The sequence below is a fragment of the Pleurodeles waltl genome, chromosome 9 (genome assembly GCF_031143425.1).
Source record: "Pleurodeles waltl isolate 20211129_DDA chromosome 9, aPleWal1.hap1.20221129, whole genome shotgun sequence".
Lineage (NCBI taxonomy): Eukaryota > Metazoa > Chordata > Amphibia > Caudata > Salamandridae > Pleurodeles > Pleurodeles waltl.
The window spans coordinates 1,087,975,213-1,088,042,335 of NC_090448.1; the positions used below are offsets into that span (position 1 = coordinate 1,087,975,213).

Sequence of the window (67,123 nt, forward strand, 5' to 3'; positions counted from 1 at the left end):
CAAATACTTTGCCAGTTGACAAACACCCCGCCACCAAACATTCAGAAATTTTCCCTGGTGTCTAGTGGTTTCTGCCCCCCTTGGGGGCAGATGGGCCAAAAAATACTTGGTCGATCTGCCCCCAAGGGGGGCACAAATGGGCAACAGTTGTGTGCCCCCTTTGTTGGGTGACCCTTACCCATGGGGCTGACACCCACACAAAAAAAAACAACAAAAAAATGCCTGGTACCTTGGTGGCTTTTGCCCCTCTTGGTGGCAGATGGGCCTAAAAATAATAGACCGATCTGCCCCAAAGGGGGGGGGGAGGGGGGGGCAGAAATGGCCAACAGTTGTGTGCCCCCCTTGAGGGTAGACTCTTGCCCTAGAGGCCACCCCCACACCAAAAGAAACATAAAACAAAATAATCCCTGGTCTCTTGCCCAAGGGGCTGTCCCCCAACACAAAAAAAACAAAATTAGAAAAAAAATCCCTGGTGTAGATGGGCCTAAAAAAGTAGGCCGATCTGCCCCAAAGGAGGGCAGAAATGGCCATTGGAAACGTGCTTCCTTAGGGGGGCGACCCTTGCCCCAGGGGTTGCCCACCCACACAAAACACACAGACGATCCCTGGTGCCTAAGGGGTTTCTGCCCAGCTTTTTGATTTTATCTTAGTCTGTTGGCTATCCTGGTCGAGGACAAAATAATGAGGCCACCCAAGCGGCGACATTGACCTAGCCGCGTAACATCATTGGAAAGCCTCAGAAAGCCATCAACTGGTTCAGGTTCTTCGCATAGCCAAGTTTCCTGGAAACATATATTGTACTTTCCCAAGTTCTCTTTGAATGAGTCTTGTTTTAGATGTTTCTTATAACCTGAAAAACCAAAGGGCTATGCAAAGTGGTTGATTCCTAGTCCAATTCGCTTAGCCCCCTCCCCCTCATTCCCCCACCCCCACTATAATTATCACGGCGGTTTAAAATGGGATCAAAGCGATTCTTCCTCATTGGGCCTTTAGGGTCTGCAGCTTTGGTCACACTTAGTCTGCCCTTTCCTTCCTCCATACATGTTCTTACTTTTTTAGGACCTTCGAATCTGTACTGTCCTTGGTCTTGGAGCAGCCCTGCATGGCAATTGACGGCTCTACGGTTACTGTCTCCATTCTGCACTTCCCTTATTTGGACTAATCTTATGCCCTCTTTCTCTAGTTCCTTCTCGGCTCTCAACACCAGTTGTCTAGCACAACCTAAGTAAAAAAGGACCTTTGTCACCTCACACCCTTCAAGATTTGTAGTGAATCCTATGTGCTTTATATCTTCTGACCCAATCTCACGTAGGCTAGGATATTTACTCATCACTTCTAATAGTTTGGAATGATTCAAGGGCTTAAGCTTCCTCTGTTGTTTCCTGCCAAACAACCTTCCCCAAGGTTCCAAGTACACCCACATACTCTCACTTCTATTGTTGCCCTCCAGTCTCCTCATAGAACCCAATCCCCTAGATAGTAGCAAGGGGCTACCCTTCTCCTGACGTTCTAATCTTTCTTCCCCTCTACTTTCCCTGCTTTTTACATTCCTCTTAATCTTACTGGTTTCCTCGTTTTTCTTACTTTCCCTCGTTACAATCCTTTGGTCATTCCTCTTCTCTTTTACTAGCTCATTACCTTCTTTATCTGCTACTCTAGGTCCCCTTTGAGGTGCACTCCTTTTTTTTTTTCAGGGCACTCACTTCTTGCCTCTGACGTGGAATAGTTCCTAATTTCTTTTGCCAGACTTTTCTCCCCCCTCTATTCGCAGGCCGTTTCCTTTTAAGAATCCTATGTTTACTTCTTAGTGTAACGCAATAGGATAAATAACCTCTTATTCTCCAATTTCAACTCCTTTTTAACACCAGCATAGGCTACTTAGACATATATTCTGAAGGAAGCATTGTTAATTTTGTTTCATCTAATAGTTCTCTTACACAACTTTCTACAGGTGTACCTGTCCCCTGATCCTTTTCTCAGACACTGGCTGCACCAATATTGGCATGCAATTATTTGTTTTCACTCTTCTGTAATCCCTTGAGCTGATTTTTATGTGATTTACTTAAGACCATTATTAACTATTAGTACCTCTAGAATGGCCTGTAGGGTTTTCTGCATTAGAAACATTACTTCAAATAAATATGTTGCTGGGACTGCAGAGGTATCTAAGCCAAGAGTCGACTGTCTGTAACTTGGAGGGGAGGTAATTATTTTTCTTGTTCTTCTGCCTTCCCCTCCTGTTTTCTCCTTCTCTAATGTGGTATAAAATAGGGGGTCTTTCATCCAACATAGCTATCCCCCAAGAGAGGGGAAAGGCAAGGTGATGAGGATAGCCAAGGTCCTGGTGAGAATAGCCCCCCCCAAGTTCAGGTCCAACTCTCCTCCAAAAGATAAAACCTTGTTCCGTAGGGGGTTTGAAGTAATAGAGCCACTTGCTATAAGCCGTTAGTCTTCTCTTTGATCCGATTTTAGAAATGTTTCCCTTTCTGTGAAAGGGTGACAGTCTTTTTAAAATATTTCCCCACAAATGTTTTAATTGACATGCCCAATGGTGTTACAGCTGATCCTTCCCTGCAGTCTTTCGGAATGTTCTCCTGCAGTGGCATCGAAGGTATGTCTCCTCCCTCAAGACTAATATTAGTATCTCCTAAGACACGAATCTCCTTGGGATTTCCCTTTGCCCTGGGGAGATCTTTCAAGCCCTTCTTCGGGCCACTCGTTCCACGTGTCCACATTTTGTTCGAGGGCATACTGTATTTCTGTTCCCTGGAAGTAGGTGGACTATATAATTCAGAAGACTTTTCCTTTAGCTCCTTATTCTTATGCCACTACCGCCGCCTCCACACACCATGAATCTTGTCCACCCCCAAATCCCAGTCTCTAATACCTTGCCCCAACACAAATCGACAGTTCTGACTATTACATCTGCTTCTCTGAAATTGGAAAACCTGGGGAAAGTCGCACACTCTTGGCCGCGACAAAAGTAGTTGGCACTAGAAGATCCTTTACTTCTCTTCTCCTGAGGTTTATTTCCTTGGGATATATACATGATCCTTCAGCGGTAGACTTATCACTGAAAAGGTTGATGAAGTCAGGAAAGGACACTGTGCCACCTCCTTAATACCTCCCTTAATACCTACAGCTCCTCCCAAGCCTCCAGTGCTTTTTGCGGCCGGGAGTAATCCGAAAGGAGGGCTGCCTCGATAATACTTCTCTTTTTAGGGTCGAGCCTGCGTTGCATGCGCTCGCACATGTGTATCGCAGCGACACGCTTTAGTATTTAGAAAAGGGCTCGGAGCCCTGTCAACTTCACTTTATTGGTTCGTGGGCTTGCCTAATAAAATCTGCTTGCTTTCATTAGCCGAAGCCACGCATACGTCATGCCTTTTCTGGTGGCTAGCCATCCTTGAGCGAAGCGACCAAGTACAGAAAATATGCGAGGCTCGCTGTTTTCCATCGGGCTCGTGGACTTCTTTTTCTCTAATTTACGAGAGCGATCTCGCTTGGCAGAAGTCGAGCACTTTACATAGTTAATTTCACGTTTTCAGGTTATGTACATAAATGAACTTTTGACCGATAGGTGAAAAGTCGGGTTAGGAGTTTACAACGCGATCAGCTCTAACATGAGCAAACACGAGGCCCGTTGCATTGTAAATGCTTGTTTTTTCTTCTTGGCTGTCTGAAACACAACACAGCCCGATCCAGACCAGCTATTGTGGGCCAGAAGCCACTGAGTACCAGGCACTGGTCCCTGGGGTAAAAGACCCCTGCGGCCCGATAACCCCGGGGGTCGCAGTCTGATGGGGGCAGAGGGGCCAGAGGACGCTGGAGAATGCAGAAAAAGCTAAGGTGAATGTCCGCTCTGCAGCGTGTCATATTATAGGGACCAATAAGTAAACTAATTGTACCAATCATGTATTTGCTAGTTTTACCATGTTTAAAGGGAAGAGCACAGGCACTTTACCACTGTTTAACCATAGTAAACTGCACAGAGTACTATGGCCAACAAAAAAACGGGTTCAGTACCGATAGGCAAAAATCTGGGGTGACTGCAGAAAGGGCAAATTTCCAACAACGTACAAAATAATACTTCCCAGGAGAACAGTGCACATGCTAAACTGATGTTTCCTGGTTCACTCATGTCATTGTTATCAGGGCACTAGAGTTGGGAAAGATTCATGTATAACAATTATTTTTTAACAGATTTAAATGCAGTGATATAATCTGATATACTAAAGTGAAACAGGCACGAAATAACCAACGTTTGGTCCGAAAGAGTCTTTATCATGTTTTACAAACCTTGTGCTGTACCATTTATAAATAAATGTTTTCATAGCTCTTAGTGGTAAGACAGACCCCTTGCTTGACTCTTCCTATGAATTTAGTGACAGGCCCAGGAGCCAGGATAATGATTTTCCCTTACTTTTAATAAGAAGTTTAATACCAAAGAACATTAAAAATTACAATAACCATGAATCATCAGGATAAAGCCACCAATCAACAATACCCATGTCCATAAAAAGGATATAAATATTTTTGAAATTCTTTATTCAAATTCCAGTACACCCAACCACAAGCCTGTTGTGCACGTTTTCCATTGTGTTCTCTTATTTCATATACAAGTTATACAATATAGTGCATGATTCCATTTCTCCCCTCCGTCTCCCTCCCCCACACTGCCATCATTCCTTTACCACGTATAGATAGCCTCAAATATTAGCAGGCATCAGCCATATGTGGTGCCATATGACATTCAAATTAGCCAATTCTAAGCACTTTATATATGCACACATCCCAGGCCCCTTCTGTGCATTCAAGGTGTATTTTGAGTTGTCCCCGTACGTCTCAGTAGCCCCTCTCCCAGCAAAATATTCCGTAATGGCTCTCCAAGCTATTCAGTCATCCTGCACTTTTTCATCTCTTCTAGACATTTTTATATGTATTTCCTTTGCTGGAAACCACTCCATTGTGTCCCGCACTCACAACTCCAAACTGGGATGTCTTATTGCCTACCATCCTATAGCAATACGCTGTTTCGCTTAAAGCAGGCACAGTTGCAGGAATTTACATAGCATTTTCTCTTCCTTCAGCTGTTCCGCAAGATCCAGTAACAGTCGGTGAGGCTGTGATCTCAGTGCAATCCCTACCACCTCCTGCACTTCCTCCTTCACCTTAGACCAATATTCCAAGATGGTCGGACAAGACCAAGCAGTATGGAGGAACACTGCCATTTCCGCCTCACATTGGGAGGCAGTCCGGCGATCCAGTAGGATAATACATTTTTTCTAATACACTCAGGGTCAGGTACGTGAGGTGGAGAAAATTAAAATGTATCAGCTTAAACCGGGCATTTCCGGACACTTTCCACACCAGCTTGCATGTCCTTGCCCATACCTTGTCAGTCAACAGGACTTCCAGCTGAACATCCCAGGCCTGTCTGGAACTGTAATCAGGTTTAGGATTGTCACATTTAAGTGCCCTATAGGTCAGCGTTATCAAATGGCATCCCTCAACAATCTGTAGAATGCTTTCCAGTATATGCATTGTGGGAGGGGCACTAGGGAAATCCATCCATATCTCCCTTGCTGTTCCAGCCAAGTTAGCATACTGGAGGGACTGCCCAAGGCACACTACAAATGTGTCATGCACCTCCTAAAAGGTGATAAATGTGTCCCCCAGGTATAAGTCACCAAGAAACAGACATCCTCTCTTACTTCATCCAGCAATCGTCATGTTACTACAAATGTGACTGAAGGGATGCAGATTCCAGATAACTAAGTCCCCTGCAAATGGTGGTTGCCTGACAATCCTCTTAATAATTCGCTCTCATATATTCAGGTGGTCTGTCTAACAATGTAAGGCACTGAAGACCCTAGGCTGCCCCCACTCATCAGTAGCACTGACAATGGCTTATTCTTTTGCAGTGTTTACGTGCAAGGGGAAACTGTGGATGCTGAGAACTCGGATGGATTGTGTGAACTGTGGAACTGCTTTGTACTGTGGCTGGAGTTTCTATCTTTAATAAAAGAAGTTACATCTTGTACCCCTGTCTTTGGTCTGCCTACCTTTGGACACTTCTCCACACCAACACCTTACAGAGCACTTTGGTGCCTGTATTTATCATAGATAAAGATATATAAGACACCGAGTACACCACCTCTCCGTCCAGCTTGGAAAGCATACAGGTCACAACCAATAATGCCATGAATAACTATCTTGTCCTTTTTCTGTTGCTGCTTACAGCTCAGATAAAGGCTATTTATGTGGCTTTATTGTCTGCTGACATGATATCAAGATTTGTTTTTTCTTTGTCTATGATTACCTGCTTAATCAAATATTCGCATCCTCATTGACGTCTTGTGGAGGCCCATGAGCCTCATCATCCCTTTTCCTGCTTAGAGGGGCCCGAGGCTGTGTTGATGGTGGAGGCACGGATTTCACACTGGGACAGGTGCACACTCGATGTAGCATCTCTTCTGATTTTGCAATGTTGGCCATTTCAAACCGACTGAGGGTGCTGTGTTGGTGCACCCAATTTGCTACTGGTACTCCTCTGTGGAGATGTAAAACTAAATTAATGGCACTGCTATAATGGAGACCGCAAGCATAATTTGTTCCTGAGACCACCCTCTCTCTCCCTTTATCGCTTCCTGGCTGGCATGCTGAAAGGTGCCTATTCTTAGCTATCCATAACCCCTTTACCTAACCTTTGGGAGTTCTGGAGTAATATACATTAGTTCTTCTCAAGTTGTGTTTCTTGACCACCCCTCAAGCTAATAATGCAATGGTGATGATCAAGTTAAGAGGTTGGTAGCCTTGGCAGTAAAGCCATTACATGCCCACGTACCAGGCCTACAACATCACGCAGCCATCACTATTCAAATGGGAAACGCTGTTTCGGTTCGCTGGCCCAGCGAAAATGTCATAATATGGAGCCACCAATACCGCCTGCACTGGCGGTACAGTGGCGCCCGTGGCTTCGGCGGTCTTTTTGAAAGATCGCCGAAGTCGTAATGAGGGCCTAGATCTTCTGTCTTGGAAGGCCTGTGTCTGGTGTTGAAATTTAACATTTGGTTTGTAGATTTTTTTATTCCAAAAGGGTAACTTTTATACTGGATAGGAGAACAAAAACATATGTACTACAGCTATGTCTTCTCTAGCCCTCCCAGATAAGAGTATGTATTACGTTCAGACTCAGTAGAACTAGATAACACATTTCTTTTTGTTAAACCTTTTCAACCAGTTACTAAAGATACCAAGCTGGGTGGGTGAAATGGATAATGTTTCTATCAGGAATAAATGTGATCATCTTAAAAGCTCATTCTGCTACTGGAGTTATGCCCCAAAATATTTATTATCAAGTGCACCTCTGGAAGAAATTATGAAGACAACAGGATGGCCTAAAGAGACTACTTTAAAAAAACTTTTATTTCAAATCAGTCTTATCACTGACCTTACAGGAGGTTGCTAAGCTTTGAATTAGCATTATCCTCCCTTTAGGTCCTGTTATGAGATAAACATTGCTTAACTTTTGCGTCTGAAAGTTTTAATTATCTTAAGGAAACAGATGTGAGAATCAGCTCACCCATTATTATGCTGCCAGAATGGATATATTATGTTTTATGCATACGCTTGATGTTGCTTTCCCATCCTCATATTTATGCTGCTGTAGAATGGATGTAGAATTAAATGTGATTTTCTTACACATGCTCTTGTAGGGAATTATATGAAACAGGATCAAGAACGAGGTGAAACAGTACGAAGTCTAATCCATTGTCCCAATCCAAGGATCTTCACCTATTGCAGTAAGAAAAGAGGCCAACTTTTCTTTTCTTGGCATTGTTGTGGACCTGGTTGTTGACTGTTTGGTTCACACCATGTGTTTTGTAGTTTTACCCAGATATTTCATGGTTATTGCCGTTTTTAATGGTCTTTTGGATTGAGCTGCTGATTAAAATTAATAGAAAGAGAGAAAGCATAATTCTTGCCTCCGTGCAATGTATTTCCTGTCTTTGCCACCTCTACCAAAAATTCTAGGAATAACCTTGGAAGGCACAAGAGTATGGAAATTCACTTTCTGGAATTCGAAGTTTTCAGAGCTCTCAAGTTGCCTAGTCACATGGGTGCAGCCTGGAGTAGCTGTCAATGCAGGTTTCCTTTTACTGCATGCTGGAATTTATAGTCCAATCTACCCCAATATGTAACCAAGATTGCACATCCCAAAAATATTCCTGGTCTAGATAAGATGTTCAAGCTTTGAACAGGACAGCTTGCAAGCTCTGAGTTTTAGCTATAGAGAGTCTAATCAAACTCGTCAAACAGCTTAGTCTTCAGAAATAGCACTTGTGAATCAAAATGCTCTTCATTACAATAGGAAAAAAGGAAACTCTAAGAACAGTTGTTTTAAAACTGGCATACAAAGTGTGCACTACTTTGTAATTTAGATCAACTACTGATACTTAAGTAACTCAACAGTCTTTAACAGGAGGACAAAGTCATAAGATTGTTCAACTCATCCCTAAACCATATTCACTGTTTTCATTTCATATTTTACTCCATATTGCATTCCCTAAGAGTATACACTTTTTCCAAGTGTTGGTTTCATGCCATATGTTTCTTCTCCACCTAGCCAAAAGCCAGCAGATCACTGTACATGGACAAAGACAAGCATAAAGTTAACGATTAAGATGAGATGGGGCCGAGTTTAGGACAGATAATGCATTAAATGCAGTGCTCATTAAATTGTTGTTTATTTAAGAGGTGGGTCTAAAACTCTTCCCTAAAATAGAACAACTTTGGGGCGGTCCTGTTGCATATGGAGATATTGTTCCAGATCCTTGGTGCATAGATTGGAAAAACCTGTTGTTTTACACTTCTTAGTCTGCAGTTTGATGTTTTCCTGGCTGTGGGTGTGCCAAGATCCATCCAGGAGAGGTTCTCACAAGTGGTGTTGGTGAGTCATTAAGTTGTTTCGACTACATGCTGATCTAAACTGTAGCCTGTCTATGGAGAACACAAACTGATTATCACACATTTGCCAATGTAATTACCATTTATGTGCAGTGTGTGTGAAGGATGGACACGCCTGTCAAAAATGCTGACATTCATTACCAAACTAAGGAAAACAAAATGCAGTATTTACAGGGAAGGATAGCGAGAGTAGGTGTTTTTTGTGTTTGTGATATATATATATATATATATATATATATATATATATATATATATATATATATATATATATATATATATATATATATGGTTATGTGAGGTGGGTGACACGAGAAAGTACATGCAGGAAGACAGAATGAAAAGACATTGGTGAAGAGGAAGGGGTAACGTGTGAAATATACGGACAGGCGCGTGGAGCAAACGTGCATATGTGACAAAGAACAAGAAACAGCGGAAAGGGTGAGAACAGGAATGACTAACACAAGACCACTAGCCATTCACAGACGTAGTAATTTCTATTCACAGAATTGAAACATTTTCATTTCTAAATATTCACAATCACATCAATGTTAGTAGCACTATTTGATCCCATACTAATAAAAAGCACTGAAAGCAAACATTGGGAACACCAATAGATCTGGATTGTTTTGGGCATGCATAAATTGTGGTGTGTTATGTTTGGGAACAGTCACAGAAAAGGCTGAGGGTCTCAAATGCATGTCATTGCTTTGATTTATTAGCGACAAAGTGTCATCCACGTTCACACATTTGACAGCAGCATTACGCTCCCACGCACAGTGAAACCAGGGAAATGTCGCACAAAAGTGGCTTAAAAAGCACTTGTGCATAGTCGCGCGCACACAAGACATACGTTTCCAGTTGAACTAAAGCCCTCGCTGTTACTTGACATCTACGTTCTGAAGGCGATTTCACAAACAGGAGTTTTCGGTTAAAGATTAGGAATTGTGGGCGACCTCCCTTCCTGTTTTCACAAAACTATTGTTGGGTAGCACTATCGAGGGCATATGGTTTAAAATTGTCGTTTAGATTTCAAGGTTACTAAACACAAATTAGTCCCCTGCGATTTCGATGCTATGTTTTCTTTAGAATGTTTAACTTCTAGTCTTCGCAAGTCCTTTGGACAAAGTAAAATCGGCGTCGTTAAGCAATGGGGGTGTGGCCATCTGAATTTGCTCTTTTGCTCTACATCCAACATGGGTTCCAAAGTAGCATGTCGTCCGCGGTCTAGTTGTTTGTTTGACGGGCAGCGAATCAGAGCTAGGCAGCTGTAATCGTGTACCGAATCCTGACGTGCGCCCTGTTTCACGTGTTGTTGGGGGTGGGATGGCAGAGGTGGAATCTGTGCGGCGGTGCCTGAGGGTCTTCTCTCTCGAAGCTCGGGGTGAGGCCACATTGATTGTCAGTCATTTGTGGGTCGGGAATATTTGTATGGCAACCCGTGCACTTTGTTGCTTGCACTTTTAGTGTTACACCTATTGGTCCATAAGACCCAGCATGCACAGTGTTCCTGAAAAGCCAGATCGGGCTGGGGTAAACTCAGTGCAATTACGTGTGAGACTCTCTAACTAGATTGCGGTTTCCAATCTCATTTCTATTCGGCATGCGTATGATAGCGCCCACAGCTCATGGTATCACACTCATGGGTGTCAGAGAGCACAGCCTCATAGAGGGTCACTTGGTCGCCTCTGTAAAAATGCTGTTTTCAGATCGCTCAAGTTATCCCCCTCCATGCGGGATTAAGCCAACCAGTTCAGGTTTTTATCGTTGCATACTGAAATTTGTAATCCTGGTTAAGAAGTTAGAAAGCCAGGACTGAAAAACAAGAATTCAAAGAAAATACACTACTGTACCAGTCCAAAGTTTTATTTTTTCAAGTCATTCTTTTCAGCTATATTAGTCCTGTTCGTTGAATTGCCCCGAACCAAGACTTCATCTCCCGGAATGCACTGATTTGTTACATGCTAGCCCACGACAGGCAACCTGGTGTCTAAGTAACACGGAGTTATTTGATGACACTAGCTACATAACTACCAAGTTTCATAGGACCAAGCGTGACTAGGTTGGTCATCCTCGTTTTTCATAGACTTTTAGGTGTTGTAGTCATGGGTTTGTGCTGGGTTAGATAAGGCTACGAGTCTCAGATTTATAGAAAAATACTGGACTAACCTAGCTAGTCAAGCATGGACCTGGGAAACGTGGCAGCTCTGTAGCTAAAGCATGCCAGAGAGGTGGCTGTAGTCCAAGAATTATTTTTTTTAAATCTGGCTTACTGAGGGTTGTCTAAGGGCCAGCTGATGTGCTGTAAGGGCTCATGGAAAGTGTTCAAGGGCAGTTTGAGGATGTCTAAACAATCAGAAATTTCTAAAGCTTTACTCCATCACCCCTGAAGGTATCTGGGCGCCTAGGTTATGATGGTCTCAGTAAAAAAAAAAAACAGGTCTTGAGTCTCCTTCTGAAGTCCACCTCAGAGGGTGGTGTTCGAAGGTGGACTGGGAAGACGTTCCATGCCTTGGTGGCAAAGTAGGAGAAGGAGCGACCCCTGCTGTGGCTGCAACTAATGCGTGGGTGTGCATAAGGGCCAGACAGGTGGAGCACAGAAGTCTGGTGTGTTGGTGGAAATTCACACAGTGGTTGATGTACGCCGGTCCCTGGTCATGTATGGCTTTGTCGGTGTGTGTAAGTAGCTTGAACTGGCATCTCTTCTAGATGGGGAGCCAGTGAAGGTTATTGAGGTGGGTAATGTGGATTTGTTTGGGGAGGTTGAGATTGAGTCTGGCCACTGTGTTCTGGATGGTGTTGAGTTGTGTTCATGTGGTGATACCAGAGTAGAGCGCGTTGCAGTAGTCTTGCCGGCTGGGTAACTGTCTTTCTGGTGTTAACGGGGATCCATCTGAAGATGCTCTATTCCAATAGGCTGAGGGGTTCTGAGGGCTGTCGGAAGTAGAAGTAGGCAAGCCGCTGAAAGCTCGAGCTTGAAGCCAGGCTCAGTTCAAGGTCCTGTTGGTACCTCGAGCCGAGCTTGCATGTGGTTTCTTCCTGCCACCCTTGCTCTACCTTCATACAAAGAGATAAAAACAAAACATTAATGTTTGTGGTAAAAGGAGAGACAAATAGATGCCCATGTACTGGCTGATTTGTTCTATATGAACCAGAAAACCTTCATTAATCAAGACTTCACCGCTTAATCAAATTGTATGATCTTTGGCAAATATTTTCTCCATTGTAGAAAAGTCCTCCTTTTTGCCGTGGTCACCCTCACACTGTTTGGACAGATAATGGTGGTTACTGACTCTTGTCTGTGCCCTGGGTACTGCTTACCCAGGGCACAGTGCTCTGTGTAAAGTGGATATTCAAAGTAGGCTAATTAAAATTGGCAGTATCAACCCACCTATAAGTCCCTAGTATATGGTAGGGCATGTAGGTTTAGGGACCCCTGCATAGGTAGTGCACCCATAGGCGTGCTGCTGAGGTGCCCAGTGTCATTGTAACGGTAGGCCTGACTTGCTGGCTACTTTTAAATTAAAGTTATATGCAAATTCGAATTTGGAATGAAAAGTACTTCCAAAGTCTTAAGCTACCTTATTTTTACATATAACTCACCCCTAAGGTGTGCCCTATGTGCCCCTAAGGTTGGGTGCCATGTAACTATAAGCAGGGACCTTATAAAAATTGTTTTATAAGCCCTTGTGAGGTAAGGTAGCCAAATGTGTTTTTTCCTCACTGTAGTGAATGGCCTCCTTAGGCTAAAATGGGGAGACTCTATTTTAATTTTTCAAAGTCCCGCTAAGTGTCAGATACCTCAAGTTTGGTATCAAATTAATTGTTCTAATAAATCCCACAACTTACAATTGTTATATTTAATATAACTAGTCCAGGGAAAGAGCCCTTCTTTGATTGGCCAGTCTCTGGCAGCCTGGCCAGGCTGCCTTGATGAGGTGTGAAGTGGCCTAAGCCGAACACACAGAATGTGCCTGGGGAAGGAGAACTTCCTCAGCAGATGTGGGAAGCAGGAAAGGGGGAGGGCTGCCAAACTGCTCTTCGAAGGCATGGAAGAACATTTGGACCAACCCAGCACCTCCCTCCCATCCTGCAACCCCAGACACTTAGGTGCCTCCTTGATTAGATTAGGAGAGGGTTGTGTTTAGGATTTTTAGCCACACCAGTGGGTGTGCTCAGCCAGATGCTCCAAAATTCAGTTCCAGCCATGATGGATTTTTGAAGAATGTTGCCCCCTGAGATTGTTTATTGCCACACTTCCCAGGAAGTGGTCATCACAGAGGGAAGGACCCTGCACCTGATTGGAGAACCAGGACCCCCCTGTTTTTCCACCAGGAGAAAGGATAAATGAGGCATAGCTGCACCCACATCTCAGCTCCCAACAAGGAAGAACATCAGAAGAAGGACTACCCTGCTGGACCCCTGACCTGCACCTGGACACTGCACTCTGAAGGACTGCACCAGCTGCACAGTTAGGATTCACCACAAGAAGGACTTTGCCTGGCTTCAACTGGTTCAAGGAGGGACTCCCTGTTTGCTACAGGTGATAAATTGCTAACCAGAGTCCTCTGCATCAACCCCTGAAGAAACAGACCAGCTGACCACTGTCCAATGGCTAATTTGGAGTTTGCACCAGGTGCATTCTAGGAGTTGTAGTCCGCCCTCTCAAGGAGCAACTCAGAGCTTCTGGAACCTTTGGGTGAGTTGTGGACTCTTAAAAGACCTTCTGGAAGAAGATCCAGCAGTATGCAGAACTTTTTGGAAAAAGCTCCATAAAGGGACCGAGCCGCCTCAGCAACTCTAGCCGGCTTGCAGGTTCGTCCTGCTGAAGAAAATCTCAGAAAAAGTGACTAAATCCGAACCTAGAAAGTTGACTGGGACCTCCCGCCCAGGGTATCCGAAGAGGGCTCCAGGGACATCAGATCAAGATTCAGGTTTGCCCTGGTTGAAGGATTTTCATCTTGAAAAATCATTTAAGTCTGAATGTAGAAATCTTCACTGAGGGCTCACGCGACGGGTATCCGAGAAAGGGCGCCAGAATGTTGGATTGGATTGGCGACTTGGTCCCGTTGAAGGAAATCTTCAAGAAAACAAGTAAGTCCGAAGGTAAACTTTTGACCGAGCCCTCCCGCCTGCAGTAGCCGAACAGGGCTCCATCACGGTCGACCTTAAACTTTGACTCTGCCCCGGTCGAGGTGCGACCAGATAACTAGATTGGCGCTATTAGTTTCTATGCAGTAAAAAACACAAATTATTAAAAAATTCATATCTCCGGTTCCCTTTATCCGATTTTATTCGTTTTGGCGTCATTTTAAAGCTAAAATACTTCCTATTTGTATAAATTGGTTTTGGATTTTTAAACTCTTTCCTGTGTTTTATTTAATTACTGTTTGGTGATACTTGAATGCTTTACGCTTTGTCTCCTAAGTTAAGCCTTGTCGCTCTTTGCCAAGCTACCAAGGGTTGAGCTGGGGTTAATTTATTGAGACCTATCTGAGCCTTGTGGGGGTTAGTGGCCTACTGCTAAGTGTAGGTACTTACCTGCCCTTACTAATAATCCATTTTCCAACATCCATTTTATTCACTATTGCTTTTGAAAGCACTTTCAGATATCGGAGTTCAGAATACAAGCTGTACCAAAACCTGTTGTGTTTAATAGACTATAATGTTGTTGCATGTTTAAGAATATGTGCCACAGAAGAGGATCATGTGACAACTGTCTGGGCTCGTAGTTCACTAATCACACTGCGGCCAGGATTGGGTCAGAATGGTTCAGAGTTCAGGTTTAAAAACTATCACTTTTAATATTTACTCCACGGTGCAGTGCTATAATGTAAAATATTAATGTCAAAGTTTCCATATGATTAATAGATGTTGTAGAATTTTGAAGAGACTGCATAATATTTTACATGTTTGATTTACGTGGCAGACATTATCAGGGCTCTGCTCTTGCACAGGCTCTAAGAGCCAAGTGAGACCCCTGGCTCGGCTCACCCTGCTGGCTTGTCCACCTCTAGTCAGAAGGGGGTCTGAAGGTCGGCTGAGAGTCCATGAGTGATAGCTGAGAGAATGAGAGATACAGTTAAGGTCTTCCAGTGGTTGTTTGAAGTCTGTACTTTCCTATGAATGGCAGTTTGTAATTGCAAAATACCCAGATATCACATGTGACATTTTTGGTTTGCACAGACATTTTAATTACATGACCTGGCTCATTTTGGTTATACCAATTTTGTGTTTTTCCATTACAAGCATCTATTTAACTTTCCTTGCATGTATAGTGCAGTTAGATTTAAAAAAAGTACTGGCTTTTGCTGTTTTCCAAGACATGGAGCTGCTTTGCAGCTAGCTATGAAGATAAGCTATGTGGATAAATTAAGGACTGTCTGACAGACGTTGCAGTAGCTTAGAACAAGGTGATGATCTCTGAGGGTTGTTAGGCAACTGAGAGGCTCCAGTGTCAGCTTGTACAGCCCCTGGGAGATGCTAAGTGTTTTTTTTTAATTAAGTTGTTGGTCTAGGAGAGGCTCTGAAGGCTAATTGTCAGAAATGTCAAGTTAGCCAGTTCCATGCACAAGCAGGTCTTCTAGTCCAGGTTACTGTTGTTGCATCCTGGGGTTTGTAGTCCTGTACAAGCCACTATAAAACCAGGACTATAAATCCCAGAAATCAAAGAAAATTGCTGAACTGGATGACATCCTCACACTCGGAACAGGGAAACTTAAGAGCTCTGCAGTTGATATTACAACAGTTTACAGAAAGAGCTTTCCTTGCTGACAGTAGACAACTGGTAGCATCATTTGATATTAATGGAAGATGTAAGAGGTAACAGAGTGGTTTCCTTGCTGGAAGTCCCTGTAGCCATTACAATTCTGAGAACTGAAATAGCTGGCAGATTACGATTCATTTGTAGGCAGTAATGGAGACCTACCAGAATTACACAGGGGACTCTATTGGTCTTAGGGAAGAGACTGGCAACGTCGCAATTTAGTGGTGCCACTGTAGCCTTCAGCCTCTTTCAGTATCATTAATTGTGATATTTTGTTGGACTGCCTGGAGCGAATGGCTAGCGTATCAGCTTCTTCCCGCTGTTGGTTTAAAACCTTCCTGACAAACATAAAATCATAGATGATCAAAGATAGGGCTACAGCTTCAGTAGTGGAAACTTGCAGTGGAACCCCCGTCATATGTCAAATGAAGTAATTTCTTGATATGTTGGAAGCATGGGGTTAGGTTTTCATATCTGTGTGGAAAACTTTTGGTAGGTTCTGCTACTCAGTTGATATTCCCACCATGGTACAACATCCCGGACAGAGGTATTGCCAGAGATTAGTTTATAATAAACACCAGCAAGCAGGAGCTGATATTGTTGGGGTTCGTTTATCATGGTTTGTGTGGTATGCCATTGCAGCTGTCCCCATACAATTATTTGAGTATCTCCAAGAGACGGACGTTGGCTCCGCCCACATGCTGGGAGCCAGGAGTACATGTTTTGATTGGGTGCTTCCACAAAAAAGTGCTTGCTGTCTACACAGCTGTGATTTTGTTTATTCATTCAGCTGCCTGAACTTGAACTTTTATTGCCACATATGCCATTGCAATGCTATAAAAGTGTCTTAGATAATGAGATAATGAGATAATTTATGGCATTTCGGGAGCAGTATAGATGGAGGAGGGCAGTCATTAACATATTTTTAGGTCTGGCTTGAAGATGCGTTCATAAGCCAACCTATAGGCATTGCCAATGCTTGTCCTTAAAAAGGCTGGAGAGCCCACCCTTAGCTGAATCCCCGAGTGCTTTTGACATCAGTATTTCCATAGAAGTTAAAATCCATAGTTTCGTGCTCAACAACTGGAGGAACCAAAAAAGGACAAGTTACCCTGCCAAGTCATGTTGTCGTCTTATAAGCCTGCTTCATAAACTTCAGCCTGTGTTGTCTAAAGTAGAAAGAGCCATAGTAGATTGCAAGCTTGATTACTGTAGCACCATTTTTGTAGGCGCTCCATAGAAGTCTAGGGCAGTGGTTCCCAACTTGTGGTCCTGGGACCCCTGGGGGTCCGTGAAGCCTTCTCAGGGCGTCCGTGAGAGCCTAGAAAATTAAAAAATATTAACAAATATTGAAAAATTAGGTCCCCAGTTTCCAGTAATGACTCAGGCGGGGGTCCCCAGATTCCCATGATGATTCAGTGGGGGTCCCTGGGTTCCATTAATGCTAAAGTGGGGGTCCACAGAACTCAAAAGGTTGGGAACCACTGGTCTAGGGCGCTTACAGAGGCTTCCGAATATTGCTGCTCAGGTGTACGTGGTTAAAGTTGCTATGTGCAGGTCGTGCCAGTATCAAGAAGCCTTCACTAATTCTCAATTGCAAAGAGTTTTCGGTTTCGCAGATTATTTACAATTGGTAAAATCTTATACTTAAAAATAAAAATTACAGTATGTTGCAATGGGAACATCCTCTGTATTGGGTGCAGATATTTTCTCCTTCCCTTTGTGTGCATCTGGTATTCTAGTTTTTTTTATTTTGGCCCTAATATCACACCAGGCTAGTATATGTGCAGGGACCTAGGACATTCCCTTGACAGGAGTGAGGTCACGGAGCTGTCTTGTAACCTGGAGGGTGACCCATTTTGGATACCTTGTGCACATGGAGGTGTGTTTGCTTTCCCAGACAGAGTAAGTGTATTACTAACATTCCTGAAGCTGGAGTCCTGAGACTTTATTGTGGAAAGAGGAGACAAGGCTTCTTTAGAAATTATATTATGCCTTTTGCTGAGAACAGCTGCTTATTAGTTTTCCTGGAGCACTGCCATTTGGTAGGTCGGGGTCGGGGTAAAGTGTGGTACTGCAGTCTCTTGTTCAGAGTGAGAGGGCCCTCTTGGTTGAAGCCACCCTTGTGTCCCTGTCCTGCTCACTCTTCAGTGTGACTGTTGAGAGCCAAGTTCAGATGCTCAGAGCTCTTTGTGCCTCGGTTGTGTGTGCTGCAGAATGGAGACTACCCTGCTGTGAAGGGTTTCACTCTATGCAAAGGCTGTGCCTGCAAGCCGGAAGAGGACATTTAAAAGGAGACCCAGATTGAACCAGTTTTGATAGTGTAGCCAATCAATCCACATCGTTTGTCTAAAAGTAAAACTCACTGATCCATTTGTTGTTCTGAGTACAAGTGTCCTATGTTCAAGGGCTAGATTGCTCAACAGAGTATTCGGAGGACTTCTGTGCAAACAGGGCTGATGCTAGTGGTCAGCATCCCAGAGGCAAGGGGACATAATCAATGCCCACCCCTTGCTACAACAGTTGCTTACTTGTCCTGAGTGGCCTAGAAGCCATCCGGTCTGCTGAGAGAGAGAAGGAGTCTGCCATCTCTACATCTGGAATGTAAAGGAGGAGTGACTTGCAGAGTGACCCCGTTGAAATGAGTAACCAATTTTCAACTATCCTTTTTTGCTCTCCTGTTTTTGGATTGGTGGTTTGCTCCTTCCTTCCACTAGTCATCACATTAGCAATTACAGCTGACAGCTCCCTTCTTGGGAGCACGTCAGGCATTGCAGCGCCGGCCCAACGTGGAGCAATTCCCGATGATGATGCCTGTCATCCAGTGTGATGCGTAAGGGCTTTTGCTCCTGAACATCCAGGTTCCCTAGACCTTTTTTGTTTTTCAGGAACAGTGTACTCTTTATGTGTTTATGATTAATTTGGGAGACCGTACACTGGACCTTTTAACCTCCCGGTCCCTCACTCTCTTTTGATTGTAAAAATGTTTTTAGGGACAGTAATGTGAATAGCCTCCACTATTTGGGCACATGGCTTATTTGGGTGGGTCAGCTCTTCTGTGTTCTGAATGGGCAAATGGACAGATTTCCCCCAAATCCAGATAAAAACCAGGAATGAATTCAGCACTGGTAAATATACCTATGGAATTCGGCTTAATGGATTTGCTCACTACGACCGTGATCATCAAATGCACAGCAAAATAAATTGTGTATTGGGGAAAATAGAGGACGTGGTGCATTTCAGTGTCATAACTTATTTGAGTAGATTCCTTTCTGATCACTCACCGTTAGTCCTTCCATTAAACCACACACATACACCTGGCCCAAAATCCTGGTTCGCAGACTTAGAACTGAGATACTTACCAATCAAGTGTTTGTCTCCACTTGGGAAATTGTACCAGGCAGTTCTTTCAGAACAACCACGAAACAGCAGAAAGTAGAGTAACGAAATGGAAAGCCTGTAAATGGCCATTGGAGAGGAATGTATCTCCCACGTTAGAGTAGTGAGGAAGCAGTTGGAGCACACACTTCTCGCCACAGAGAAAATTATGATATACGTACAAAAAGAGGAAGCATGTAACCCATTTAAAACACAACAATTAATTAAATTGTACATAATACGCTCACCTACAAAGACTTTCCTGGGAGGGTGACCAATCTGGCTGGATGTTGGCAAGGTTATTAAAATGAGAAAGACCAATTTACTGCGATTTTGCTAGGAGGGAGTACCATAATATCCAGGGAAAGAATAAATAACAAAGTTATGGAATTTTTGGAAAGGGTTTATGATGAGAACAGATATTCGTGGCTAATTAAACGGGATGGAGCTCCCGTGGCTGACAGAAGAGCAGTATGCCAGCCTAAAAGCCCCCCCTCAATATAGATGAGCTTGCAGACTCCCTAGATGGGATGCAGGAGCCCAAAACACCTGGCACCTTTGGCATACCTGCTGGCCTATATCATGCAATACACACCGTGCTCCTACAGAAATTAGTGAAGAAGGCACAGGAATTGGGTCGATCTCTCAGAGAGAGAAGCTGTGATCATTCTGATTCCTAAAGTGGATCAGGACCAAACTGTGGTACCCACATATTGACCATGTCAATGTTGAATAGAGATCTAAAGCTGCTGAATGAAGTTCTACTAAATAGACTCTTCGTGGTGATGAGATCCCTCTTATATGAAGATCAAATCCTGTTGGGAGCACAATGGCAACGCGCAAAATTAGGCACTTAACACACATTATGTGCTCACAGGACACCTTGGGAAGACCAGGATCTGGCGACCCTAGGCATAGAGCGTTCCATTAACATTGTGGGCTGGGAATATACATTGCTGGTCACGGAGCAAATGGATTTTGGGTCTGTTTTTATAGGGTGGATCATACTTCTGTATGCTAAGCTGACTGTAAGGGTGCACATGGAGAGCTTGATCTTGGAATGCTTGACACTGGAGAGGGGCACGTCTGGGTTGCCCTTTATCTCCTATGCAGTTTGCACCTTGATTTGAAAATGCTTGCCTGCAAACAGAGGTTGTGACACAATGAGGCACACTTATTGGGCTTATAAAACACATTGTGCCTCTGTATGCAGATGAAGTGTTGGTTTACTTAAAAGATCTGGCCCTTCTCTCCCCTAAACTGGAGAACTTATTACTTATTTCTGGACTAAAAACAAACTGGGGAAAAAAAAACTCCGGATAGACCTGATGCCTCATGGATAGTTCCTTATCCAGTGTGGGAATTGAATGGAGGTAAAAAAGGAGGAAATGGTGGAAAAGGAAAAAAAAGATAGAGAGCAGATGGAGTTCATTTTCAAACCCGTATTCATGATGTGTTGCGTGACTTAAATCAGTTGATAACAGGGATGTAGGAGAAGGATTTTCATGCTCTTTACTAGTTTATGGTACCAGAGAGACTGTGCAATACCGGTCAGCTCTGGCAGACCTGTTAAATAATAAGTGGTTATCTAGCAGCATTAACAAAGGGCTGGATGGGGACCAGGTCAATTCCCAATGTTAGAAGTAGAAGGGGAATTGGGTTCAAAGTTGGGTACAATACAAGGAGAAGAGAGGACAGGGAGGTTCTTCCAAACCCAAGGTGAATGCTTGTAGTAGGTGTCACAAAGAGGCACATTACAAGAGAGGCAAGTGAAAACCCCATTAGCAGCTGTACCCATGATGGCGAGTGTGTTGACTGTCGATAAAGGGACTCGAGTGCCCTGTTGCACTTAGCTTCTTGGCTATGGGCCTTTGGGAGATTATCCCAGATCCTTTGTAGCACATTCAACTAAACACAATGGTGTCTAAGCCATTGTATTCCTTCTGAGAGGGTGAGAATAGAAATGTTAGGTCCATTTGACCCCATCAACATTAGGCAATAAGTAAATTTTGGCACCACTGAAGAACACTGGGAGTTGTATTTTGGAAGCAGGAGCCACCTTGGAGAGCGGACACAGGTCAAAGAGGTGATGGCTAATTCACAAAACTCTAGAATGCCAACAGATTTTTAATAAAATATATGCATATATATTTATAATATTAATGATTTATGATACAGTGTTAATTATGTTCAATAGGTTTGTGTTTTTTTATATGTCTAGTTGTATGTTGTTGAATTTGGGTGTCTGTCTTAACATATTCATGAACGTGATATGGAGCAAGGTGTTTTTAACTGAAGATTTATGTGTAAGTTGTTTCTGTTGATTTGTTTGTTTTTTTTAAACAAAAAAAAGCTACATTAAATAGGTTGCATTTTTATATGATAAAAGATAATGAGATTAAATGTATCTTTATACCCTGTGATGACTGCTTCAGTGCTCATGTGCCCCTTCCTTTTAGAGGAAAACTGTTCGGCTAAACCTGTCAAAGCTATCCTCTGGTCCTCATCAAGAGGAAAATGGTCTTAAAACGAGGGAAGATAGAGAAGACTTAAAACGGCATAAATGGGTTGCTTGTTATTGTACAGGCGGGACGGCACATTACGCCTTTTCCAAGCTGTCTTTTTTCTTTTGTATAGAGCTGAGCATCACAGAATCTCTGCCCTACCTCAATGGCCCTCAGAATCCTTTGCAGTTTTACCGTGAGTGGATCTGCCCCAATAGACCTTGCATAATCCGCAATGCCTTCAACCACTGGCCTGCACTGGAGAAGTGGACTTTCTCATACCTGAGGTAAGCAATAACCTCGGCCCAGGAGAGCACCGAAATAAATACATGCATTGATATGTTATTGATGAAGATCCAGCCAAGTCTGGTCTGATGTGGATCTGATGTAGATCAAACCAAATTGAATGTGGTCGACTTGGCTTTTATAGCCTTGCTTGTTAACCCACGAAAAATATGCAAGAATGCACTAAAAACATAGAAATGTGAATAAACCCTGATGTGGGTATCATTTCCACCCATGTCTGTGGACAACTGTCTCACAACAATCTGAATCCAACCAATTTTGCTACTGACTGGCACCAACCCCCTACCATTTGGTCATTCATTACCAAAGACAAAGTTAATGTGGTGTAGAATGTTTTTTCAGTCATTTTGCCCAATATTGCCAAATTCTGTCCTTTGAAAATCTGTTGCGGCACTGCAGGCCTTTGAGCAAGTTATAAGTTTCACCAGGCATGTCCTATCAACCAATGATTGTTCCACCTCACTCCAGTTCAGGGCTGCATAGCAATGACACTCCAGCCTTCTCAAAAATGTCCTCTCATAAGATGCCAAACAATCCCTCTCGGAACAATTCAAAGACAGGTGCAATTCTATCTTCTGGCTTCTTCATTTTAATTGACATGTATGTCTCTGGTTGTTTTGTTTTTGATGACTAAAATAAACTTAGGTTCACTTTACCTAAATTAAATTCTCGGTGGATCTCCAGTGTAAGCGTATGCCTTGTATCAAAATTCCTCTTATCTCAAAATGGCAGTACTACTTATAACCATGCTTCTGCCAACAGTACAAAAAGCAAACAAAGGGGTCAAGGTGTTCAATATCTCAGAAACTAGCTCTCCACTCTTAGTTTTTAATGATATATTCAAAGGTTTTGACAGCATAACAATCCAGCGTTGTTTGGTCACTGAGCTGAGCCCAATTTCTTTGGTAATTGGTTCCCCTTCGACTGTCTGGTGTATAGCTTGTCGCTAAATGAACGTTTCTGTAGTGCAAAAAATCCCATGACCATCCTTTTGCCAATTTCCACACTTGCTGCATGCTCCATTATCGTTGCTGCTGGTGTATATCAGTGTGAGGTCACACCTACTTGCCTCTACTAACCTTTTTGGCATCATCTGTTCTGATGGCATCCATCTATACTCAGACCATATGTGCTGAAAACACACACCTTTTACTGGTATATATTGTCCAAAAACTGTTTAAGTGTCTGCTTTCAAAGACAACCTATCAGAATGCCGAGAAGATGGAGCCAAACTAGACTGGAATAAGTAGTCGCTTTATTCTGCCAGATGCTAAAATATGGTCCTCTCAATCTCCTTTGGTCTTTTTAGCCAATACACCTAATACGATATCAGTCTTTTCATTAAACTTCCCAAACATTGCACACATACTTTCTATAAAGAAACATATAAGTGCAGCAAGTGAAAGGGATATACTGAAAAACATTCCCGAGGTGGCTGCTTGTAGCTCACCCTTCACAAAGCAGACTTTAACACTTCTTGCTATTGAAGAGCCCAGACCTGGTGTGTTTTTTGGGAGTTGGTCGCCGTTAGGCTAACGGCAGATATATTAGGAACGCAAGACTAAATTGCCCCAGTGGTTGCTTTCTTGGTCTGTTCCCACGCCGAAATCCAAAATGGGGGTCCTAAATTTCTTTATTTGACTTTGATAGTGGCTAAAAGGTCATTCACAATGTCTTGGAAATCCGTAATTGCTCCCTTAATTAAAAGATGCTTGCTATGTGTCCGGAGATGGGCAGAGGCTGAAAGCATAGGGAACGGCTTGTCAATTTAACCTTTCAGTTCTTCATCTGGAAAAACATACCTCAATCCATGGATATGCCCCTGTAATTTACTAAATAAACGTGACTCTAAGGAGAAACTATTTAATGTTGAGTTTCGTTGGTGTTTGTATAGTTTACTCTGCATGGGAAACATTAACATTATCAGTTTAATGGTGAGGCAAAGACAACAGAACATTTGTATCCATTGAACAGTATGTAATGTATTTCTGGAATTGGTCTACTGCTTAAAACTGTAAAGTGAGTTTTTTTCCCCCTCAAGAAAACTATTTGTGTACAGTATGATACACAGCACATATATGAGTCGGAGAAACTCGATCCCCAGGCTATAACTTCTGTAGTATCCCAATGATCGTGATTTTGATGATACGCATGTATACCTTCAAATGCCAGTAAAGTTGTTTAAAGAATGCTGTGTATGGAAACCTCTTAGTCTTCCTTTGGTGACCACACCTAAGCCACAAATCATTGACATGATCAGTAGTTTTGTCTTTTGCATATTGAAAGGTGTTTCCTGTTGCCTTTGTCTCTTAGTTTGGCATCACATTTACTTTACAGCCTGTGCCAAGGCGATTCTGGGCGTTAGCTCTCAAACTCGTTAGGTAGTAAGAGAACAGTGATACTGAAATATTGATCCATCTTAACAGTTCCACGAAATGGCTCTGGCTATGCTGCATGCACATTTAATTAGGCAGCGGCCATTTTTGTAAGTAAAAAATGGTAGTGGTATGAGGTGGGTCCCTAAATGAAGGTCTCTTGAGAGCTATTATTACTGGTGTCTGTAGTGCCTGGTTTCTCCTTGGAGTCTCTCTTGCACAATCACAAGGACCACAGATGCTGGTGGTGGAACCAGGGCCCTGGGGGCCTTTTACCTCATTCATATGCATGGCTAGTGCAATGATTGGCAACCTGTATTTATCAGACTTATGAGTGGTGAGATACAGAGCTGGGCAAAGCAGGAGGTCAGACAGGGAGCAAAATCTGGGAAAGAAAGAGATTGAGAATGGAACAGAAATAAGAACAAGCAGAACGTAGAAAAAGAAAGATTGGTGAATGGATTAGGCACAATTTAGTAAATCAAAACTCCACTACAAACATTCAGAACAAGTTAGATTCACAAATGGGACACTGCCAAGCCGTGTGAGGTCAGTGTGCGGCCCTGGTGGGCATTGTGTGAGGCTGGCACTGGTTAACAGGGATGTTATGGCACAGGGGCCCAGAGTGAGAAACTCTCCCTGGCAAAGATCTGGCAGTAAAGGATAAAGTGAGGATCTGACATTGGTTTGTAGTGTGACCATTGGGAGACAATTGCACCAGTGAGCAATGAGAGTAACCTGCACTAATTTGAGATGAGAGAAGCAGGTACCAGGGGGCATTATGATAATCGGGCATTTATGGGGAGAGTGAAGCACAGATTCTAGAGGGCAGTGTGAAAGGCTGGTACCAGAGGAAGCCTGAATAGGTTACTGGTGGGTAGTGCGAGGTCTAGCAGTGATGGCTGCGAGGAACAGATTCCTATCCTCTCAGCATTGTGAGCAGCTGTGAATGTTGGATGGTGAGGAGTTGGCACTTGTAGGCAGTTCAGGAATCTCACATTTGGCATTGGTAGGTAGTGCTAACAGTAGGCACAGGGAGCTGGCACTGGTGGACAGTGCTATAAACCAGCACTAATAGTCAGTATTAGGAGCGGCCTCTGGTAGGCAAGGCTAAGTTTAGTGCTGGTGGCGCCCAGTGTGATGATATTTTTGGGGCACCCTCGACCTCGTCCTCCACGGATTGCCCCACTACCACCCTCCACCTGTGCCCATTATCTTTCCTCTCTCCATACATTTCATTTGTTTTAAGCACTGGTTGGGATTGGCTTTACAAATAGGAATGTATTTCTACCCACACTAAACCTTTTCAGTGACATTAGAAATAGATAATGAAAGAATGGGGGTGTGTGGGGTGGGAAGATAATGTCCTAACCTATACTCTACAGTTTGTATGAAGCTCTTTGGCGACAGCTCATAAGTCACTTCGCCATATTAGGATTGTAGCTTATGAACTTCAGTTAACAAAAGGATCTCTGTGACAAAATCAGGAACCCACGAGCCATCCACATAATACATTTCTGTGATTTGCATAGCACACATTTTTTTGTCTGCTACTTTATGATGAGTCCAACTTTATTGCTGTCAGCATATGCAATAACTATAAAAAGCTATTGCAATAAAAAATTAAGAGTAGTTGTTCAACAGAAAGCCATGAAAATATATCTAAAACAGAGCACTTGTCAAACAGCTGAGAAAAGTACGCTTTCATTAGTAAAGCAATTCTGCTCCTATTGCTTTTATCACTATTTACTCCTTTCAGTAGACAACTATGCATATCAAATATACTGCAAAATACAATAATGTTTGGTCAGTTCTGTAACAAAGCACAAGTACGTCGGTAAATTGAGTGACACCGTAGGTTTTAAATATTGATAGCTGTCAGTTTCTCAGGGCGGGTCGTGTATTGGCACAGAAAAGCATAAAATGTATAGTGGAATCCTTACCTTACAAGTTGCAGTCATAGAGTCCTCTGCTAAACTTTGTCTGGTTCACTTGGCACTGTAGGCCCTCTTTCGAAGTGTTCCTATTATGAATTTAAGATACAAGTGCATCATGCTTCCAGTTGGATCCAATCTAAGTACAATTCAAAGGCAATGGTGTGTCAGACAGTCACATTTGGCTTCACAAACAGCTTTCCTACATTTCATAAGCCAAAGTTATTCTGTGATTGAACCAGTCAAATTGACTTTGACACGCTCAGGATTACCCTATTGCAGTATCCTACTTCGATGTGGGTATTCTTCACATGTGAAATCCATAGATCTGTCACAGCTCAATCACAAAGTGCCATCCTTACTACGAAGCTAAAATATGTTCCTGCCTGGGCGCTCCTATGCAGCCAGACCCAACCAATATTAGAATTTCCAGTTCTCTTCAACTCTTTGCCCTTTCCAAACTCCCAGAGTTCAGTGTTGTATATGGTTGCTGCTTCTGCCCTCATTCTCTATATTTGTAGTGTTGTGCTAAATTCACTGAATACTGATGTTCTTCAATCTTTTTTGATAACCACATTTTATTGAGTTTACAACGTGGGTATCATCCAACCATCATCAATACCAAAGTGACTCTGGAGCATAGAAATACATAAAATAGTAATTTCAAACCATAGCACCATTATGACGGTATTTCATAATAAGCCCACCATTTCCCCCATATTTTATCATGTTTCTGGGAACAGCCATGGGCATAGTAAACTGGTTTCTCTTGGCGGGCGCACCAGTCAACTCCTTTGCGCCATAGTTGCAGTGAGGGGTGTTTCCACAGGCAGGTGATATCTCTGCGTCAAATACAGCCATGTTATAGAACTCACATGGACTGATCACTCCATCGTATGGACTGATCACTCCATCGTCCACTTCAGCATCTCCAGCCCCTCTACTACCAAGATGACCAGCACCCCTTACCGGAGGTGGAACAAAATCTCAGAGAGCAGCTGGGCGGACACACTCAACATCTCCTAACCTGCTACCACCACCAACCTCAAACAAGGAGTGAAAAAATTAAATCCCTGGATCACCAGTTGCGCCAACAGCATAGTCCCCATCAAGAGCAACATCCTCTGAAAATCCTCCAAAAAGGCCAGCAGGTAAACCCCTGAACTCAGAAAAGTGAAACAAGACAGCAAGCAGCTGGAGAGGAGATGGTGCACCAGCAAGGACACCACCAACAGAGGAGCCTTCCAGACCTCCCTCAACCAGTATCACCTCCTGCTGAGGACAACAAAGAAGACAGCCCTTGACACATGCATTGAAAGCAGCACCGACAACACCAAGGAGCTTTTCACCATTGTTAAGGAATTCTCCAACCTGGCTGCCAGCGAAAATAACATCACACCCTCACAGGACCTGTGTGACAACCCTGCCCACTTCTTCCTAGAGTAGATCACAACCATATACAGAAACTTCAAACCCTAACCCTCACCTATGGACTTCCTCAACAGATATGTAACCACCATAATCAACACAAACTACATACTGTCCACCTGGAACATCCTCTCCACCCAGGACATCACCTCCACCTTGAAATCCATCCACTCAGGAGCTCCCACAGAACCATGCCCGCACTACATCTTCAACCTTGGAAACTAAAAGATCGTCCAGGAACTCACCACCCTGTTTAACACCTCTATCAACACAGCAACATTTCCCGATGCCTGGAAATACACCAAAGTCAGACCACTACTCAAAGAACCCGCCGCCGACCCCAGCGAACCCAAAAAACGACTGCCCAATCTCCCTGCCCCATTCCCAGCAAAGGTACTGGAAAAGATCACCAACGAGCAACTACTCTATGCCTCCCAATTCAGCTTCTGCAGCAGTCACAACATTGAAATCTGCCCTGATCGCAGCCACCAGCAACATCCGAGCCCTCTTCGACCGAGGACAATTAGCAGCTTTGATCCTCCTCAACCTCTCAGTAGCCTTTGAAACTGTATCCCACCACATTCTGATCGAAAGACTCCACCACTTCGCCATCCAAGGGGATGCGCTGAGATGTGTCACCTCCTTTCTTACTGGAAGAACCCAGGAAATCTACCTCCCACCCCTTCATCTCCGAACCCAGAGAGATCACCAGCGGTGTCCCCCAGGGCTCATCCCTCAGTCCCACGCTCTTCAACACATATATGACCTCGCTCACCGACATCGTCAAATCACCCGGTCTCAGCATAATTTCACATGCAGACAACACCCAACTCATCCTTCACTCATCAACGACTCCTCCACCACCAGAACCAACTTCCACAGCTGCATGACAAGCGTCGCTGATAGGATGAAGAATAAATGCCTGCAGCTGAACACAGACAAGGCAGAAGTACTGCACTTTTGCAACATCATCAACACATGGAACGACTCCTGGTGGCCATCAGACCTAGGACCAACACCCACTCCCTCTGACCACGCCAGAAACCTCGGAATCATCATTGACAACAAGCTCACCATGAAATCACAGATTAGCGCTGTCTCCTCTGTCTGCTTCCTCACTTTGTACATGCTACATAAGATTTTCAAGGGGCTACCTCTACACACGAAACGTACCGTGACACAGGTCCTCTTCACCAGCCGACTGGACTACGGCAACACCCTCTACATAGGAATAGCCGCACTCCTCCTACAGAGACTTCAGATCAAACAGAACGCTACAGCCAGACTCATCCTCAGCCTTCCCCGACGAACCCACATCACACCCCACCTCAAGCAACTCCACTGGCTCTGCGTTCAGAAGAGATGCCAATTGAAGATGCTGACCCATGCACACATGGCCCTACACAACCAAGGACTTGGGTACAATAACCACTGCCTGAATGTCCACCCACTGCTGAGAAAACTATGCTCAGCCTCCATTTCATTTGCCCATACTCCCCTCATCTATTGAACCAGAAGGGGAGGATGCTTCTTCCTTCTCTCATGTTGCAGCAAAAACCTGGATCAGCCTCCCCACACACCCCGGACCATCACCTCACTTCTGGATTTCCGAAGGGCCCTCAAGACCTAGCTGATCCAATAAGCCTCCAGGACCTGCAAGCACCTGGATACCCTATTGGGTGATTAGCCGCGCTTTGTAAATTCTGATTGATTGACCCAGATAGACCCCCTCCCCCCCCCCAAAGCAGAGGAAGCTGCTGGAGGTGAGACGGAAAAATACATATGGTCTGAAGAGTGGTGGAGGCCACTGATGATCGTCATTCATCCTGCCACATTCCAGGAGGGCAGTGGCAGGATGAATGACGCTGTCCAATGGCATTCCATTAAATAAACCAGATGCTTGGTGTTTTTTTGTGTTTTTTTTCCCTCAGTTCTTTTTCCCTCATAAGACAGGGCTATGGTTGCCATTATACCTGAATTGAACGGGGTAGTTTTTCTTTGTAATGTTTATGGGGATCAAATAAAAGAAATGATCTCTTCCTGAATGGACATTGTGTAGAGTACATGAACCCTGGAAAGAGAGTGGACTTCCTTTCCTGCCACACAAAAATCTTTCTCTCATAGTTTCTCAGTTTCCTCCAGGAACTGCCGTTAGACGTAGGAGGGTAATAAGGGAGGAGACATAAACAAGTAAATTGAAGGGAAGGAGGCAGCAGATAGGAATATAAAACAGAGAGAGTCTGCAATCAATACCTGTACTCGCTTGGGTAATTTTCCATTCTCTTGAGGAGATGTCCGTGCCAAGACCATGAGGACCCTACAAGGAAAGAGAAGACCAGATCAGTAAAACTGTCCACGGCTAGACCAGTGGTGAGAACTCATTGGGCAATATTTATTTTTTATTTTTGTTTGACTAAAAGACATACTGTTTTTTTTCTATTTTATAACCAGAATAAAAGTCAACATATGGAAAGCTGTAACATCAAAGTCTCCTAAACGATATTTCAACCCATCCCTCCAAAAGGTGAAAGACTAGATTTGGCAAATTGATTTAGTCCATTTGTAAGGAACAACTGGCTCCTTATTTAGCAGGGCAGCATTGATTGCACTATAAAACAATGCATATCAATGACAACTCTCTTTGCCAATAGTCAGTAAATGTACTGTTTCCTTGAGCACTTGTACCCATTTTCATGTTAATGTCAGTGCAATACTTTCTTGTTGATGGCAGGCTACAAGGGCGTGTTCTTAATCCTCCCTGACTCTTTATTGGTCATTTGTCCTTAAGCCTTAATTCAACCCATTTTCACAGACTTACGGAAGGATAACTGTATTTTCTGTCTGGTCAACCAGATACATTGAAGAGAAATCTTGAGATCAGTCCCTTTGCAGTAATACGGCTAAAATGTTGTGGAGACTTCTGGGGATACACTGTTTTCCTAGCTGAGATAATTTGGGATCCTGGTGTACTTCTATGCTTATTTCTTTGAAATCAGCATAAAAGAAAATAAAAATACACCAAATCGTTATGCTGGCAAGGTCAAAATGTGCATAATTTAACTCATTCTAAAAATATGGAACATTTCAGCAGGAGAAATACGCCAGCAAAAATTGTATGAAAAGTGTGAATCCCTTAGAGAAATATCATGCATTTCTTAGGAACTAAGCACCTATAAGAAAAAAATCACCCTGGGTGATTGTGAAAGAGATGAGAATGGTAAGGCCCTCTGAAGTAGTCCTTCAGGTTAAGATTTTGCAGCAAGATGCTGTTTCATTGAACTGTGGAGAGCTTGACAGAACCTTAGTTAATGTACTTGCGTATGTCTTTGATTTATATTTGTTTCCTTTTTCCAAGACAGGTGGTGGGCTCCAGGGAAGTCAGCGTGGCGGTGACTCCCAATGGCTATGCCGATGCTGTGTATGGTGATAGGTTTGTCATGCCAGAAGAAAGGCAGATGACCTTCAGCTCATTTCTGGACATCGTGGAGAAGAAGGTGACCAGGCCTGGAGTATTTTATGTCCAGAAGCAGTGCTCCAACCTCACCGAGGAGTTCTCCCAGCTCATTGATGATGTTGAGCCCGATATTCCATGGATGACTGAAGCCTTAGGTACAGGCGCAAAGACATCTTTTTTACCTGGCTTTTGCGATATCCAACTAAAGCTAAATTTAAGAATTGTGCTTTCCAAAACCTAGCTCTCATTGCACTGGGGACACCCAGCTCACGAATACGCATGCTTGCGGCTTGGGTCAGTGCGCTAGGGATTCCACTTCAATAGTTTAGGATGGACGGCCTCAGTCTGAGTGAGTACTACAGTAGACAAAGGATAGTTGCGCCTTCTCATTATCGTTATTAGGAAGAGCGTTGTGGCGGAGGTGCCACAAGAGCATTATGGTCCGTAAAGTGTTAATAACACAATGAGTTTTTAATCAATTCTAAAGTGTTTTTCTTGTAACAAACCTGATTTTTTTCCACAATGAGTATTTGTTGCATTTGATCTTTAACAGTAGTATCAAAATAATATGTTCAGTAAAAACTATTTGGAAGTCATCTGAAAGAAATAGCTGCATGCTCTCACCAGGCCATTGCCCAATGGAGAGGCAGTTCCCACAGGTGTTTGACAATATTGGACCAATGAAATCTTTCTGATGACCCCTGACTCATACCTCCATTCGAAGCAGCCTCCCTTGCTGGAAAGGCCCTTCATTCCCCATATACTGCAGTGCAAACCAGTACCTACTGGCAGCGGGCGTCCTTGTTGAAAAAGGGGCATCATTATTGTTGGGACTGTGAAGATGCAGCCACAGCCAGCGTGCACACTGAGAGCCTTTAACTGCCATGGATCTTTGATCAGTCTTTTCACTGGTCTTGTGTAGTTTGTCTGTGATGATCTAGAGATATGTGGGAAACGTTGGTCAAGCATTGGAGAAATTATTAGTTCAGATATTAGAATTTGGCCGTGGATTCATAATGCACCTCAGTTATCACTATTGTCTTTGTTTCCTCCTTAGGAAAGAAACCTGATGCTGTGAATTTCTGGCTTGGGGAGTCAGCTGCAGTAACATCAAGTAAGAAAAGTACTCTCTTGCTTTGGTAATAGTATTACATACCTGTAACAATCTGTCAGTGCACTATACAATAACACTGGTGCACGGGTAGTGGGGCGTTTTGACAATGCACATCTAATAGGCAAATATTATTGATTAATGAACAACATAAGAATATTGTCCGCAGTCTTCTGACAATACATCAGGACCTACAAGAAAATTATAAAATGAGTATCTCTGTAAGACGACCAATCACAGTAAAGCAGCATTGTTGTCTGACTGAAAAGCATGGCTTTATTTTGGGGTCTGATTCTCAAAAAGCAAAAGGGATGACTATCAGATTTGCACATTGCGTATGCAGAGAACATTCACATTGCATAGGTTTCCTTTATTCACAGTAAAACAAATGGATGCTTGTGGACTTGTGATTCAACTTCAGAATTTTGGCAAATCTAGACTGTAGATGAACAAGTCGATGCTTTAAACATGTTTGTCGCCAACACACGTGGTGCATGAAACCAGATACACAAACCTATTCAAATCCACCTATGTTGTGGCTCAACATTATACTGTTCAAGTGCATGCCCCAGACCACATGTAGGGGAAATAACATGCTAACAGTACAAATACAAATACAGCACAGGCTTCCTCTAAGGTGGGCATGGTGCATAGCAGCTATATCAACCTACATTGCAACACACAGATAACATAGAAATAACACACAAACAGCTAAAAGAGCATGTGTACACTTTCAGGAGATACCATTCTTGCTTATGTGAAAATAGTGAATTACCCTACTTTCCTAAAATCACTTCGGACCACTTTCCACATGTGCTTGGAACAGCCAAAAGCCATTGACCTCAGTTCGCCGTCCCTACAGCTCGCTGACAGTTTACAAGGCATCTGTGATGCATTAGACATATCATGGATGTGCATGTCATTTGTCCTCACGTAACACGACAGCTAAACCTTCAGTGAAGGTAGTACACCTGTTGGAAATGCTGAGAACATGTGACTGCTTGGGGAGTATTTTGGCTAATGTAGATCTATAGGTATGAGCTGATCATTGAGCTTGTGACAGCACTTGTTGTTGCACACATTTTGCAATTTGTATAACACTGATATTTGGGTGCACAATCTAGACTGTAGAATGAGACTTAGAAATGTATTTGGGTAACAGTGCTTTATGCCAAACCACATCCTTTACACACCTACAGGACCTCAACAGAGGTGTAACTTAGCTCACATAAACGGCAGTGGGAACATAAAATGGGTATTCAGACTCTTGAAGCCATGCTTGAAGGTTCTGGATCACACTTGTAGTGTACATCCATACTCCCCTAGCTGCAGCATGCAACGTTATGGCCTTTTGGCTATTGCACACAATCTCACTGCATCATATCATACATATTGGCCTCAATGGGTTCCACACCCAGCTGCTGCTGTAGCGAGGAAAGGGACTAGGGGATGTGTGCAACAAAACAGTGTGGTAGCATCCTTTTGTATGGAAGTTCCTGTTCCTCAGGCTTCAGTTCTGCCAGTGACATCTGGCTATTGTGTGCCTTTGGCCACAAGTGGCTTCTGTCACTGGACTAGATATGAAAATGAGACACCTTTTTCAACATTCTATATCAAGGCCCTCCTTTGGCATAACAAGGATGTGCCACCAAAGCAAATACTTACACAAGATACACCAAACAGCCATGTATCCCAGGGCCCTACCGCTGCTGTCAGTCTGGTATTGTGGGGGCGACAACACGTAGATTTCCCGAGCTCCAAAAGTAAGCAGATCATTTCAAGACGAAAAGAAAACTGACATGCCTGTTACCTCTCCCACTGAGTTGTACTCTTGTAGACTAGGAGTGTAAGGAGTCAAAGAAACCTGCCAGAGAATATCTTCCATCTGCAGGTGATACAGCACAGTGCGGCCCAGCCCCCCAGAATAGCGCACACAAATGTTAGAATTCAGCTACATTTATTTAGAGATAAGGTGATTGCAAATTATCAGAAACCTAAATATCTGTGCAATTAAACGTGATGCAAGGGTGAAAGCTGGATACACCCTAAGCACTGCTCATCCCACATCTCTAGCCTGTTGGTTAAATACCTATTATTTTTTTAATTAAATACCTAATTATTATTTTTGATTTATTTAATTTAAAATATATTATAATGCTTGCAGAGTCACGGACTCCCCACCTCTCACCCCATGCATACCTGTATCCTAGTAGGTCTGAAGCCAGAGACCCAGTTTTTAGCATGCCACACAGCAACCGACCAGTCTGCTTGTGCCACCCCAGTTGCCTCTTTCACTCGGTCCGGCATTTATTCCATAGGGCAGAAGCATAGCTCTTGTTGGTTTATTATGAAGCCTATGGCAGGTACTTTTTTGTCATCTTTTAATTCTGCCAGCATGATGCTTTCACAAGGTCAGCCTGCAACCAAGCAAATTTCTAGATTGTTTAAAATTTTTCAGAATAGAAAATCCATGTGATAAGGCCAGCAAAAATATGAGTTTAGCAGACAGTTTTTTTTAACAAAAATAAAGCTAAGTATCTCTAGTTACTGAAAGTCTGAGCCTGATAGGATGTATGATGGAACAACGCATGCGAATATCACGCATGCCTTTACAACACGGTCTCTACAACAACCGTGCCTTTTCCACGCATGCCTTTACCACGCATGCATTTACAACGAAATTCGTTGTAAAAGCATGTTTGGTAAAGGAACATGTGTGATAAATTCTCCCCTGCCCCGCACCCAACGCCTGACAGCATAATCCACCCACCCAAACCCTTAAAACTGCTCCTTCCACCCCTACCCAGAGCCCTAACCCCTCTGCCCTAACTTGTCCTAAAAACCTACCCCGCTCTGTTCTAAAAACTACCCGAACCCCCACCCTGCCCTATATCCTAAAACCTACCCTGTCCTGTCCTAAATACTAACCCGACCCCTGACCCCCGGCCAACCCTAATGCCTAAAGGCTACCCTGTCCTAAAAACTACCCAGACCCACACCTTAGCAATAAACCCTAAAAGCTCCTCTGCTCTGTACTAAAACCTACCCCGCCCTGTCCTACAAACTATCCCAACTTCACACCCCTCCCTAAACGCTACCCTGTCCTACAAAATTCCATGAACCCTAAAACCTTCCCCACCCTATCCTAAAAACTACACCTACCCTATGACCCTGTCCTAAAATCTACCCCAACCCGGCCCAACTTACCTTTCTCTCCTCTGGTCGCTACTCCTTCCGCCCAGACTGCTCTCTCTGCCATTACCACGCATATGCATGGTAAAGACATGCGTCGTAAATGCATATGCGTGGTAATTGCAGAGTGATCAATGCATAGCGTTGCACTGACTGCGTTGCTAGCATTGTTTCCTAGCCTGATATATAATTTCCATTCCATTCAAATCCATTCAGTGCACAAACAAGGACCGTGTTAGTATGCTTCAAGGACTGTGATACATGTAACATGAAGCATATAGGAAAAGCGTACTCACATACAACACCACTCACATAGCCCTTTTTAGACCAAATAATCCCCTACCTAGGGGAGTTCAGCAAAGAATGTTTTGGCAATTAACGTCAATTCACCAAAATATCAGTAGCAGAAGTTCATCACACACCCTTTGACCTTCAGGTAACATCCTATGTCCTGACGAATGCCCTTGATTATGAAAGGCAACCAACCCCCTTTGCGAAAAACATGCCAACACCTTAGGAGATATCAGGAGTCCTAACAACCCCTTGTTCGTTTAACCTTGTTTTAAGGGGTTGCAAATAAAATACAGTTTTAACCAACTATACAATTTAACCACTTTTCCTTTAGTCTCTCTAGAATGACAATCCAGTACTCATAGTTAGGCGACATAGGCATTTTAGCCACCCTACATGAGCTTAGAGGAGCCCACATTTGACTTTTTTCCATTTCCTGATGAGGAGTGAACCCTATTATGAAGTATGCCTCCTAGTGTGTGTTAAAGTTCATTATCCTTTTAAACGCTGAATCACACAGATTAATCCTGTTAACATTTTTAGGCAAAAACTGTTGAGTAAAACTGGATCATGTTTCAAGGAGCACTGTATGTGTGAGCACTGTATGTGGTTACAGAATTATTAGGAAAGGTGCACAGGGTTCTCTATAAGAATATCCTCTTCCGTCTATTGTAACAGAGTATAAAATGAAGCCCTAATGGTAAACCCAAGCAGAGAAGGGTGCATGAGTGTGTGTCGGAGTGAGAAAGAACAGGGCCGATAAGGAAGTGTTTCAGAACATTTTTCAAATGTGTTACAGTATTTGAAAGGGCAAATAATTGTTGATCCAGATTGCTAATAAGTTGACCATTGTAAGTTTGATGGATTGGTTGAAGCTGGCGTCATCAAATTAATTTAGGCCAGTCCGTGTTTAAACCTAATTATCATAGTAATGAAGACCTCAAGCGGTCTAAGATTGTGTGAACCAGACAAGTGCATCAATTTACAAGGCCTTCTCTCCCATACATTGGAGATATGATCACAAGTCTGTCTGACGTCAATGTGTTTACTACGCTGGGCACATTATCTGCATCCTCCCAGGTCTGGCTGCATTCTGAGGAATTCCAAGGGATGGAGTTTTTCCTGGACTATATCCTGATGTTTGTTGGATGTCAATAAACCTCACAAAAGTATGGAGCCATTGCTGGGCAGCTGATCGAGGTGGTTGTTACCCTTAAGGAGGGAAACTAAGTTCAGATTGAAATCCATTAAGCATGTGGACCATCAAATTTGCAAAGCGAAGATTCATCTCAATGAGAAACTAGTTGCCAAGATAGTTCAGACACTCAATAGAATATAAAATATTTTTTGTTTTCTGGCATTACTTCATGAGAAACTATGCAGAAAGGGCCATATGCATGCCAGGGTTTTGTAAAAAGGTAATTTCCTCAATGTGGGATGAAGAGTGAAGAACGAATTTACAGAGGTGAACAGTAGGTTTAGTCATACTTCTCCGATAGACAGGTTTGATACCAGCTAGCAGATGCTAATGCATTTTGGGTGGGTGTACAATTAACACATTAGTGAGACATTACCAATGCCTTTACAACCAGGCAAAGATAAGTTAATACAGAAAGAGGCATTAGGGATGAGATGGGCAGGAATGTAATTCATAAGATTGGATGGGGAATTAAGTTAATTTAGGGTAGATTACCAGCCATTGAAGGAGGTGATCACCGACAGTGGCCTAGGTGGCCATTGGGGTAGAAATTGTGCAAGGGGTAGGAATTTGGCGCTGTTCTGCTTGTCAAATTTGCCTTCTAGAAAAGGAGCAGAAGGAGACTGAGGCAGAACGTGAGTGTAGTACTGCAGGCTAAGTGGTGATTAGAATTACTAATGAGTGAAAACACCTTTTCACTGGTGGGATTTATGTAGAACGAGGGTGTGTAAGGAAGAAGTACGTTTAGGTACAGGGTTTTGCGAAGGCTAAGGAAGAGCTAACTTTGGAAGTTAGGAAGTTGTAGACTGATATTAAGTGTGGTGTCTTTGTGACAGTTAGGGCAGAGTTGGTCAAGATGACTTAGTCTGGCCATTTATGAATAACCAAACTAAACAGAGCTTCCATGTTGTCTTCTGAAGCCTTTTGATTGCACCAGAAGGTAGATTGAGTTTTATATCTTGTGCTAGTAGAGCGAAGACTTTGGACATATTGAAGTCACCATAATGTCAAGTGGTGTTTCCAGGAATGCTATTAAACAAACATGATTAGATCTGATGCGACCATTTGGGATATTATCCTCTGGTTATTAGAAGAACATAATGTTAATTGATCATTGTTCTTAGTGGTGTGATGTGGGAATTGTGCAAAGGTGTGGCATGTAGGAGTGAGTTTTGGAAGGACCTGCAGGAGTTGGTAAGGTAATTTCTTTAATGCTGCGCTTAGCTAAGATTCTAGCTCTTTTCAAGGTTTTATTAGTAAGGAACTATGCCCAGATGTGTCTCCGTTTGATGAAAAGGGCACAAGTGTGCTTTTATGTTTGTGTGTCTGCATGTCTCAACCACGCCTGACATGAAAAAGGCAATTATGTTGTTAATGTTGGAATGAATACATTGATGGCAAACTCACAAAAGCATTTATAAGTACAGAAAAGATTTCTAGAGGGTATTCATTTTTGTGCTTTTGCAAGCCTTTGGGAATTGCCCCCCCAAAACATTCAACTGCTTCTAGTAAAAGTACAAAGAGGGCACATTTATATCTATTTGTACTAATTGTAATTGAATGGTCACTGATTATTCTAGCTTTATTCACATGTTAAATGTTTCAGGGCCAATTCATAAAGGCATGCACGAGTAGGTCAGAGCGTGCTACTGGAGGTCCTACTACGCGTACTCCAAAATGACGTCGTAAAAAGGCCTCTAATATTGTTGTGTATTTTCTCACATGTCCTAGGAGAAACTCACTGAGTAATTTTAAGCCTGGAAATGCTTGTGTACAGATGTATACAGTGCTACCTAATGCAGAAGTCATGCATTTATCTATGCATCTACCTAACCAGCTTGCCACTAGTTTATATACAATTGTGCCCGTCACGTGTTGAAGATTGGTGAAGGTCATGCAACCTTCTCAAAACTCATCAGATTAAGTGATAGGTAGGAATATCTAGATTTTGGGCACAGAAGTGACAATCCATATTGGGAAGGATTTGGAATTCAAGAAAGAACAACAATTCAAGACAATTGTGCCGAGCTTGTGTCATTGATTTGACCAGGTTGCTTGAGGCATTTTTTGTGTTTTAGGTTGTGACTGCTGTGTGATTTAGGTTGTGATTATTTTGTGAAAGAGAATGTGTGTGCTATCTCTACTTGTGTGCCTTAATTGTACAATCCCAATAGGTGTCAGCAGTGATTTAGAATATTTAAGTTTTGGTTCTGTGTCTTGTGGGGAATTTCAACTCTTTTCGTGTTGAACACTGTAACACACGCACCTGCAGGATCATTAATCTCCTCTCTTACAGAGGTGAAAGTCTAATGTTTAACTTTTTAAGAATCAAGCCGCCGGTGACATTGAGGCCACAGTTATCGAGCGGCTTGTGGAGCAATACCTTCAGTTGAGTAACTTTAGGAAAGTACTGTTTTTGGCATTGTCACAGACAATTTTTCTGGGCTAAAACTGCTGTTTTTTTTACTCTGGCCCTGGCACACTGCTAACCAGGTCCCTGGGCATGTGCTCTGACCTGTCAAGTTTGACTTGCTATTGACTTACTCTTAATTGTCAACCTTAACCTTTCTATAAGGAAATTGTATATGGTGAATAAATACACCCTTGGCATTAAAAGGTAAATGTAATCTGTAGACTGCAGCACTCACTGTACCATCCTCTAGTGTGAGAAAGGAAAACACGGCTTCAGGTAACGTGTGCTATACGAACGGGTGCTATACGACCCATTAAAAGAACCCTTTTAAGAGGTAAAACCCCTCCCTTTTATATATCAATAAGTCACACCTCTGTAGGCCTTGTAGCCCACAATCCGTTGTGTGTGGTATTTAAAAGTTGAACATGTAGAAAATGATTATTACCGTGTCCCGCCAGATACAAAGACCCAAAAGCTATTTTAGTTTTGCAAGATTGGCTGTACTATGTTGAAAACCAGTGTGCAGATTAAAAAGTTAATACCGCTAACACTGGAAAGGGACCAACTAGAAAAATAATGAAACCACTGTTCTTAATAGTTATTAAAAATGCACTTTGATGGTAGTCAAATTTTAATAAATATTAAAGAAAAGTAACTTTTAGTAAGTTACCATTTATCTGCTCACGCTCTCAGGAGGCTAATTTGAATTAGGTTTCTCCCAGCTAGTGTTCAGGCTTGTATGGGATGCAAACGAGGTGTGAAATTCCTCCCAGGTACCCATAACAAGCTGATCTGAATGGGTAGAGATAACTCCTCTGAGCTTGCTAGAATATGCGGCAGGGGGCTGTGCCCCTGCTACTGACACCTCAGTATCAAATACTGCATTACAGGTCCGTGTGAAGCATATACAAAGGTTTTGCGCCCTTCAAAGGGATCAAACAGGATGCCAGGACAAATCTGTATCACCTGTTTGATTTCTGAAGGACCCTGCTTTTCCCCTATCAGATTCTGTCTCAAGTTTTGTTGTGGGTACAGTCCCTGCTTCAAATTACTGGATTTTAGTGTTACATCTGTGAGGACACTAGGATTACCATACTACACTCCCTGCTCACACCCCTGCCTCAGAGCCCACGTTTAATGTGACCAAAGACTTGTCATCTTGGATTTGCTCTGGCTTGTTACATTTTGGGCCTGCTTGCAGTAAAGTAAACGGGTACTACTGCAGAAGTAAGTAGGTAAGGGACAGTGTCTTAGGGTGTCCCTCTCCCACGTGCACTCTACAAATTTGGAGACTCAATCCGACTTCAGAACACTTCTTGGCTTTAGAAAGGAGACTAGGCAGACAGAACCTGCTGCACTTGACTTTTATGAACCATGAGAAAGACCCGAGTAGGTTGGACACCATCCACTTGAAGTCCAAGGACAGAAAGATCTCTAAGGATCATAAGGATGATCCCGTGGGTGGCTCCAGGGACATAAAAAAGCTCAAGAGGACATTCCTGTGAAGAATCCCAGGTGACCAGTAGCAAGTGGACCTGGGCTAGAGTTCTTGAAATGTACTCCTGTGGTTGTTTGAGCACCAAAATAAGTTTGGAAACTTTTCAAAGCTTTTCCTTTAGAGTTTCAAGGGGATTGACCACAAAAGGTATCCGACTGGAAGTTCCACTGTGTCGGATTGAATTTCAGGTTTGTCTCCAGGAGAAGAGTTTTTCCTCAGAAAAATGACAGTGAGTCGTTTCAGACTCTCAAACTTTTTTGAACTTCCCTACTTCCACAGTCTAGCAGGGCCAGTCTGCTTGGTTTAAACGACCCATCGTGATCGTCCTCAGATAGTGCCTAGGTCCTGGTCCACCCCGACCATCGACTACCATTAGTGCTGTGCACTGTTTTGGTGCTATTTTCACTTAAAAATTAAAAAATGCATAGCTACAGTTCTCATTGCTGGAGTTTTGTCATATTGGTTTCAGTTTACTTATTAAATATTTCTCTTTTTTTTAATATAAACTGGAGTGGGATTTTTATTGTGTTGTTTTTTTGACTTTTTAACTGTTTTGGTACTTCTACATGCTTTACACATTTCCGGTAATTTAAGCCTGTCTGCTCTGTGCCATAGTTACCAAAGGTTGAGACCAAGTTTACATTACAGTAACCTTTGATTGGATCTTACAAGATAGCGACTTTATTAATTGTTTATTGTCACTATCAGTTTACCCCTCAGGACTATCTTAAAGATGTCCCACTTGGAAGTGGGGACATTTCCTCGTAGGCATTGAGTGCTCAATATTCATCTATAGCTTTTGAGATTTCTTCTGTGTTGATTCTGTCTAGTAGTAAATGGTTGCTCAGCCTCCAGTTCCTATCTCTGAGTGTACACTCCCTCTTTGAGCATAACCCAGGTCAGGGTATGATCTGAAACCAAGATTGCTCCAATTACATCTTCCACCAATGATAAGACATAGCAGAAATGGATGCCTTATTCTAAGAGTGGTGTTTTGCAGAACAGAACAGAATAATTTCGTTCCCAGGTGTTGGCGTGCCTCCATGTATGTATGACATCCCAGTTCTGCAGAAGTTCTTTGGTCGCTGGGGACATGTCTTTATTAGTGCCCCAGGAGGCTGATGTTCTTTCTGTGTAACATAATCAGAAATACAAAAAACTAAACCCAACCAGTCAACGCTGTCCCCAAGGGGGAACAATTTGTTGATGTTTTGGAAACCATTTATGTGTTTCTTGTGTGCTAAAGTGATTTTTACACTTGTTGTTTTTGCACTAGATATTTTATACTTCATATTACTGTTGTCGATATTTCAACAATATTTTTTGTGGCTGATATTGTGACATACAACCATAGTAGTTGGTGAGGCAAACCTCTGTTCTAATGTTCATGGACAAACCATAGTCAACCATGATTTATACAGGATTCATTGTATTTTAAGTGTGATTTTGTTGCACACTTGACCAGGAGCACTTATGTTATGTGGCCGTAGTGGTCTGAGCCGTGTACTCCGGTACTTAGCGAAGTTAGCGTTGACTAAATAAACAAGGAGCCTTATCTAAAGCGTTAGGTGGTAAAGCAAACATTGCTGCACTTGAGATGTGCAGTATTAACTTTTTGTTAAATAGTCCAGGAGAAAATAATGCAGTGAAGCGTGTGGAGCAGTGAGTGAAAATGCTTTATGTGCTTTTTATCACACGTATTTTGGGCTGCAAACAAGTACATTACATTGATAGTAACTTAATGAAGTACTGTGTCAATTTCATCGCAGGACCCAGATATTCTGGAGTACTACAGTTGACCAGAGCACCCTGTCATGACATGGCATCACCTCTAGTGGTCTGTGGTTCCTACAGGACCCTGGATGTCCTGTTTTACCTCCTCTTCCCCTTTATATTTCTTGTTGTTTTTATACATAACCAGTTCATGTGTTCTCTTCTTTCTCTCCTCTCTCCTCTCTGTCTCAGTGCACAAAGATCACTATGAAAACTTGTACTGTGTGATTTCCGGAGAGAAGCATTTCCTGCTACATCCGCCAAGTGACCGTCCATTCATCCCTTACGGTAAAGGTCCAGATGCCAATTGCAGGTTTTTATGGCTTGAAGGCGTAACATTGGTACTGACATTTTGAGGCAAATGTTAACATTCAGCCTCTTAAGTGAAAAAATAAATTATGTCTAATTTTTGCTTTTTTTTGCAGTGTGGTTTGTCAGTTTTCTTAAGTTGGGAACCAGTGTGAGGAAAATAACTATTTATTTTCTTTTTTAGCTTAAACTCCCACTATTTTTATATAATAACGTAACTCAAATGATATGGGAACATTGGAAATACACTCTGGGGAATACTATAATCCTGAACTTTACAAACCTGCTGTGCAGTGTAGTGGTGCTGAGCTCCAAACGCTGTCCTTTTGGCGCCGTATCTTCTTGCATTGGTTTAATGCTCTGCATGCTTCGATAAATGCAAATGATTTGTTCTTTCCCTCAGAACTCTATACACCTGCAACATACTCTGTGTCTGAAGATGGATCTTTCCAAGTCGTTGATGATCAGGCTGCAGAGCAGGTAAGGCCTGGCTGTGTTGAGCTAGCGCTGCACGCTGATGGTAAGTTGGGTGGAATTCTGATTTGGCTCTTGGTTTCAAGGTTCTGCCTGTAGCCTGGCCATCCTGTTATGAGTGTTTGTTGGACAACAGGGACGTTTCAGTGTACATGTCAGTGGTATGTGGAGCTCAGTGCTGTAGGTTGTTGAGTAGCCCATCTGGTTGGTAAATCAGCAGGGACTATGCATTTGTTTCCTGTCACTAGATTGCGAAAACATTTCACTGTTTCTAAGGTTTATTTAATAGGCTTACTTGCACAAGGATTTTTGTCACCCCAGGTGAAGTGACGTTTTGCTGCCATCTCTCATTCAGGTCTCCTTGTGTACTTGAATGGCCAATCTGCCCCAACCAGCTCCCAACCGCGTACAACGCTCTTATTACTCCCCTGTTGCCCACCAATGCTCGTACCACTGTAGGAGAACACACTGGGTATTTAAAACCTGCCATCCATAACGATATCAGTTGTTTTGCATCGATTTGCATTTGCAACTATAATGTAATGCCACTGTGACATTAATGATTATTATATTTTGATTAACACAAATCAGTTGTGCACTGTATAGAATAAAAAGTTGAAAGATGTCTCACCAAGCCAACAAAGCAGCAAGTTAAGTTGATGTATGAGCTGGAGCTGTGAGAATTTCATTATTTTGCTCTACTGGGAGAAATATATTGCCCAGTGCAGTTCAGTCCGTCCTTCTGTAGCACATAATTGTTTCATGAGCACCATTCCATGTACAAATATTTTCAGGCAGGGTTATTGGAATTTGGTGTCCGTATGGCAGGTTTTCAGTCCACCTACATGGGATGAACATTTAATTTTAGTCTAAAGAGCAGCTGGCTGAAGAGAATCTTTCTGATGGACTTAAATAGAAGATGTTCAACTTTAAGCTATTGTTTTTTGTTTGAAGGCTTCAGGTTTTTGGTGTGGAGTCAGGATCACAGGAATGCCTAGTAATGACAATTCATGCAATGATATCTTGTGCCGCCTTGCAGGTACCCTGGATCCCACTTGATCCACTGAAGCCAGACTTGCAGCGGTACCCATCTTATGCACAGTTAAAGCCTCTACGGTGCACGCTAAAGGCTGGTGAGATGCTTTACCTCCCCTCTCTCTGGTTTCACCATGTCCAGCAGTCCCATGGCTGCATAGCAGGTATGAATGTTAAGCAAATGCATGCTTGTTGCAATGTCCTTACCCCACAAATGGCTTCTGAAGGTTCCCTTTTTAGGTCTGCTGTAGAGGCAGCTCTCGGTGCATTGCCAGCCACATGTAATAACACACAATCGTAAACAAAATACATGCACTTACATACATACATAGATGGTGGTTGTGCCAGCCCTCTTCACCCACTGGCCTATTCAACTTTCATTTCCATTTTGCTTTCTCCTGCCACAGCATACAGCATGGGGCAGTGTGTGCGCCCAATTCAGCGACTGGCTAATGTGAGTGGTAGTATTTTGCTCATCAATGGTGCACATTTGCCTAGAAAGAAGTGCCCTTCAGGGCCAGGCAAAGGTTAATGTGTAAAAGAATAAGTACCAGGGCCCAGTGTTTTGCTTAAAAGCTGGGCCTGGGGCATTGGAGGGTCGGGGTTGCTGACTACCAAGCCTTCGTAGTCCTTATTCCGCCACACACCTTTTTTCATCCACGAGCAGACACTCTGTCCCTTTTATTTTACTCTTGCGTGTTCTTTTTCATCCCTCCCTTGTCCCTTTGTCACTGTTTTTTGCATCTTCCTCTTTCCCCTTCTTTGCCGTTTTGTTTTTTCTCTGACTTGTTCTGGATCAAAGCCTGTCAAGGAAAAATAAGTGCTAGTGGGCTCCTCCAGCCACCACCAGCAACAAAGTAAGTGCAGGTGGGTTATTACTTTACTTTGCCAATGCTTTTTTTTCCTCTCTCTTCATTTATTTTCTCTCTTTTTTTCAGCTAAATTTGTGTGTTTAAGCCGTATTTTCCGGTTATAGTAATTCAAATCCAATAGGGCTTTTTCTTGCACCAATTGCAACGATAATTGCCTGTGATGTACATTAAAACTAAAAAAAATCCTGTTGTAAACATATCTGACTGCAGGAAGCACACCTGCTTTTCTTTTACAGTTATATGTGATGATTATTTTTGTTATTACATGTTTATATTGCAAGCATATGGCTACAACATTCAGGCATATTTTCTTTTTTATTCTTTCTATTTTGTGGCACGTTTCCAGTGAAAAGAAGAATCTCCCAGCTTGCCCATACTAGCCCTATTTGCTTTGCCAGTGCTTCTTGTACATGATTCACAGAGGAGCTCGACATAGAAAATGGTTATTTCATAATTGTGTACCTATTTTGTCTTCCTCTCTCTGCAGTAAATTATTGGTATGACATGGATTTCGATATTAAGTACTCGTACTTTCAGCTCCTGGAATCTCTTTCGAAAGCAGTGGGGCATTTGTGAGGATCTGCGACCTTATGAAGTGTCTAGTAGTTGGCAGAAAACTTTAAATGAGAGAGTGTCGTTCAGTATGAAGGGAATGATCATGGATCCAGAAAGAGAATAGACCCAAAGGTACATGTGCAAATGGGGATTCTGTTTGTAGACCCATCCCCTCTCATTTCCATATACGGACGAAGAGATTGTACCGGTGAGTGTACCTAGCCAAAAAGCAGCAAAGCCCTCTGGAGGATCAAAAGCAGGGATGCGATCAGTGGATAACTGATGGGGAATGTTGCGCCCTCCGGGTTGAGGTGGAGTGTTTCTTTGCCTTAATATAATGCTCTTCAAAGAGGTGTGTCTTCATGTATTTCCTACTCTGGTGCAGGGTTGGGTGATCCTCATAAATATAGGGATGCCGTTCCTGACCCTTGGTCCATAAATGGAGAATCCCTGTTGCCTTGTGTTTTTCTTTTTTTCCACTCCATCTCCAGTCTGATGGTGTCCTAACTGTGGATATGGTGTGAGCTACCAGAGGTGGTGAGCTAGTAGGCAGATGGGCATGGGTGTCAGCTATGAGGGCTTTGTAGACATGCATCTGGTTTTCAAGATCGTGCGGGCTACAAAGTGGGGAAAGTAAAGATCCAGCAGAGTGGGGTTGATGTGGCGGTATTTCTTGAAGCCATTGATGTGGCAGACTGCAGCATGTAGGATGCTATTAATGGGGCTAGGATAATATAGTCCAGGAAGTTATGTAGTGGGGCGTTGACACCATCCAGGCATTGCTCCCCCAGTTGTAACACTCTCACGTTCGGCAGTGTCCTTTGCCCCTGTCTGTAATTGTCCTCATTGCTACCGGGGATGAAAACCTCACTTTGGCTGATGAGAGCTTAGCCTTCAAGCTCGTACACTTGGACCTCTCTGCAGACTTTGCAACTCCACAGGTATCGGGAAGATCCAATGTACTAAAAGTGTCTAGGCCACATAATCAACTGTTTCTCATCCTACTTGAGCTGAAAAGCCGTCTTTTGAAGAGTCCTACAGTGTTTCCCTCACTCTGAAACTGTCACTAATGTCATTTTTCAGAACCAGAAGACAGTTTTTCCTCCCTCAAAACAAATTCCTCTCCATCGAAGGCATGATAAGCTGCACTTGGCTAAAACTGTGCACTGGGACTTTGGCACCAGCTACAGTCTCGAAGATACAAGTCCTCACCTTGTCAGTCAGACTTAGTACTGCATCACTCATGGCAACCCTATGAGCGTCCGCCCCTCTCCTCACCCACTCATATTGCTGCTGACTGAAAGAGTGCCTTCCACCAAACCAGATGCCTCAGACAGGCGCTACACATCAGCCCTTTACTACATGCAGTTGCCATCAGCACATTCTCATGCTTCAGGCTTGACTGCATAAACACTGTTCACTTGGGTCTCCATGAGTATCTCCTAGACTGATTCCAGTGCATGCAGAATACGGCTGATTCCTTGCAAGATCTTAGAAGAAATCATATCTCATCGTTCAAAGCCCCCTGGTTGAACATTGAGAATTAACCTCAAACTCTTGTGCCCAGTCTACAAAAACATCACCTGCACTGTGCTTATCTGAAAGCCAACTGCAAACTTCTGATGGCTCCCATCGCAAGGAACATGGCGAAAGAGGCTCCGCCTGGAATATAAAGCCAGCCCAGTCCATCGCTAAAGGAAAGCTGTTATAGCCATCCTTTTCACACCATCACTTCTTTGTCCCACAGACTGCCCATAGCCACTCGCTGTAGATGCCTCTGGCTGATGATCTGCAGAACTTTAAGGACCATCGTGAAGCGCTCATGATACCTGCTGTATCACCTGCTCAGAATTGTAACTGAGAGGATACCTTGATCTGTTACTAATTTACTGCTTGCTTGCGCCTTGGGGCGATTCAGCTTGTTGTGTGCAGTGTAAAAGTGTCATAAATTAAACAAATAAATGTTTGAAGGTGAAGCTGCACAATGTATATATGTGCAATATAAAAAACAGTTTTTGTAAAATACTGAAGTTCTCTTTAGGACAACTGCATCAGTTACTGTTTTACTCTGTGCTCAAACTAACTTTGAAGTTTGCCTCCAGGCACAGGTCTTTAGGAAATTAATTGGCAGGATTTTCAGTACTTTTAAGTAGACTTTTCACTCATTTTATAATTATCTGTAAAATATTGTTTTTGGTGAGGAGCCTATTATTTCATTTATTTGAATTATAATGTTTTATTTTGTTGCAGTTAAAATATACTTTCTGTTAAACTTGAATTGCAGGTACATTCAAATATATTTTAAAATTAAAATGTTTTTTCCCTATGGTTTATCTGTCTGTTTTCCTTTTAAGGCTCTTTTCTCTCACCACTGTTTGTTCTGCCTATGTAATGTACATTATGCCGTGTATTTCTCATACCCCTGATGAAGTTTGCTTCATTTACATCTTAACCATCTCATGTGTTCTCTCTCATCCTTTCGTTCTTTCTGCTCCGTATCTTGCTTTACTTTGCATTGTCCTAACTAAGGGTGAACACAGTTATAATTCCGCGGGCATAATTGAGTGAAAGCCATCATTTTGCAGTTTCATCTGTTTACAGATGTTGTCATTTGTCTTTCAACCAGTCATGCCCCTGGTGACGTTCTCCTGTTTGTGCAAGCAGTGCTGCAAAGGGAAGTGCACATTATGATAACATAGAGGGATATCTACGAAACGTCCAAAGAAGCAAAAGAGAGTGCCTTTCTACCAACTACTACCAATCATAATCCTAACATACCTTTTGTCATCCAGCATTTATAGAGGTGTCATTTACAGGTTGATCATGAAACATACCATACATTTCAACTAAATGTATTAATACACAATATCAAAAATATATATATAAATCTTATTTTTATAAATAATTAAATATAAAATAATCATACTTCTTAAAGCCCCTAACATCCACTCCTCATTCATCCCATATATCACCAAGCAGTATCGGTTGTTCCCAATAACTTTGTGCAACATGCAAAAAGCTTGAAAAAGGTTTGGGATCTCATAGCAGTAAACTTCTAAAAGTAAGCTTCGAAGCAGGGTTTCAGTGGAATAACTTTAATTGAACCACCTTCTTCAGGACCCTCTGCATTTTTGACCGAATATATTGATGAAGAGCATCTCTAGCAATCATTGAGGGCTCACCTACAAAGATAGTGTGATCAATTTGCAATCATTAAAACATTATATAGAATAAATTTAAGGATATAAAATCTCGACCCGCATTACAGGTTATTATACTTACAAGCCACTCATGGTGATCTAATACTCATATCACTATACTGATAAATGCTATATCTTGGCACAGCCTTAAAACACTAAGAACTTTTGCTATTTGTTGATATTACACCACCAGCAACGCCACAGGTTGATGCGCAGGTTTGGCATGGTAATGTCTTGTGGTCCATACGTTGGAGACATATCAGGAAGTTCCATAATAGGAAGAGTCTATGCTTCTGTCCTTCAGTTAGTCGTCTCTTGGATGGCAGCTCCCCAACTCGAATCAGCTACTGATGGAGTTTGTAACACATAACAAGAACCATGACATTACTAATACAAACATTTCATTGGTTAAAGAAACATGAACCAAACACAAATCTGTAGCATATGTAGGAAGCTTGCTCAGTTTATGGTGTACACCTATGGCGTGGCACCCTAATCTGAGTCCAGACAACCCTTAGTGATAGTGAATAGGTGTCCAGGTAGCAGAAGCTCTCTAGGGGTAGCTGAGGTGAGCAGCTGAAGCTTATCCAGGAGGAATGTAAAGCACGTGCAATAACAGTAGTCAGACAGTAACTCACTCACAAAAAAGAACCACACAAGTGTTGCAAAAATAAAGGATTCTTTATTACAGCACTACTTCTAGACTAGCATTGGTATATCTCCCTTTGGATATATTTACACACAATATATACACAAAATAACTAGCAAAATTAGCATAAAATGTACAGGGCCCATTGGTGGAGTGGGGGGAAGACCATATACTAAGTAAGTGGAATGCGAAATAGTGAACCCAACCAAGGTGAGTATGGTATTTAGCTAGGAGCTGGGTAAAGTTGAAAACACCAGAGGGAAGTACAGCAAGTGTTCCAGCAACCAGGTGCAGGGGGTTACCTACCCAGTCGTCCCATAGGCTAACATAGAGAAGTAGTGTTTGGAGTTTGTGTGTTTCAGGACCCTTCCCAGTGAACCCTGGGGAAACCAGCAGACAAGTGGAAGGTTGGAGCGTTTCCCCTACCCCAGGATACAAAGAAGACAGGAGTACCTACACCAGGGACCCGAAGGCAGAGGAAAGAAGGGACTCTCACTGAAGTCAGTGGAAGCTTCGGATTGTCCAGCCAGGCTAGTGGAACCCAGGGACAGATTCCAGTTGTGGAGGACCTGAAAAGGAAAGGGACAGCATCCAGCACCGTTGGGTGTGCCCCAGTGGTGCAGCTGGCATTGCCCACCCTCCTAGAGGTAAAGTTCCTGCAAGTCAATGGAGGAAGAAGTCTAGCTGCGGGGTCAAGAAGCCGCAGAAGATCCCAGGAGTCACTTACAAACTGTCACTCGCCAGTCGCCAGATTGCAGGCGGGTCAATGACCCGGGAGTTCACCAACAAGCACTGGCAAATGCAAGGTAGAGCTGTAGATGTAGTTGCAAGGTTTTGGGGACTAGCAAGGTCCAGTAGACTCTACCCTGGAGTGGGAGTTATGGCTGACCCTCAGCACGTGGGAAGGCCAGCAGAAGTCATTGGAGCCCCCACGAGTGTCCCACAGGCGATGGACACAGGGAGTCACAAGAAGGCCTCAGCAACACAACAAAACAGAAGTCTCACGTCACTGGAGTTGTAGGACATGGGTTGATCTTCAAGTTGCAGAGTGCTGGATGCAGGGGCTTCTTGGCACTTGAAGATCTCCTGGGGGAACAGTCAGCAAGCCTTGGCAAGAGCAACAGTCGCGGTGCACAGGGATTACAGTCCAGTGGCAGAAACAGGGGCCCACAGTCTCCCAAGTTGGTCTGAAAACGAGCAGGACCCAGAGGAGGCCACAGAACCACCACCTGTGATGCAGAACCTTTCGATGTCCGTGGGACAGTAGATCTCACCAGCCAGTCGACGTTGTCTTGAGGTGCCTGCGGATGAAGGAGATTCCTTTGTTCTTCCAGGTGCAAACTGAGTCCTCGTGACCCTGGAGGATGCACAGCCTTGGATGTTGCAGAATTCTTGTAGGATCTGGAAAACGATGTTGCAATTTGAGCCTTCCCACCGGAAGCAGACTTGGTTTGGTTCCAAAGCAGACCAGTAGCGGTTCCAGAGGCCAGGAGCAGAAGATGTCTTGCGGAGAGTTCCTTGTAGATCCTTGCTCAACGAATCTGAGGACCTACCCTCAGGGAATCCCTTAAGTAACCCTAAAAGGGGGTTGGTCACTCTCTGAGGTGACCCATCTATCAGAGGGGGTCAGGGAAGTCATCTACCTGGCCTAACTAGTCATATGCTCCCAGGGACCTCTGCACATCTTATTTTCAAGATGACAGAATCAAGTGGCCACCTGGCAGAGCTCTGTGCTACTCCCTAGGGGAGGAGCTGGACAGGGGTGGGGTCACTCACCTGTCGTTTGTGCAGTTTCACACCAGAGCAGGTACTGGGGGTTCCTGAACTTGTGCAAACAGGATTATGCAAGGAGGGCACTAAATGTGCCCTTCAAAGCAGTCTGGTTGCGCTCTGAGGCCACTTCACCTCAGCCCTTGTACACCTAGTACAAGGGGTGGTGGTCACACCTCTTCGTTGTAGGACATCCTTTGTTCTGCCTTCCTCTGCATGAGCTAAGCTCACCAGCAGGAGGGCAGAACAGTGTCTGGGGTCAGCAGCAGCATGGGCTGGCAGCCAGACCCCGTATGGCTGCACAGGCAGAACTGGGGGATCCTCTAAGGAACTCCCAGAGTACAGGGGATCATGCAACTAGCACTGGAATAAGTGTAGGTGCATGATTCCAACATGTTTGATACCAAACATGCCTCCGTTTGGAGAAGCCATTATGTAGTTGGACCACCCATGTTGACCAGTGTCCACTACATACCCTACGATGGCTTCCCCACACTTACAAAGCCCAGGGAATGGAGTCTGGAGTTTGTCTAGGTACCCTGCTCATGCAAAGGTACCCTCACACTTAGGGACATGCACCCTGCCCTTGGGCTGAAGGGCCTAGCAGAGGGGTGACTTATAGTGTCTAACTGCAGTGACCAGGATATAAGGTAAGCCTTATATTGGTGGTGAACGGGTGCATGCACCATTTCACGCAGACTGCAATGGCAGGCCTGCAGAGACAGTTTGCATGGGCTCCCATGGGTGGCACAATACATGATGCAACCCATGGGAGACCTATGGTGTACCAATGCCCTGTGTACCTAGGTACCATATACTAGGGACTTACGTGGGTGCACCAGTATGCCAATTGTGGGGTGTAAAGTTCACCAGCAACCAAATTTAGGGGCGAGAGCACTGGTACTGGGGTCCTGGTTAGCAGGGTCCCAGTGCTCTACAGTCCAAAACATACTGACAACAGGAGAAAAAAAAACGGGGGGGGTACTACAACCAGAACCAAGCTTACTAAAGCATATATCTGTCTACCAACATTCCTCCTCTGTGAAAGCTGCTTCTCACAAGATAAGTACCTTAATTTATTTCTCTTGATATAAGAGTAAAATGGACTCTTTACTAAAAAGTAGTTGTTATACGTAGTGGTTGCTGCTTTTATGTGGAAGGCATTAGGAAGCTCAAGAATTTAGGTTTTCAATTTGGATCACTTTGCTCATAGAATAAAAAGTAAAAGATAACTTTCTGGGTATTTCTTCTAATATCCAGACACAGTACGAGAATTTTTGCCTGAAGGTGTCAAATGTATATTAATATTTGCCAAGCAGTAGTTGGTAGAACAATCAATACTTGAGGCATTTTTTAAAAGGCATGTGAGCATCAGAGCTCACCAAGCGAACTCGAGTAGTATGTGAAACCTGCTTTGTTTGTCATGATGAAAGGCATCCAGCAAGGTAAGCTTGAGTTCTCTAGTAGGTTGGGAATGCATGGAGGAGAAAGCCACTAAGGACGAAGTGTCTCAACTCGTGAGGCTCACACTAGCACTACGAGATTTGGCAGCTATTTTAATTTAAGGAAAAAAACAGTTTAAAAAGTGGTAGCCCCGTCACCATCAACCGCTTTTGAAAACAGTTGTCAATAACATGGGCAGTAGGCAAACGGCTTAAAGAATATGTTTGATGGCCTGTAAAGCTGTAGATACACATGCTCTGCATACTCCTGCCATCTAGTGTTGGGTCCATAGTGGTGCAAGATGGTTTTCTTCTAAGAAGTGTTTGGAGTCACTGGATTGAGTGACTCCTCCTCTTGGTGATAGTGTGCACAGGCATCAACTCCTCTGTTGGATTGTTTTCTCTCCACTGTCAGGTTTGGGTGTGTGTCTTTTCACTCCGTCTTTGATTAACTCTGGTTCAAAATCTTCCCTCTATCTTACCCTCTCTCAATGGTATTATTTTCCGAGTGCACTTCTTCCACCCTAGCACTCGCCTCGAATCATCAGTCCGGGCACCGACCACGGCCTTTCAAGCCTATCTTCCACATGGCACCAACGGACATGCTGACCTGATGGAACAGACTCCATTCCGTTTCTGCCCTAAGTGCCACATAAAATTTCCAGACACGGACAAACATCCGGTGTGTAATCTCTGCCTCTCTCCCGATCATCAAGAAGCTACTTGTGATGCCTGCAGATCTTTCCGATCAAAGACGATGCTTCCGGACTGAAGAGCACGTCAATTAGAAATGGCGCATAGGACTCTGGACGACACTCAAGACATCTTTGTGGAGGAACACGTACAGGAGGAGTCCCAGCAGGAGGAGGAGGCTATATCTATCCAGGACTCTTCCAACTCCGACGTTCAGTACTGCCACCAGACCCTGTTTGGAACTAGAAGGATACTTCGGCTGTCCCACCTCTGGGCTTCGCACTGAAAACAACTGCCAAGACCAAACCATTGTCTTCGGCTTTGACCTCCTTCTCATTGGATCAAGAGATTTTCTTAGTCTTGATTCAACACCTTCAGCTTCCACTTCCAAATCGCATTGACCAAGATCTTCGGTGCCGAAACACACGGAACTGTAATAATTGGAACAGAAGGACTCTGGCCAATTTTCTGCCACTCCTTCTCCAGTGAAGCCCATAATGGAGGCTATGGACGCTTGTCAGTGCAAACTCCAAATTCAGGAGGATGCAGGATGTATTATTGCATCTCCACCTGTACTTTTGAAAAAGGAAGCTTTCATTCCAGGAAGCTTTGGACACCCTCCACCTCAAAAGACGACGACCAAGGACAAGGCCACTAGTCCACCACATAGGCCTTCTCCACCACCTCTTCCTCACCCTCCTCCTGCACCTTCTCTACCACCTCCCCCACCTTCCTCACCTCAACCACCTTCTCACTCTCCCGCATCTGCTATTCTGTGAGGTCATACTCCTCAAGGCTCCCCTTTATCACCTGGGGGGGATTTAGGTGAGCCACCCCACAATCCAGACCCTTGGTATACTTATGATCCAGATCTCTACTCCTCACACCCCTCCCCACCAGAAGACACCACTTCATACCTGCAAGTAGTGGCACGAGCAGCTGCATTTCATAACATAGAACTACATAGAGACCCTACCAAATGGGACTTCTTTTTCAATTCTCTTACTTCCACACATAGGGATATTCAGTTTCTATCAATGCTCCCTGGCATGCTTCGTCAAAATATTTAAAGAGCCCATCTGCTCTAGAGTTATCACTCCTAGAGTTGATAAAAAATAAAAATCTGCTCCTTCTGACCCAATATATATCAGGTCTCGGTCCCTCCTGACACAATTGTTGCTATAGCATAAAAGTGTGCCAACAGCTGGGCTACTGGAGACTATCCTCCACCTGAGAAGGAGAGTAAGAAAACTTATGCTGCAGGCAAAAGTGTTGCCGCAGAGGCAGCCAGTCATTGGCGTATCGCCAATTCACAAGCACTATTTGCCAAATACGACTGGGCTCACTGGGATGAAATGGAAAGAAGACAACAAATAGTTGCAGAAGGGCAAACAATCTCAAGTATCTCAATTCTCTGTGCCGTAGATGCAGTTGATGCAGCTGACACAGCTGCACGCGGCGTTAACACTAGTGTCCTACTCAAAGGCACTCTTGACTGTGCTGTTCGGGTTTCAAGTCTGAGGTTCAGCAAGTGGCCCTTAATAAGCCCTTTGATAAGGAGCATCTTTTTGGGACTCAAGTGGACGTTACCCTTGAGAAGCTCAAAAAAGACACAGATACAGCCAAAGCTATGGGTGTCCTTCAGTCCTTTCAAAACCACCTCACCTGAGGCATTTACATCCCACTCCAAGCAGCCGCAAACCGCCTACTCCTGGGGCTTCTACATAGGCTCCTAGGGAGGTAACACCAATAAGGGAAGAGGTTAAAGCTCTGCCTCCCATAGCTCTTCCTTCATTGCAAAGCAGTGACTACTTCCATCTGTCTTCCCACATTCAACACCTATTGGGGAAAGGCTTCAACGCTTTCACTCACAATGGGTCAGTATCACTAGGGACCAATGGGTCATCTCCATTATCCAACATGGTTATTTTCTGGAACTTACCACCACTCCTCCCAATATTCCCCCTTGCACTCACAGGCTATCTCAGTAACACCTCACCCTTCTCCAACAAGAGGTCCAATCCCTTCTTCTCAAAGGGGCCACAAATCCAGTTCCGCTGCAACACCAAGGGACAGGAGTATACTCCCTATACTTATTCCCAAAAAGGACAGCTCTTTCAGTCCGATTCTCGACCTTAGACCGTTAAACAATTATATCCTGTCAGAACACCTTCACATGGTTACCCTTCAGGACGTTATTCCACTTCTACAAGGTGACTTTATGACAGCTCTAGCTCTAAAGGATGCTTACTTTCATATTCTCATCCACGCAGCACACCAAAAATAGCTAAGGTTCATCATTGCAGGCAAACATTACCAGTTCAAGGTCCTGCCTTTCTGTGTCACCACCCCTCCCAGAGTCATCACAAAGTGTTTAGTAGTAGTTCCCACACAACTCAGAAAACAAAACATCCATGTGTTTCCCTATTTAGACAACTGGCTCATTAAAGCTGGTACCTTACAACAGTGCCCACATCACACCCAGTTGAAAGTGGATCTCCTTCACACCCTGGGTTTCACTGTGAACTTATGCAAATCCCACCTTCAGCCGATTCAGGTACAGCCTTATCTAGGGGCTATTGTGAATGCGGAGTTGGGGCTGGCATACCCCAACCTAACCCGTATTCAGAGTTTCCAGTCTCTTCTCCCTCGTCTTCAGGAGAATCATACTTACACAATCGGGACCATTCTGAGAATGTTAGGGATGATGGCTTCTTGTATTGCCATCATTCCCCATATCAGACTACACATGTGCCCCCTACAGCAGTGTCCATCTCGTCAGTGGTCTCAATCACAGGGTCACCTGGAGAATCTAGTGTTGTTAGACCGCCATACACACCACTCTCCGCAATGGTGGAACACCACCAACTTGTTAAAGGGGCAGCTTTTTCTGGACCTTGTGGCCTAGGTTATTCTGATCACTGACAGGCTGGGGCACTCTCTTTCATGACCTCACAGTACAGGGCCTCTGGGAAGCCAGTCAGCAATCCCTACACATCAGTTACCTTGAGCTGCAAGCAGTGTTTCTAGCCCTCAAAGCCTTCCTTCATCACCTATCTCACAAGGTTGGCTTGGTCTGGTCAGACAACATGACAGCGATGTATTATCTCTAGAAAGGAGGGAGGACACAATCATCCCATTCGTCACAACTCTCTCGAACAATATGGAAGTGGACCATTCACCACCACATTCTCCTGGTTGCGGAGTATGTCCCAAGGATGGACAACGCTTTTGCAGACATGCTCAGAAGGATGCAGCAACACGTCCACGAATGGGAACTCCACCCACAAGTCCTTTAACCATACTTTACAAAGTGGGGAACTCCTCAGACCTTTTCACCACAGCAGATACCCACACCCTCTATCCAAGGACAACGCTCTATAGATGAACTGGTCAGGGATATTTGCTTACGCTTTTCCACCTCTTCCACTCATTCCATTTCTTGTTCGGAGGATCAGGCAAACGTCTCTCACCATGATCCTTATAGCACCCACTTGGGTGTGTCAGCAGTGGTTCACCACACTTCTAGACCCATCAGTAGTCCCCTACAAGAAGCTCCCCAACAGGCTGAACCTTGTCACTCAAAATCAAGGACAAATCAGACATCCAGACCCCAAGTCTTGCAATATGGCTCCTGAGGTCGTATAGTTTGGTTACTTTGGATTGCCTGCAGAATGTATGGACATTCTCAGGGAAGCCTGTAGACCCACAACAAGAGCCTGTTATACTGCAAAATGGAAACATTTTGTTTGCTACTGCCAACCCAAATATATTGACCCCATGAAAGCTACTGTTCAAGAAATTGTTTATTTGCTCCACTTACAAAAGGCAAACCTAGCATACACTTCCATTCAACTACATCTTGGAGCTATATCTGCATATCTACTAAACAGACAACATATTTCTTTGTTCAAAATCCCAGTCACAAAGGCTTTCATGGAAGGCCTTAAATGGGTTATTCCACCTAGAGTTCCCCCTGTACCATTGTGGAACCTCAACATTGTGCTTACCAGACTCATGGGTCCACCTCTTGAACCACTTCACTCATGTCCACTTCAATACCTTTTTTTGGAAGGTAGCTTTCTTAGTTGCTATCACACCATTCAGGCGTGTCAGTGAGCTCCAGGCATTAACACTGGAAGAACCCATCTTCCAGGTTCATAAGGATAAGGTAGTCCTTTGCACTAACCCTAAGTTTCTGCCTAAAGTGGTATCTCAATTTCACATAAACCAGTCCATTGAAGAACCTGTTTTCTTTCTGCAACCTGACACTGTTGCAGAAAGAGCGCTCCACACTATAGATGTTAAAAGAGCACTCATGTTTTACATTGACAGGACCAAAGAGTTTAAGAAAACTAAACGGTTCTTTGTAACTTTTTCACTACTTCACAAATGCAGCCCAATTTCCAAAACTGGCTTGGCTTAGATGGATATTTAAATGTATACAAAGGTGTTATGTTAAAGCAAAAAAACTGCTACCTTTTACCCCTAGAATACATTCCACTAGGAAAAAAGGTGCTACTACGGCCTTTCCTGGTAATATCCCTATAGCTGACATTTGTAAAACAGCTACGTAGTCTACAGCACACACATTCACAATACACTACTGTGTGGATGTTCTAGCACACCAGCAAGCCAGTGTAAGTCAGGCTGTGCTATGAACACTTTTCCAGTCAACTGCAACTCCTACAGGCTAGCCACGGCTTTATGAAGGGACTGCTTTACAATCTATTCAGAGCATGTGTAACTACAGCCACATATGCCATCAAACGGAAAATGCTGCATACCCAGTAAGGATCTGTTCATGACATGTACTGCTGTAGATTCACAGGCACCCACCCTCCTCCCCAGACGCCTGTTGCCGTTACATCATATTTGTAAATTTTGTACATACGTAATTACATTTGCATGGTCATCCCTTTCTCTATACTTTCCTTTTCTTCCACTCCTTTCTCACCCCAGTGCGGGAAAACAAGCTAACAAAGGAGTGTATTATAAATAATACTTAGTTCCCATTAAGGTTGCTATAAAGTCATTTATTGTCAAGATTGTTTAACAACAGCCTCCAGCCACTACAGATAGTGAGCGCTTCTCCCCACAGCGGTTAAATGTCACAGCAACGGTAATGGAATGCTGGAAGGAACCAACTAGGAAACAGTGGAAAATGGGGGAGGAAAGGAATGGTACACTTGGATAACATATGGTGCAGGTGTGTACAAAATGAAAGGAGCAGGTTTTTAGAAAAACGTATATATCTTACACCAAATCATTACTTATAATAAATTACAACAGAGTTGATGCCCATGCGCACTGTCACTGAGAGGAGCCACTCGATTCCGTGACTCAAACACTTCTTTGAAGAAAAACAACTTGTACCACTTTGGACCCACTACTAGATGGCAGGAGTATTCAGAGCATGTAAATCTACAGCACTACATACCACAAACAAATGCTTACTGGATAAGTAACATTTTTCTTGTCACAGTTCTCACAAAAAGTGTGCATTCTTTAAGGAGGCTGATATTAGAAATAAATAAAACGTGAAGGAATGAATGAGTGGGAATGCACAGACACATTGAGTTTTGGGCGAAGTGATTCAGGAGGATTGTTTGACTTGGCCCTCTCCGCATGGTCTCCCTCAAACTTTTTGCCTACAACCCTCTTATTTTTGCTGAATTTTTTTTGTAGGGCTCAGTGTACTTTACCACCGTTAACCAGTGCTAAAGTGCTTGTGCTCACTCCCGAAAATGTGGTAAATTTAGCTTACACCTGTTTGGCATATTTAATTTACTTATAAGTCAATTGTAGAGTGATATATGTCCATATATATAACCATATATCCAGGGCCTGGACATTAAATGCCTGCAGCAGTTATTATGCCATCCACATAAGTAGCTCCTTAAAACATGTCCCAGGTGTGCCATTGCAGCCTGAGTGCAGTTTTAAACTGCCAATTTGATTGGCAAGTCTTAAACTCCCCTTTTGTTGCATACATGTCACCCCTAAGGTACGCTCTAGGTAGCCTATAGGGCAGGGTGCATTGTAATTAAAAGGTTGGACATGTACTGCTATGTTTTACATGTCTTAGTAGTGAAAAACTCCTAAATTTGGTTTTCACTACTGTGAGGCCTCATATAGGATAACATTTGGTTGCCTTATTAGATTTAAAAAGTGCCAACTTTTGTTTCGGAACAGGTAAGCATTTCTTGTTTGGTGTCTGTAATTAGAAATCCTCTTTAAAAATGGTAAATTGGATTTTAAGTTACAATTTTGAAAATGCCACTTTTAGAAAGTTGGCATTTTCCTGCCCTACCTATTTGATGCCTGCAGCCTGCCTCTGGGTGACATGACTGGGTGTAGTTGGCAGTTGGACTTTGTTTATTCCTCCCAGACAGTCACACAATAGTGGGATTAGGTGTGCCTGGATTAGCCATCAACAGGAAGGACGTTTCACCACCTCATTGTTCATGCAGCTAGTTTGGAGCCAGGGCAGGGGTGGCAGAATACTTTAAGAACTTCAAAGGGAATTCTCTAGAAACTTCTCCTACTTCAAAGAAGGCACCAGGTATGAAAAAAGGACACTCAGACACTTCAGTTCACTTTCTGGACCTGTGGAAGGACTCTCAGAAGACTACCTGCTGCTGTGTACTCCACAATACTGGTTTGCTGCACTTACCAGGCTGCTTTTGCTGGCTGGAGCCTGCCATGTACCATGCCTGACTGATTGAGCCTCTTGTCATCACTTGAACCTAAGACTACCACAGTGACTCCAAGGGCTAGTTGGCTGCCCAGAAGGTAATTCCTGTTCAGACACACTGAGATTAAGCCCCAATCTAGTAGCCTTGATGTGATAGAGGCAAAAGCCTCATGGAAATGGGACGGATGGACCGGATTCATGCACATTTGCATGACGGGTGTAGTCAGCACTGCTCTGTCTCTCTCCCATTCTGCAGCGCTGAATACTACCTTCTGGGCAACATCAGCACTTATACAGGTTTCTCTTACCCTGGGATCAACCTGAAACTCACTTGGTACTGACGAAAGCGCTGACCTGCCTGGGCTACTTATGGCTGAAACATGTCGACCTGATGCACTAGATGTGTAATATTAATAATTCTACCTTACAACATTTTCTTTTTTTAATCTTATCCCCATCCCCTTTTTATTTTTTATTAAATGATCTGCTTAGAATTGGAGATAATTTTAACTCGCCCACACAACACGTGCCTCAATGTAGACAGTTGACCACCAGGAAGGAGGCTGGATTCTCACCTGGAGAACGGGAAACTCAGGTGAACAAGACCCTATGATGATGTTAACCAGGACATCACCCTAGCGGAAACAGTATACCGCTTCTGAGGTTGAACATGTGGATGAGGGTCTTCAACTGAGTCCTACATGATTTTTCTGAGCACCTGATCTCTTTTTTTGAGGTTACTTTCTTTTCATTATTACTATTATTACCATTGGAGGCTAAGTGACCCTATTAGCCCTACCTTTTCCTCTCCTATTGATGGATGTTAAGTTAGTTTAGAGCATCACCTTCTTTTCTTTCAGACATCTGATCCCTCCAAAAAGTTCCTTGATTTCTCTGAACAGAGTCCTGCCTTGTAGTGTGCTCACTGAGTGTGAATTTAATGAGCTGCAGGTTTTCCTCTGTTTGACAACTCATCTTTACTCCAGCCTCTCCCTTTGTCCGTTATATTGTGGTGGGCTTGTCCGCCACAATCACACCTGACAGGAGTAGAGGGTTTGGATGCCCATATGCATACACCTTCATGTTGGTGATTCTGAGTTTTGATCACTGGCTTATGGTCTCATAAGTCTCTTAGGCCATGACATTAATGGGTGCCCCCATATTGAGGATGGCAGTCAATTGCCAACCTGCTATTCGAGTTGGGATTGTGCTCAAGTTTGGAATTGGACTACAGCATGCACCACATGCAAAGCGCCTTCCCACTTATCACTGTCCATGTTATCCTCCACTGCGTCAACAACCAAAGGTGTAACAGTGCTCACTGCCTCTTTCTCGGGGTTTAGCTGGGGCTGGGATGATTCTACACATTTTGTAAGTGGTTCTCTTTTCAACATGTCAAACACTTTTTACTGCAAGCTGGGCAGTCTCTGGCATTAGTAAAGAGTCCTCTGCAGCGTCCATAAGGTTGACCCTGTTTCTGGCAATTTGATTCACTGGATCATTCTTAATGGGCATGTGAAGGGCCCTTTCATGTGTGACCCCCTTTCCTTGGACTGTTCTTTTGAACACCCTGGGGTTAAGATATCTAGCACTGACTTGCCTAGTTCCTGCAATATTTGTTTCACAGCTTGGCTGCTGTACTGTCAAGTATGAAATATGCTCAGATTTCCTCAGTTTCATCATGTAGGGTGCAGGTGCTGGTCAGCTCCTTCATCTAAAAGTAGAAGACATCCGCTGATTTGTTAGGGCTATGCTGAGCTTAGCCCACGAGGAACCATTCGTAGTTTAGCTTGTCCATAGGTTCAAAGTGGTTGTTGAGGACTGTCACAGTGGTATTATATGTGAACAGGGGGGCCTGTTTCTGACAGGTTGCGTGATAATTTGTATATTTCATCTCCTGCCTGGTGCAGCAGTAGAGGGCACATCCACTTGTCTTCAACTTTTGTGGCTGCAAAATGACGGCCACCATACCCAACTTCTCCCTGTGTGTATCTGATGTGCAACAGCAGCTCCAAGGAGCTTGTATTCAGGACGCTGCTGCGTTCCAATTAGGGCATGTGCTTTGTGAATCAGCAGGGGGAGGTATGCAGGCACATGATGTAGCCCCCTGTGACCTTGAGCTGCACTCGGATGCCATGGTGTCAGGTGCTAGTGGGCTCTGTCTGCAATGTCAATGCAGCTATACCAATGCAGGATTGTGGTTGATGGGTCATGCACAGGTCATCTCCCAGTCCTTGACACCATATTATGGTGTTGGCAGGTATTGAGGTGTAAACACGCTGTACCCCTAAAATCTTATAGCTCAGTGGCGCGCTAAGAATGGGGTGAATCAGGGATGGTATTAACCTCATTTTCAAGAGGCAATATGTCCCAGAGATAATGTACAAAATAGAATTACAAAATACAGTCAAGTAAAGAAAGGACTGACTCAAAAAATGAGGTGTAGAGCGGAATTTAGGAACACCGTGACTGTCTCAAATGTGCAACAAAATCAGTAGGACATTGGATAGCATCCCAAGTAGAGACCCAAAAAGATCTGGGTCACCCCCAAATTCCAGGGACAATACAGCATAGATGCACATTAAGACTGCTAACTCATTGTGGTGTGAGTAAGGAAATACATTTTTTAACAAATTAAAATAGACGTTAAAAGAGGCATAGTCATACCACCTTACACTAGCCCACTACATGAATATTGATTCAGAGAGGCTGAAACAATATCACCTGGAGTTGTCAGAACACACTAGTCACATAAACAACAGGGAACAATTGTGAATGAATGTAATACCACATGCAAGTGGAAGGTCCTTGAGAAACTGCTACAGTAGAGCATATAGCAGGCTTTCCTCGAGAATGGTGTCATTCAGAAATAAACAAACCTGTCTTGCTGAGCTACATGCACCAGAATTATAAACAGAATAAACATGATGTAGCATCCATCTGGACAAGATGGCGTTGAGACCTAACGGAAGCCTAGCTAGAATAAGCCAGGAAAACACACTTTAACATGTCATAGAAAAATTGTTTCAACTGCAACAGGTTTCTTTCAGTATATACATGTGAATTTGAGTGTAGGTTAATTGCTCTGCACACTATTAATAATGCACATTTTGTGTTAAATATACAAATGTGTCATCAGCAAATATAACAAAACACACAGTGGGATTGGGTAGTTGATAACTGCTTCCCTCAGGAACAGGGCACCACCCTTTATTAATCTCATGATCTCACCTGGATTAAACCATTAATCTTAATGTAATGTGGAAACAAGTGCTTAACATGGAATCCCCTAGTATTGTACGTGTGTGATATTACACTGCTCTCAGTCGGTACCTGTTCTGTGCACGAGGGAGGCTTGCACTCCTGCCAACTACGTTGTACTTATCCCATTTGTGCAGTGGTTTGTCACTCTTGTACCTGATTTGTGTGCAAGGTAACCTTGTACTTCTACTGCTGTGCTGCACCAGCTATCTGTGTGTGGGTGACTTGTGCTACTTCTCTCATTTGCACCTTGCTCTAGGGTCAAGGAGGGCTTGCATTTAGGCTAACTATGCAGCATGCCGTACCTATTCCATGTGTGCAAGTGGTTTGCACTGCTGCTGTCACAAGCGTACCTGATTGTATGGGGTGTTAAGGAGAGGTAGTACCTCTGATGGGGAACATGTGCTCTTCTGAGTAGTTCATTCACCTTGGTCCTCACCTGACACTCAGCTCTCACCTGTGGCTCCTCGTAGCTGTTTGCATGCAACAGCAGCCGCATCCCGGGCAACGGCTTCAACTGCCAGACAAAACCAGGTGAGGGTAGCCAACGGGTCTGAAACCCTCTGTAAGTTAGGGCTTGTCTACCTACACATGTGAAGACTGGATCCAGCGAACTGCGCGGGTGAAATCACCAGATTGGTTCAACGGGCCAGAAGGCGGACTCAGCAAAGTACTGTAGAGGGCACAGTGAGACACATTATGGCACTGCATCCTGACCAATCTCCAGTCGTCTCGACTATGTCCTGCCACTGGATCAAGATAGGCGGGTACGAGAGAGTGAGGCTGATGATCTGCGCAACTCTCTCTCACTATAATACAAATCACGCACAAGTCAAGACATCACCCCCCCCCCCCCCCCCCCCCCCATATCGCCTCTGTCAAGTCCTGTGGAGATGGGTGAGGGACGAAGCAGCAGGTGCAGATACACTGTAAGCTGTAGCCACAACCCCACACACAGGCGCCCCAGGGTAAAGGGCCACAACCCCACACACAGGCACCCCAGGGTAATGGGTCGCTTTCTACTGGACCAAAGCAGCAGTGGAGTTCGGCAGCCCCCTGCGTGTGCCACCTCCATGGCCTGAGGAAGGGGCTAGAAAAGGTGCCTTAAACATAGCCTGCTTTGCCCTACCCCTGGCCTGCTTGCCGCGGCAGGCGGGATCCCAGCCATGCGGTCTCATCACAAAGAAGAAAACATCGTTGACTCAGCTCACTATTGGCACATGGAATGTGCACACGCTCATGGATAACTCTAAAACAGACAGACCTGAGAGATGGACAGCTCTTGTTGAAAGAGAACTTGGCAGGTACAGCATCCTGATCGCAGCCCTCGGTGAGACTAGGTTCACAGACGAAGGCCAGCTGACAGAAGTCAAAGCCGGTTATACCTTTTTCTGGAGTGGCCACAGCAGTGATGAACGTTGTGAAGCAGGAATGGGTTTCGTCATCAGATCAGATATGATCAGCAAATTAGCCAGCCTACCAAAAGGATTAAATGACACTCATGTCTCTGTGGCTCCCCCTCAAAGGGAAGCGCCACACCACCTTCATCAGTGCATCTGCCCCCACCATGACAAACCCAGAGGAGATCAAAGACAAGTTTTATGAAGACTTGGAGTCCCTCATATCAACCGTGCCCAAGGAGAACAAGCTTGTCGTCTTAGATTACTTCAGTGCCAGAGTTGGTGCAGACTACCAGACATGGCAGGCAGTCATTGGGTGGAATGGAGTTGGCAAAAGCAACTGCAATGGTCATCTACTTTTGAAGATCTGCGCAGCTCATCACCTGTTGAACACAAACACAGTCTTCCTCCTACCCAGAGGTAAAAAGACATCCTGGATGCACCTACGCAGCAAACACTGGCATCTCATTGATTACGTTATGGTAAAGAGAAGGGACAGGCAGGATATTAGAGTGACTAAGGCCATTGAGGCGCAGACTGCTGAACAGACCACAGACTCATCCTCTCAAAACTCAACATGCACATCCAGCCCAAGTGACGCCCGCAGGGGAAAAAGACCAATAGGCGACTCAATGTCAGCAAGTAAGAACGGCACTCTGTGCCAGAACCTCAGTGAGAACCTCGACAGTAGGCTTGACCAACTCAGCTTTGGCACAAATGGTGCAGAAGAGGATTGGGCAGCTTTTAGAGATGTGGTCTACAACACCACTCTCGCCCACTTGGACCAGAACACACGCAAACAGCAGGACTGGCTTGATGACAATGATGAAGACATTCGGAAGCTGCTAGATGAGAAGCGTGAAGCCTTCAGATCCCTCCAGCAAGACACAACATCTGTCTCCAAGAAGGCAGCCTACAACTCCATCAAAAGCAAGGTGCAAGGAAAGCTCAGAGAGATGCAAGACTCCTGGCTCAGCAGAAAGGCACATGAGATCCAGAAGTACTCTGACAGCAACAACTTGAAGCGTTTCTACAACGTCCTGAAGACCATTTACAGGCCACAGTCCTCTGGAACATCTCCCACTGCTCAGTGCCGATGGGTCCACCCTGCTCACTGACCAGAACGCCATCCTAAAAAGATGAGCCGAGAACTTCAACAATGTCCTAAACAGGCCTTCCTCTATCAATGCCAAAGCCATTGACCGCATGCCGCAAGTCACCATCAACACCTCCCTGGCAGAACCTCCAGAGGAATCAGAGGTTAAGGAAGCAATTAAGCTTCTCTCCAGTTGTAAAGCACCGGACTCTGACACCATCCCAGCCGAAATTTACAAGGCAGGGGGACCAGTCTTGTTACAGAAGCTCACCGAGTTCTTTCAGACCATGTGGCAAAAGGAAGTTATCCTTCAGGAGCTCAAGGATGCCTCCATCGTCCATCTCTATAAGAGAAAGAGAAACAGGCAGTCTTGTGACAACCACAGAGGAATCTCTCTCCTGGTCATTGCCGGCAAAATCCTTGCCAGAGTCCTCCTCAACCGCCTCACTCAACACATGGAATATGGACACCTGCCAGAGAGGGCCAAGGGACAGTGGACGTGATATTTGCAGCACGTCAACTAAAGGAGAAGTGCAAGGAACAAAACGGGGACCTTTATACAACGTTCGTGGACCTGACCAAAGCCTTAGACACTGTCATTTGTGAGGGGCTATGGCAGATCATGGAGAAGTTTGGCTGCCCAGGAATATTTGTCAGTATGGTGCGCCAGCTCCACAACGGCATGCTTGCTCGAGTACAAGACAATTTAGACTCCTTTGATGCCTTCCCAGTCACCAACGGAGTAAAGTAAGGCTGTGTACTGGCACCCACGCTGTTCAGCATTATGTTCCCGGCCATTCTGTCAGATGTCTTCTGCGATGACGAAGGAACCAGCAACAAGATCAGATATAGGACTGATGGCAGGCTCTTCAAACTGTGGAGCCTACAGGCCAAGACCAAGTTTGAAGAAGACTCTCTGCGCAATTTCCTGCTCGCAGATGACTACGCACTCAACGCTGCCACAGAGGCCCAGATGCAATAAAGCATGAACCGCTTTCCACTGCCTGCAGAAATTTCAGCCTCACAATTAGTACCAAGAAGACTGAGGTCTTGTATCAGCCCGCACCGTAGAAGACGTATGC

At 43.8% G+C, this 67,123-nt stretch overlaps 1 protein-coding gene across 2 annotated transcripts; it reads left to right on the forward strand.

Moving 5' to 3' along the window:
• The first annotated feature begins 10,255 nt into the window (after window positions 1–10,255).
• On the forward strand, window positions 10,256–48,159 carry JMJD7 (jumonji domain containing 7). 2 transcript variants are annotated; one of them, XR_011198841.1, is made up of 9 exons: window positions 10,256–10,351; window positions 21,749–21,902; window positions 31,014–31,267; window positions 32,170–32,226; window positions 42,781–42,876; window positions 43,301–43,377; window positions 44,411–44,570; window positions 45,766–45,965; window positions 46,917–48,159. XR_011198841.1 is itself a non-coding variant. In XM_069208772.1 (8 exons), exons 1-8 carry the CDS (start codon window positions 10,294–10,296, stop codon window positions 45,852–45,854), a joined length of 945 nt encoding a protein of 314 aa, XP_069064873.1. In that variant the 5' UTR covers window positions 10,256–10,293; the 3' UTR covers window positions 45,855–48,159. The 2 variants fall into 2 exon arrangements, 1 of the variants encoding a protein (XP_069064873.1); XM_069208772.1 differs by having other exon boundaries at window positions 45,766–48,159.
• The last annotated feature ends 18,964 nt before the right edge of the window (window positions 48,160–67,123 follow it).

Excerpts from the sequence above, each read along its gene's own strand:
- JMJD7 (XM_069208772.1), top strand. The coding sequence starts at position 10,294 with ATGGCAGAGGTGGAATCTGTGCGGCGGTGCCTGAGGGTCTTCTCTCTC. Across the intron at positions 21,903-31,013 it reads TGGACTTTCTCATACCTGAG|ACAGGTGGTGGGCTCCAGGG; the intron begins GTAAGCAATAAC and ends CCTTTTTCCAAG. Across the intron at positions 44,571-45,765 it reads GTCCCATGGCTGCATAGCAG|TAAATTATTGGTATGACATG; the intron begins GTATGAATGTTA and ends CTCTCTCTGCAG.